The sequence below is a fragment of the Tachyglossus aculeatus genome, chromosome 4, assembly GCF_015852505.1.
Source record: "Tachyglossus aculeatus isolate mTacAcu1 chromosome 4, mTacAcu1.pri, whole genome shotgun sequence".
Lineage (NCBI taxonomy): Eukaryota > Metazoa > Chordata > Mammalia > Monotremata > Tachyglossidae > Tachyglossus > Tachyglossus aculeatus.
In genome coordinates this window covers 89604230-89676318 of record NC_052069.1, presented here as the reverse complement: position 1 = coordinate 89676318, position 72089 = coordinate 89604230, and the positions used below count along the sequence as shown (strand labels likewise).

General features: G+C 44.4%; 1 protein-coding gene across 1 annotated transcript; it reads right to left on the bottom strand.

Annotated features, from left to right (window-relative positions):
- Positions 1–24442: 24442 nt before the first annotated feature.
- On the bottom strand, positions 24443–48935 carry GEM (GTP binding protein overexpressed in skeletal muscle). The gene is made up of 5 exons (XM_038745402.1): positions 48818–48935; positions 44112–44459; positions 31967–32043; positions 30729–30933; positions 24443–25691 (listed from the first exon to the last, which is right to left on the bottom strand). The coding sequence occupies exons 2-5, from the start codon at positions 44443–44445 to the stop codon at positions 25414–25416; spliced, it is 894 nt and encodes a 297-aa protein (XP_038601330.1). The 5' UTR covers positions 44446–44459; positions 48818–48935; the 3' UTR covers positions 24443–25413.
- Between the last annotated feature and the right edge of the window lie 23154 nt (positions 48936–72089).

Sequence of the window (72089 nt, the reverse complement as noted above, 5' to 3'; positions counted from 1 at the left end):
ACAAGTATTGAATCCCCATTTTTCAGATGTGGTAACTGAGGCACAGAGAAGTTAAGTGACTTGTCCAAGGTCACACAGCAGGTATGTGGCAGAGATGGGATTAGAACCCGGGTCCCATGGCTCCCAGGCCTGTGCTCTTTCCACAAGGCCACAGAATTCCTCTAATCCAGGGTCCAACTGGGCTAAATACCACTATTCTATGCTTGCTAAACTGTAAACTTATTGTGGCAAGGGAATGTGTCTGTTTATTGTTATACTGTACTCTCCCAAGCGCTTAGTACAATGTTCTATTGTACTATGTATTGCATTGTATTGTTCTATTGTATATTATTGTTATGTAATTGTTTATGTATATATGTGTTTATGTGTATGTATTTATGTGTTTATGTATTTATGCATGTTTATGTATGGTTATGTAATGTTATTGTATATGTATTGTATTGTTCTATTGTTCAATGGCAAGTCACTTCACTTCTCTGTGCCTCAGTTACCTCATCTGTAAAATGGGGGTTATGACTGTGAGTCCCCCGTGGGACAACCTGATCACCTTGTAACCTCCCCAGCGCTTAGAACAGTGCTTGGCACATAGTAAGCGCTTCATAAATGCTATTATTATTATTGGAGAAGCAGCGTGGCTCAGCGGGAAGAGCCCGGGCTTGGGGATCAGAGGTCATGGGTTCTAATCCTGGCTCCGCCAATTATCGACTGTGTGACTTTGGGCAAGTCACTTCACTTCTCTGTGCCTCAGTTCCCTCATCTGTAAAATGGGGATGAAGACTGTGAGCCCCCCCGTGGGACAACCTGATCACCTTGTAACCTCCCCAGCGCTTAGAATAGTGCTTGGCACATAGTAAGCGCTTAATAAATGACATTATTATTATTATTCTGCACACGGTAAGTGCTCAATAAACGTGATCGACTGACTGACTGACTGCAGGACACCATGGTTGTGGAAAGACGTTAATGTTCCGGGGGAAAAGTGTTCCAAGGGAAAAGCTAGAAAGGGGTCGCCCACCTGTAGACCAGTCACGGGCAACAGACTTAGGTTTTGGTTTGAGGTTAGATGGTGAGTAGCAATAAGAGGACAGTGAAACCCTGGTCTCCCAAATCAATCAATCAATCAATCAATCGTATTTATTGGGTCATGGACTGTGTCCAACCTGATTGACTTGTGTCTACTCCAGTGCTTAGTACAGTGCCTGGCACGTAGTAAGCGCTCAACAAATACCATTAAAAAAAGTAGGCTCTTGGGGGTAGAAGCGATAAAAGTATCTTGTAATTTGAATAGCAAGGTAGCAATTTCTTTGATTCTTTGGATTTCCAGCTTTTTTCAGGACTCCCACCCACCAGGCAAGAAACTTCAAGTGGTTCTTCGGTCAGAAACCTTCCCTACTTATGAAGTAAATGTTTCCAACCACCACCCCCACCTGCCTTCCATGGTCATGAGGATTTACTTCCCCAGAGAACACATTGGATTTTAAATAGATCGTTTTGAATGTAAAGGCTCAAACCTGTCCTCCAATGGATTTTTAACCATTCAGCAGTTTCCTAAGCTGCAGGGCTCGTAGGAAATACACTCTTAAACTGCAGTGCAGAGCAGGCTGCTCTCCCCAGTGGACATGGAGCAATAGGAGACCACTGATGGACTTTGGTCTCTTCCCTCTTTCTACCCTCTTCTCTCTCTCCACCACCTCCTTAACTGATTTTTAGACTGTGAGCCCACTGTTGGGTAGGGACTGTCTCTATATGTTGCCAATTTGTACTTCCCAAGCGCTTAGTACAGTGATCTGCACATAGTAAGCGCTCAATAAATACGATTGATGATGATGATGATGATTTATTGAGCGCTTACTGCGTACAGAGCACTGTACTAAGCGCTTGGGAAGTACAAGTTGGCAATCATCCTGTGTTTTCTCCATGTATCTGATTCATGGAAGGGAGACAGACTCCCTTAGTGGATTGGGCAACTGAATGTGATGGGCAAATCCTCCACTGTAAGACATTCAATTACGGAAAAAAGTTCTCATTTTAGTATCAATATTCCTTTTCCCCAAACTTTTTGGTTCCATTTTGTGTTTACGGGAATGGGAGCAGAAGGCAGTGGAGTTCTTGGGCCCTCTTTACTCACTTTGATAATTTGAATTTTGTACTCGCCAAAACGCTAGCTGTAATCTTGCAACAACATTATGGAGTCCAGCTCAGGAGACCAATAAGATATTGCAGAGATAATGGATATTCCCTCTGGCACCCACAAGGCTTGTTGGAAATGAAACTGAAAATAATAGCTGAGCAATAAATCATTCATTCATTCAATCGTATTTATTGAGCGCTTACTGAGTGCAGAGCACTGTACTAAGCATTTGGGAAGTACAAGTTGGAAACATATAGAGACGGTCCCTACCCAACAGCGGGCTCACTGTCTAGAAATAATGTTTTAAGTGCCTACCATATGCCAAGTGCTGGAGTAGATGTGAAGCAGTCACAGTTTAAGAGGGAGGGAATCCAGCATTTTATTCCCAATTTACTGATGAGGAAACAGAGGCGTCGAAATTGTCCAAGATCACACACAGCAGGTAAATGGAGGAGTTGGGATTAGAATAATAATAATAATAATAATTGTGGTATTCGTTAAGCACTTACTATGTACTAGGCACTACACTAACTTGTACTTCCCAAGCACTTAGTACAGTGCTCTGCACACAGTAAGCTCTTAATAAATATGATTGAATGAATACACTAAGCGCTGGGGTGGATACAAGCAAATTAGGTTGGACACAGTCCCTGTCAATCAATCAATCAATCAATTGTATTTATTGAGCGCTTACTGTGTGCAGAGCACTGTACTAAGCTCTTGGGAAGTACAAGTTGGCAATATATACAGTCCCTACCCAACAGTGGGCTCACACCTACGTGGGGCTCACAGACTCAATCCCCATTTTACACATGAGGTAACTGAGGTACGGAGAAGTGAAGTGAGTTACCCAAAGTCACACGACAGGCAAGTGGTGGAACTGGGATTAGAACCCACGACCTTCTGATTCCCAGGCCCATGCTCTATCATTCATTCATTCCATCGTATTTATTGAGCGCTTACTGTGTGCAGAGCACTGTACTAAGCGCTTGGGAAGTACAAGTTGGCAACATATAGAGACGGTCCCTACCCAACAACGGGCTCACAGTCTAGAAGGGGGAGACAGACAACAAAACAAAACATATTAACGAAATAAAATAAATAGAATAGTAAATATGAGCAAGTAAAATAAATAGAGTAATAAATCTGTACAGACATATATACAGGTGCTGTGGGGAGGGAAAGGAGGTAGGGCGGGGGGATGGGGAGGGGGAGAGGAAAGAGGGGGCTCAGTCAGGGAAGGCCTCCTGGAGGAGGTGAGATCTCAGTAGGGTTTTGAAGGGGGGAAGAGAGCTAGCTTGGCGGAAGGGCAGAGGGAAGGCATTCCAGGCCAGGGGGAGGATGTGGGCCGGGAGTCTATGGCGAGACAGGTGAGAATGAGGCCCCGTGAGGAGATTAGCGGCAGAGGAGTGGAGGGAGCGGGCTGGGCTGGAGAAGGACAGAAGGGAGGTGAGGTAGGAGGGGGCGAGGTGATGGACAGCCTTGAAGCCCAGAGTGAGGAGTTTTTGCCTGATGCGTAGGTTGACTGGAAGCCACTGGAGATTTTTGAGGAGGGGAGTAATATGCCCAGAGCGTTTCTGCGCAAAGATGATCCGGGCAGCAGCGTGAAGTATAGACTGAAGTGGGGAGAGACAGGAGGATGGGAGATCAGAGAGGAGGCTGATGCAGTATCCACTATGCCATGCTGCTTCTGGATCCCCAGACCCCCGGGCCCATCTCTTTCTATTAGGCCTCTCTGCCTTTCAACCAAACCATTAAAACCTTTCCTCTCCCACTAGATAAGAAGAACCCTGTCTTATTCCTTGACTTTCCCCAGATTCCTGATGTTCTATCACTTCATGGATGAGTAATGTAAGATCTGTCACTGGAGGCTACATAAGATTCACCACCGTGACGATGGCACTCATACCTTGCGATTCATAGATTGCATCATTTGGGGGGAATCTGCGGTGACATTATATAAAGCTTCTATCACTGGAGCTGTAACTTCATGAACAGTAAAATCTGCTGCTGTCTTGTTTCAGCTCTCAGGAAGCAGCGTGGCTCAATGGAAAGAGCCCGGGCTTTGGAGTCAGAGGTCAGGGGTTCAAATCTGGCTCCGCCAACTGTCAGCTGTGTGACTTTGGTCAAGTCACTTAACTTCTCTGGGCCTCAGTTACCTCATCTGTAAAATGGGGATTAAGACTGTGAGCCCCCCATGGGACAACCTGATCACCTTGTAACCTCCCCAGCGCTTAGAACAGTGTTTTGCACATAGTAAGCGCTTCATAAATGCCATCATTATTATTATTATTATTTGCTGCCTTTTCTTTGCTTTTCTTTTGTTTTTTCTTGCTGTGCTGACATCACTGGTTAGTTCATAAGAGAAGCAGCGTGGCTTAGTGGAAAGAGCACGAGCTTGGGAGTCAGAAGCCATGGGTTCTAATCCCGGCTCCACCACTTATCAGCTGTGTGACTTTGGGTAAGTCACTTCACTTCTCTGTGCCTCAGTTACTTCATATGTAAAATGGGGAATAAGACACTGAGCCCCATGTGGGACTAGCTGATTACCTTGTATCAACCCCAGGGCTTAGAACAGTGCTGGGCACATAGTAAGCGCTTAACAAATACCATCATTATTGTAACCTGGATGATGCTTCCTGTGAAGGGGACGACCTCTGAGCTCTTCTGTCCAGTCTGCAAACTTCATTCATTCTATTTATTTTATTTGGCTAATATGTTTTGTTTTGTTCTCTGTCTCCCCCTTTTAGACTGTGAGCCCACTGTTGGGTAGGGACTGTCTCTATATGTTGCCAACTTGTACTTCCCAAGCGCTTAGTACAGTGCTCTGCACACAGTAAGCGCTCAATAAATATGATTGATTGATTGATTCAATCGTATTTGTTGAGTGCTGAGTGTAGAGCACACAAACCAAACAAACCTCTCATTGCTAGCAAATGACTTTAAGTCTGTGTAGCTTTAAGTTAATTGTAGCTTGCAATTTGAAGAAGTAGCATGGCCTAATGGATAGACGATCTTGTCTATCTCACCACCAACCCCTCGCCCACATCCTGCCTCTGGCCTGAAGCGCCCTTCCTCCTCAAGCCCGACAGACAATTCATTCATTCAATCATATTTATTGAGCGCTTACTGTGTGCAGAGCACTGGACTAAGCGCTTGGGAAGGACAAGTTGGCAACATATAGAGACGGTCCCTACCCAACAGCGGGCTCACAGTATAGAAGGGCGAGACAGACAACAAAATAAAACATATTAACAAAAGAAAATAAGTAGGATAAATATATACTGTACTAAGCGCTTGGGAAGTACAAGTTGGCAACACATAGAGACGGTCCCTATCCAACTGTGGGCTCACAGTCTAGAAGGGGGAGACAGAGAACAAAACAAAACATATTAACAAAAGAAAATAAGTAGAATAAATATGTACAAGTAAAATAAATCAATTAAGTGCTGGGGAGGTTGTAATAATAATTATAATGATGGCACTTATTAAGGGTTACTATTCATTCATTCAATCGTATTTATTGAGCACTTACTGTGTGCAGAGCACTGTACTAAGCACTTGGGAAGTCCAAGTTGGCAACATATAGAGACGGTCCCTACCCAACAGTGGGCTCACAGTCTAGAAGGGGGAGACAGAGAACAAAACAAAACATATTAGCCAAATAAAATAAATAGAATAAATATGTACAAATAAAATAAATAAATGAAGACAATGACTCTCCCCCGCTTCAAAGCCTTATTGAGGACATATCTCCCCCAGAGGCCTTCCCTGACTGATCCCCCTCTTTCTTCTTCTCCCACTCCCTTCTGCCTCACGCTGACTTGCTCCCACTTTTCATCCCTCCTCCCAGCGCCACAACATTTACATCCATATCTGTCATTTATTGATTTATATTAATGTATGTCCCCCCGTCCTAGACTGTAGACTCACTGTGGGCAGGGAATGTGTCTGTTTATTGTTCCATTGTACTGCAGGCAGTAAAAGCTCAATAAATATGATGGAATAAATGATAGAACACAAGCCTGGATATGAGTTCTAATCCTGCTCCACCACTTTCATTCATTCATGAGCCCATTGTTGGGCAGGGACTGTCTCTATATGTTTCCAACTTGTACTACCCAAGCGCTTAGTACAGTGCTCTGCACACAGTAAGTGTTCAATAAATGCGATTGAGTGAATTGCATGAATGAATGAATGAAATTCAATCGTATTCATTGAGCGCTTACTCTGCACAGAGCACTGTACTAAGCGCTTGGGAAGTACAAATCAGCAACATATAGAGACAGTCCCTACCCAACAACAGGCTCACACTTGTAATAATAATAATAATAATAATGGTATTTGTTTAGGACTTACTATGTGTCAAGCACTGTTCTAAGTAATGGAGTAGATACAAGATAATCGGATGGGGCAGAGTCCCTGTCCCACAGGAAGCTCACGGTCTTAATCCCCATTTTACAGATGAGGTAACTGAAACACAGAGAAGTTAAGTGACTTACCCAAGGTCACACAGCAGGCTTGTGGTGGACCCAAGGATTAGAATCCAGGACCTCTGACCCCCAGGCTCCTGCTCTTTCGACTAGGCCTAGCTGCTTCTTGTCTACTGTATGACCTTGGGCAAATCACTTAATTTCTCTGGGCCTCAATTCCCTCATCTGTAAAATGGGGTTTAAGACTGTGGGACATGGACTGTGTCCATTCTGATTGGCTCATATAATAATAATAATGGTATTTGTTAAGCTCTTACTATGTGCAAAGCACGGTGATCAGGTTGTCCCACCGGGGGCTCACAGCTTTAATCCCCATTTTCCAGGTGAGGTAACTGAGGCACAGAGAATCAATCAATCAATCAATCAATCATATTTATTGAGCGCTTACTGTGTGCAGAGCACTGTACTAAGCGCTTGGGAAGTCCAAGTTGGCAACATAGAGAGAGTCCCTACCCAACAGTGGGCTCACAGTCTAAAAGGGGGAGACGGAGAACAAAACCAAACATACTAACAAAATAAAATAAATAGAATAGATATGTACAAGTAAAATAAATAAATAAATAAATATGTACAAACATATATACATGTGCGTGACTTGCCCAAAGTCACACAGCTGACAGCTGGCGGAGCCAGGATTTGAACCCATGACCTCTGACTCCAAAGCCCATGCTCTTTCCACTGAGCCACGCTGCTTCTTGTATCTACCCCAACGTTTAGTACAGTGCCTGGCACATAGGAAATGCCTGACAAATCTGATTTTTAAGAAAAGTTATGAGCCAGTGTTTAGAGTTCACTGTGCAGTTAGTCATTAAGAGCCCTGTTGTCTCTTGACTAATGAAGAGAATCCTCCTCTGCTTCACCCACACTTAGAAAAATGGTCAACCTCATTTAGAGGACTGTCCGGTAAATACCAAATTATAAGGCGTGATAGGTTTCTCTCTGAGCACTGATAGGTGTGAGTCACCCCTAAGCTGGTTTTCTCTGAACTTCCTAAGAGTGACTGAGTTGAAAGGGATCTAATTAGAAAAACAATTCGTTCAATTGTATTTATTGAGCACTTACTGTATACTAAGTGCTTGGGAGAGTGCACTACATAGAGACATACCTTTCTATGCTACGTTTTCCCCATAGAGTACCTCTCCAACAAGTCCCTGAAGACACAGGGTTTAGAGGCTGCCTTGGGTAATTCAGAGCTCAGGCGATAAATAAATGTCAGAGTCCTGGTAATAATAATCCTGGTATTTGTTAAGCACTTATTATATGCCTGTTTATATGTATATATGTTTGTATGTATCTGTTACTCAATTTATTTTACTTGTACATATCTATTCTATTTATTTTATTTTGTTAGTATGTTTGGTTTTGTTCTCTGTCTCCCCCTTTTAGACTGTGAGCCCACTGTTGGGTAGGGACTGTCTCTATATGTTGCCAACTTGTACTTCCCAAGCGCTTAGTACAGTGCTCTGCACACAGTAAGCGCTCAGTAAATACGATTGATGATGATGATGATGATGATGATGCCAGGCACTGTACTAAGTACAAGATAATTGGGTTGAGAAGCAGCGTGGCTCAGTGGAAAGAGCCCAGGCTTTGGAGTCAGTGGTCATGGGTTCAAATCCCAGCTCCGCCATTTGTCAGCTGTGTGACTTTGGGCAAGTCACTTAACCTCTCTGGGCCTCAGTTACCACATCTGTAAAATGGGGATTGACTGTGAGCCCCCAGTGGGACAACCTGATCACCTTGTAACCTCCCCAGCGCTTAGAACAGTGCTTTGTACATAGTAAATGCTTAATAAATGCCATCATCATTATTATTATTATTATTGGACACAGTCCCCTTCCCCCACAGGGCTCACAGTCTTAATCCCCATTTTACAGATGAGGGAACTGAGGCACAGAGAAGTGATGTGACTTGCCCAAGGCCCCATGGCAGACAAGTGATAGAGCCAGGACTAGAACACATGACCTTCTGACTCCCAAGCCCGTGCTCTATCCACTAAGCCACTCTTCACTCATCTCCAACTGTTCCTGACTTTCCTGACTTTCCTGACTTCACCCCTTAGCTGTTCCCAGCCCCCGGAACTCCTTTCCCCCACTGAATCCTCCAGCCCACATGTCTTTCATCTTTAAAGTCCTCCTCCTAAAATCCCACCTTCCCCAACTTCCTCTAAACACCCCAGTCATGGCCAACTAGCACTTGTGCACTCTAATTCATTCAATCGTATTTATTGAGCACTTACCGTGTGCAGAGCACTGTACTAAGCGCTTGGGAAGTACAGGTCGGCAACATATAGAGACGGTCCCTACCCAACAGTGGGCTCACAGTCTAGAAGACTAATTCTATCCTCCACGCTTGTATACATGTGCTTTTATTTATATATAATATAATCTACATAGTCTACACATTCAATTATTTGTTCTGCTGTTTCATTCTAACATCCTTGTATTGCTTCCTCATTTTTGCTTCTTCTTTCTCGGTTTTTCACTCTGTAAAGAATTTCTTAGTCTCCTCTATTAGACTGTAAGCTCCTTAAGGGCAGGGAATGTGTGTTATAATAGTGTTGTACTCTCCCAAGTACTCTCCAAGTACTTAGTGCCAAGCACTCAGTAGGTAGTCAGTAAACGCCATTGATTTGATCTCCTTCTTCAGTGATTTTATAACACAATAATTAATTGGTAAATAATTAATTAATGCCCTCCCTCCACACTTCTGCCAAGCTAGCTCTCTTCCTCCCTTCAAAGCCCTACTGCGAGCTCACCTCCTCCAGGAGGCCTTCCCGCATTGAGCCCCCTTTTTCCTCATCTCCTCCCCATCCCTCCCGCCCTACCTCCTTCCCCTCCCCACAGCACCTGTATATACTTGTACAGATTTATTACTCTGTTTATTTTACTTGCACATATTTATTATTCTATTTATTTTGTTAATGATGTGCATATAGCGTTAATTCTATTTGTTCTGACGATTTTGACACCGGTCTACATGTTTTGTTTTGTTGTCTGTCTCCCCCTTCTAGACTGTGAGCCCGTTGTTGGGTAGGGATCGTCTCTATATGTTGCCGACTTGTACTTCCCAAGCGCTTAGTACAGTTCTCTGCACACAGTAAGAGCTCAAAAAATACGATTGAATGAATGAATGAATTACATAGCATGATGCCTTCAATATAACTGAGCAAGTATATGTGGGTAAAAGAATCCTTCTGTAGATCAATCAATCAATCAATCAATCGTATGTATTGAGCGCTTACTGTGTGCAGAGCACTGTACTAAGCGCTTGGGAAGTACAAGTTGGCAACATATAGAGACAGTCCCTACCCAACAGTGGGCTCACAGTCTGTCTGAGTCAGTAGAATCTGTTTCTTACTGTAAACCTTTCACAAGGGGGAGACCCTATCTCTTTTTCACTTATCTACCCCTCACTGAAGAGTCCATACATAGTCTTGGGTGGTAATTTTTTTTTTAAATGGCATTTGTTGAGCACTTACTACCTGCCTGGCACTGTTCTAAGTGCTGGGGTAGATAAAAGATAACCGGGCTGGACACAATCCATGTCAATCAATCGTTTCTAGACTGTGAGCCCACTGTTGGGTAGGGACCGTCTCCGTGTGTTGCTGACTTGTACTTCCCAAGCGCTTAGTCCAGTGCTCTGCACACAGTAAGTGCTCAATAAATATAATTGATTGAATGAATGATCAATTGTATTTATTGAGAGCTTACTATGTGCAGAGCACCGTACTAAGTGCTCGGGAGAGTACAATGCAACAGAATTAGCAGAAACGCTCCCTGCCCGTAACCAGCTTAATATCCATTTTACAGATGAGGTAACTGAGGAACAGAGAAGTTGTGACTCAGATGAGTCACACAGCTGACAAGTGGCAGAGTCAGGATTAGAACCCAGGTCCTCCTGACTGCCAGATGTGTGCTCTAACCATTAGACACGCTGCTTCTCCGGCTTTACTGAAAGGAGACTTGGAGATCTACAGCATTTAGAGTTTCACGGGTTTCCGCGCTCCCTCCTGCTTTCCATTTCCATGTGTTTCTTCCACACTCAGGCTTCCTGTGAATTGAACTGAGAGGGAAAGGAGGTGCAGGAAAGTCGGGAAATGGGAAAGGATACTGTTTTTCATCCCCCAACAGGTTGTAGTTCTACCAAGGGGTCAGACCATAGGCTCCGCTCCCTCGCTATCACTGCTCAATTGGATTCGACTTCACTCTCTCCAATTTGGGGCAAGCAGAGATTAGGAGTCAGCCGTATTTACTGAGCGCTTACTGAGTGTAAAGCACTCCACTAAGCTCTTGGGAGAGTACAATATAACAGACACATTCCCTGCCCACAACGAGCTTACAGTCCAGAGGGAGGCTGAATGTGGACATCAGGTGATTTTAAGCAATAGCCATCAGCTTCAAGATTCCCCTAGCCCATCTGGCTGGCAAACTTTGGATTTTCCACATGATTCCACAAAGGTGAACAACAACAATAAGCAGACACATTCCCTGTGAGCCCCATGTGGGACAGGGACCATGTCCACCCTGATTATCTTGCATCTACCCAGTGCTTAGTACAGGGCCATTCATGTAGAAAGTGTGGGGTAGAGACAAGATAATCAGGGTGGACACAGTCCCTGTCCCACACGGGGCTCATGGAATAGATAGAAGAAATTCTAGGGGATCCACTGAGGCACAATATCAAAAAACTGGACCAGCCTTGACTCAGCAGAGGCAGTTTGAGAATCAGAGACCATTTTGAGAGGCTCAGAGACAACTAGGACCAAATTTAGCGGCTGCAGTCATAAGCCAACTCTAAGCTGTACCCGGAATGGAGAGGCCTGCAAGTGACATCACGTTGATCTTTTTCAACCACATCCTCATGCATGGAGAGAAGCACTCTCATTCATTCATTCAATCGTATTTATTGAGCGCTTACTGTGTGCAGAGCCCTGTACTAAGCACTTGGGAAGTACAAGTTGGCAACATATAGAGACGTTCCCTACCCAACAACGGGCTGACACCCAGCAGACTGTGGGGAAGCGGACTGGCCCAGGTTGAATTCAGAAACCAGGCAACAACTGATTTTTCACATTCCTTTCGGTTCTCCCCACATCACCGGCTTTAACTGGCAAAATTTAATTTATTTATTTGTATCAATGTCTGTCTCCCTCTATAGACTGTGAGTTCATTGTGAGCAGGGACCATGTCAACCAACTTTGTTGTATTGTACGGTCCCACGTGCTTAGTACAGTGCTCTGCCTCCTTTCAAGGCCCTGCTGAGAGCTCACCTCCTCCAGGAGGCCTTCCCAGACTGAGCCACTTCCTTCCTCTCCCCCTCTCCGTCCCCCCATCTTACCTCCTTCCCTTCCCCACAGCACCTGTATATATGTATATATGTTTGTACATATTTATTACTCTATTTATTTATTTATTTATTTTACTTGCACATAACTATTCTATTTATTTTATTTTGTTAATACGTTTGGTTTTTTTTTTTCTCTGTCTCCCCCTTTTAGACTGTGACCCCAATGTTGGGTAGGGACTGTCTCTATATGTTGCCAATTTGTACTTCCCAAGCGCTTAGTACAGTGCTCTGCACATAGTAAGCACTCAATAAATATGATTGATTGATTGATTGATTGATTGATTGCTCTGCACACAATAAGGGGTCAATAAATATGATTGATTTTTGTGGCAAGATTGGCAAGGTTAGTGGCAAGATTGACAAGCTCGAGCTACAGGTTAGCTCCAGAGGAGTCCAGTGAAGTGACTTGCCCAAGGTCATACAGCAGACAAGTGGCAGAACTGAGGCCAGGGTAGTACACTTTGTATGGAAAAATGAAACCGCTGTTGGGTAGGGACCGTCTCTATATGTTGCCAACTTGTACTTCCCAAGTGCTTAGTACAGTGCTCTGCACACAGTAAGTGCTCAATAAATACGATTGAATGAATGAGTGAATTTATTACTCTATCTATTTTACTTGTACATATTTATTCTATTTATTTTATTTTGTTAATATGTTTTGTTTTGTTGTCTGTCTCCCCCTTCTAGACTGTGAGCCCACTGTTGGGTAGGAACCGTCTCTATATGTTGCCAACTTGTTCTTCCCAAGCGCTTAGTCCAGTGCTCTGCACACAGTAAGCGCTCAGTAAATACGATTGAATGAATGATTGATTGCACTTCCCAAGTGCTTAGTACAGTGCTCTGCACACAGTAAGCGCTCAATAAATACCATGGAATGAATGAATACAAGCAAATCAGGTTGGACACAGTCTCTGTCCCACATGGGGCTCACAGTCTCAATCCCCATTTTACAGATGAGAGCACTGAGGCACAGAGAAGTGAAGTGACTTGCCCAAGGTCCCACAGCAGACAAGTAAGGGAGTCAGGATTAGAACCCATGTTCTTCAGACTCTCAGGCCCATCTCTATCCATTACACCATGCTGCTTAGCTTTTAGTAATAATAATAATAATAATGATGGCAGGTGGCTCAGTGGAAAGAGCACGGGCTTTGGAGTCAGAGGTCGTGAGTTCGAATCCTGGCTCCACCACAAGTCTGCTGTGTGACCTTGGGCAAGTCACTTACCTTCTCTGAGCCTCCATTCCCTCATCTGTAAAAATGGGGATTAAGACTGTGAGCCCCACGTGGGACAACTTGATCACATTGTATCCCCCCCAAGCGCTTAGAACAGTGCTTTGCACATAGTAAGCGCTTAACAAATGCCATCATTATTATTATTATTATTAAGCACCTTTAGTAGAACACCAGTAGCAAAGATGATGGTTTTTGCAGCTGCTGCCCTGTTTTTCTTCCCAGTTAGTCTTCCTTGTTGACCCTCCAGTCCCCCTCCACTCCCATAGCTGTTCCACAGACACCATGAGTGGAATGGCTTAGTGGTTAGAACGTGGCCCTGGGCGCCGGAAGGACCTGGGTTCTAATCTCGTCCCCATCACTTGCCTGCTGTGTGACTTTGGGCGAGTTACTTCACTTCTCTGTGCCTCAGTTCTACTCTTTCAAATGCCACCGAGTCATTTCCAACCCATAGTGACTCCATGTAATAATAATAGTCATAATGATGGCATTTATTAAGTGCTCACTATGTGCAAAGCACTGTTCTAAGCGCTGGGGAGGTTACAAGGTGATCAGATTGTCCCACAGGGGACTTACAGTCTTAATCCCCATTTTACAGATGAGGTAGCTGAGGCCCAGAGAAGTTAAGTGACTTAATGATGGCATTTACCAAAGTCACACAGCTGACAATTGGCTTCTAGACTGTGAGCCCGCTGTTGGGTAGGGACTGTCTCTATATGTTGCCAACTTGGACTTCCCAAGCGCTTAGTACAGTGCTCTGCACACAGTAAGCACTCAATAAATACAATTGAATGAAATTGGTGGAGCCAGAATTTGAACCCATGACCTCTGACGCCAAAGCCCGTGCTCTTTCCACTGAGCCACACTGCTTCTTTTGAAGAGGTACGGACCCTTGAACCTTGAACCTTGAAGAGGTACAGACCCTCTTCAGAACGCCCCACCTTCTGTCATAAAGTCATTCTGGTATGTGTATTCATTCAATAGTATTTATTTGTTCATTCAATCATATTTATTGAGCGCTTACTGTGTGCAGAGCACTGTACTAAGCGCTTGGAAAGTACAAGTCGGCAACATATAGGTACGGTCCCTACCCAACAGCAGGCTCACAATCTAGAAGGCGGGCTCACAGTCTAGAAGGCACTTACTGCATGCACAGCACTGTACTAAGCGCTTGGGAGAGTACAGTACAGTACAGTGTATCCATATGATTTTCTTGTTAAAGTTAAGGAACTGGTTTACCAATGTCTTCTTCCGCGCAGTAATGATGGCATTTGTTAAGCGCTTACTATGTGCAAAGCACTGTTCTAAGCACTGGGGAGGTTACAAGGTGATCAGGTTGTCCCATGGGGTACTCACAGTCTTAATCCCCATTTTACAGATGAGGTAACAGGCACAGAGAATAATAATAATAATAATAATAACAATAATAATAATAATAATAATGGCATTTATTAAGCCCTTACTATGTGCAAAGCACAGTTCTAAGCACTGGGGAGGTTACAAGGTGATCAGGTTATCCCACGGGTGGGCTCACAGTCTTGAGTAGGAACCATCTCTAGATGTTGCCAACTTGTACTTCCCAAGAGCTTAGTACAGTGCTCTGCACACAGTAAGTGCTCAATAAATACGATTGAATGAATGAATGAAGTTAAGTGGCTTGCCCAAGGTCACACAGCAGACAAATGGCGGAACCGGGATTAGAAAACATGTCTTCTGACTCCCAAGCCCGTTCTCTTTCCACTAAGCCATGCTGCTTCTCTATAAATAAATAAATAAATTGCAGATGCGTACATAAATGCCTTGGGGCTTGGGATGGCATGAATATACCCAATGCCCAAAGGGCACAGATCCAAGTACATAGAAAGAGGAAAGACTTCCCTCTGCCTGGGAAGGTTTGGGTATAGAGCAGCGAGTGCTCCCTCGAGATTCCTGTCACATCAGTGCCACATACAGTGATTCTAATGACCATTTTCAATCAATCAATCAATCAATTGTATTTATTGAGCGCTTACTGTGAGCAGAGCACTGTACTAAGCACTTGGGAAGTACAAGTTGGCAACATATAGAGACAGTCCCTACCCAACAGTGGGCTCACAGTCTAGAAGGGGGAGACAGAGAACAAAGCCAAACATACTAACAAAATAAAATAAGCAGAATAGATATGTACAAGTAAAATAAATAAATAAATAAATAAATAGAGTAATAAATATGTACAAACATATATACATATATACAGGTGCTGTGGGTATTTTCCTGCCTACCTGTCATGTTGTAAGGAGCTCGTTGTGAGTAGGGTATATGTCAGCTCACTGTTATGCCGTAATAATAATAATGATGGCATTTATTAAGCGCTTACTATGTGCAAAGCACCGTTCTAAGCGCTGGGGAGGTTACAAGGTGATCAGGTTGTTCCACGGGGGAGCTCACAGTCTTCATCCCCATTTTACAGATGAGGTAACTGAGGCCCAGAGAAGTTAAGTGACTTGCCCAGAGTCACACAGCTGACAAGTGGCGAAGCCAGGATTTGAACCCATGACCTCTGACTCCAAAGCCCGGGCTCCTTCCACTGAGCCACGCTGCTTCACTCTCCCAAGCACTTAATACAGTGCTCTGCACACAGTAAGTGCTCAGTAAATACGATTGAATGAATGAATGAATGAATGTGCAAAGCACTGTTATATATTTGTGCAGATTTATTACTCTATTTTACTCTATTTTACCCGTACATATCTACTATTCTATTTATTTTGTTAATGATGTGCATTTAGCTTTAAGCCTGTTTGTTCTGATGACTTGACACCTGTCCACGTTTTGTTTTATCGTCTGTCTCCCCCTTCTAGACTGTGAGCCCGCTGTTGGGTAGGTACCGTCTCTACGTGTTGCCAACTTGGACTTCCCAAGCGCTTAGTACAGTGCTCTGCACACAGTAAGCACTCAATAAATACGATTGAATGAATGAATGAATGAATGAGTAAGCGTTCTCAGAGGATCAGTGCAGAACTCCCATCTTCAGCAGTGTTGGTATTTTCCCAATCATGAATGTGTTTGTCATACCCAGAAAATGGTGGAAACAGTGGACTCTCCTCAAGTTGGGAATTCAGAGTCTGTCTGATTTGCAACAGGGCCATGGGAAAAGTGAATTAGCCTCTCCAAATCTCCACTTTCTCATCTGCAAAATGGGGAGAGCAACACCTGTGACATTAACGACTCTAGGGCTTTTCTCTTCTATTTTGAAGGGCACGGAAGTTTAGCCCTGTGCTGTCGTGTGGAAGACGAGAAAAAGAGTTGAACGTCCAAGAAATCAATACCATGCTCTAGGTCTGACATTTTGGCCACATCTACCTGAATATCCACCCTTAAAAATCTAGGAGTCTGTGATCTGCACATGACGGTAAAATTCATTGTTCCTGCCCAGCAGGAAATTATCTCCAGTCCACACTTTGCTTTCTCCTAGCCTCCTCAGATTCCTGTTTCCAGATACTGAAATGGACCCTGGCAGGCTACCAGAAACATCATCTCATCAAATGGATGAATCATAAAAGCAATTTCCTTTGGATTTCTTGAGAGCCCTTGCCCCCTATTTCTTGCCAGGTTTATCTTAACCATCATAAATTTTTAAATTTTCCTTCTTTCAAGCTTACCAGAAAGACTTTTTTCCTTCCCTCTCCCCAAAACGCGTGGCTGAATTTATCCTCTTCTGTCCTGTACATGCCCTTGGCTCTGTGGCTATTACTCCTCTATTTCCTTTTTCAACATGCCCCACAATCTGCAAGTTAACACTCCTAAGGAATGCAATATTTTTGTAAACAATGAAAACAGCTCAAGGCTACGATTCTTCCAGCAGGTATTATTGGGAAACACCTGGGTGGCAATTATTTTCCCTCTTTAAACAGTGCTATCTTAAAAATTAGTCACAAATACCTCAGGCAAACAGATGGCCATTGAGAAGTTCCTCAAAGCTGTAAGGAGTCACCAAGAACAAAGACCCGTCCACTATTTTGTGTAGGTGGCGGGGAGTTTTGGAGGCTTTTCCTTTTCAGGTTAAATTTCACCCAAGTGACTCACGTTTTGGTGCTGTCTTAAAATAAAACAGGAAGTGTATTTATCGTCATCTATTACCTTATTTGTAAGTTCTTCCTCACCCACCCCCACCATCTTCAACAGCACTCAATTAATTTTAAATAATAAGTTCCATTAGGTTTTGAAAAGTGCAAACCAAACAGCATGCCTTTGAGGTACGTGTGGCTTTACAGTGCCTTAAAAGATATGGAGCATGAATAATACTTCCAGTTTGAGAATAAATATATTGAAAGAGATGAAGTGGCATTCTGTGTCATTTACAAAGGATGACTAGGCTACTTTTCAGCCCCCAAAAATTGGTATTCAGAGAGGGAATGCTCAAATGCCACCTATTTCTTCAGCTAAGTAAGCTGTCTTCTAACATTAATCATGAAAAAGCAGACCTATCCTCACAGAAGTAAGTGGGGAAAAACCAGAATGACGAACAGCTTAGCCATCTGGGGAGATTTTCATTCCTATCGCAAGATCTTGGTTGGTTTTCTCCTTTTCCTCTGTTCCAGGAATAAGAAATATAAAAAGGCAATTTCTTCCCCATCCTGCAGCTGCAGCAGTGACCTCATCAGAATATCATCATCATCATCACCACCACCACCAATGGTATTGATTGAGCACTTACTATGTGCAGAGCATTATACTAAGGGCTTGGGAGAGTATAATACAACAGATTTGGCAGATACGTTCCCTGCTAATAATGAACTTACAGTCTAGAGATCAATCAATCAATCAATCGTATTTATTGAGTGCTTACTGTGTGCAGAGCACTGTACTAAGCGCTTGGGAAATACAAGTTGATGAGCTTACAGTGTAGAGGCAAGCTGGCAGTGTAGAGATGAGTTTACAGTGTAAAGTAGTTTTCAGTCAACAGGGTTTAGGACATCTGTTGGCTACAGATCAGCGTGCTTCTTGCTTTGTGAGCCCCTTGAGGGCCAGGGATTGTGTCTAATTTTCACTTGTCTATTTTTTTTCCCCAAGCACTTAGTACAAAATGCTCATTGTGGGAAGGGAATGTGTCTGTTTATTGTTGTACTGTACTCTCCCCAGTGCTTAGCCCAGTGCTGTGCATATAGTAAGCTCTCAATAAATACGATTGATTGACTGAATGACAATGTTTTGCACAAAATAAATGCTTAATGAACACCATTACTTCGGTATGGGTCAGTGCAAACACAAGTATGCTAATATATAAGTAGTTGCATAGGGCAAGTGACAGAGACAATGAATCGCTTACAGAAAAAAAGCCTTCAACATTTCTCCAGAAATAAGACGTGCAGATTTTAAGCTGCCTCAATGGGACAGATGACCGAGTCAGAATGACTTAGTGGATAGAGCAAGGACCTGGGTTCTAATCCCAGCTCCGCCACTTGCCTGCTGTGTGAGAGAGACAGTAGGGATTAGCTATACCGAGAGAGAATTCAGGTCAGAAACAACGTAATGTCGAAAAGATAGTGAGGATGGAAAAAAGGAGGCAGAGAGTTAGAGAAAAGAAGAAGAGTAGTCCAGCAGATGAGTATAGATATTTCACTAGACTGGAGGAACTAGATGATACTCTAGACCATCAGCTCACTGAGGGCAGGGAACACATCTACCAGCTCTATTATATTGTAATAATAATAATAATAATAATGGCATTTATTAAGCACTTACTATGTGCAAAGCACTGTTCTAAGTGCTGGGGAGGTTACAAGGTGATCAGGTTGTCCCACGGGGGGCTCACAGTCTTAATCCCCATTTTACAGATGAGGGAACTGAGGCACAGAGAAGTTAAGTGAGTTGCCCAAAGTCACACAGCTGACAATTGGCAGAGCCGGAATTTGAACCCCGACCTCTGACTCCAAATCCCGGGCTCTTTCCACTAAGCCACGCTGCTTCCCCTTGTAGTCTCCCAAGAGTTTAGTACAGGGCTCTTCACACAATAAGCACTCAATAAATATGATTGATTGATTGATTGACTTCATCTAACTCAGTTGCTACAGACATGATCACCCTGGGGCTCTTGGGCTGGAGGAAGCTGATTTCTTGTTTTACCTTCCAAAAAAAGAAGGAAATTGAGAAGTCCTGATGGGTGTCCCCAGTTCCGCTGCAAATTGCCTATTGTCCTCTCTCTCAACCACTTGTTTCCTCTCAACTCTTTCTCCTTTACTATCGGTCCCTTACTGTCCCCAAGACTCTGGCTGGGTCCCTCACTGTACTCTTTAGAAAATGTTCACTTGTAAAAGCAAACGGTTTCCAGAGTGACAGTGCTCAGCCCCAAGTCCCAAATGCCTTCCATAAATTAGGAGACGCACAAGCCCAGTTGAAAAATAAATACTGTCTATGGATCGTTCATCATCTGGGAGACTTTCTACGACTAGTTCTCTCAGAATAAATGACAGATTATCAGTATATATGTTATTCGGCACATTTTTTTCTGCCACTGAGGCCGGGCTTCCTGTGTTCTCAGAGATCTGGGTCTCCTCAGCCCTTCCTGGCCCAAGTGCAGTGGGGGGTGACGGAGGGTGGGATTTAAAACTTTAAAGTGTTGGGAGTGTCTCAGTCCCTGGGCTCAGGACGGGGACAGGGGAAGGAAGGGAAGACCACTCTCCCCCCAACCCCGGCCACTGCGGTGCTATCCTGAACAAGCTTGCCTAGCTGCACTAGTTTAAATGTCTGATGGAAGTCAGAGGACCTGGCATTTTTGTTGGTGGTGTTTTTTTATGGTATTTGCTAAGCACTGATTATATGCCGGGCATTCAACTGAGCTATTAAGAGAAAATGGGAAAGGGACATCAGAGATTAGATAGATTGGATGGAGATGAGGAAGCTGCAGATAGAATACATTTGGGACCCTGAGTTAAGCACTTTCATATTAATAATAATAATTGTTAAGTACTTATTATGTTCCAGACACTGTACTAAGCACTGGGGTAGATACAAGACAATCGGGCTGGATACAGTCCCCGTCCCACATGGGGCTCACAGTCTTAATCTCCATTTTACAGATGAGGTAACTGAGGCACATAGAAGTGAAGTGACTTGCCCAAGGCCACACAGCAGACTAGTGGCAGAATCAGAGTTAGAATACAGTTCCTTCTGACTCAAAGGTCCGGGCTCTATCCACTAGGCCACACTGCTACTCAGCGGGTTCTAATCCCAGCTCTGCCATTTGACTCATCTGTCATCTTGGGCAAATCACCTCACTTCTATGTGCCTCAGTTATTTCATTCAATCGTATTTATTGAGCGCTTACTGTGTGCAGAGCACTGTACTAAGCGCTTGAGAAGTACAATTTGGCAACATCTAGAGACGGTCCCTACCCAACAGTGGGCTCACAGTCTAGAAGGGGGAGACAGAGAACAAAACGAAACATATTAACAGAATAAAATAAATAGAATAAATATGTACAAGTAAAATAAATAAATAAATATAGTAAATACATACAAACATATATACATGCATACAGGTGCTGTGGGGAAGGGAAGGAGGTAAGGCCGGGGGGGATGGGGAGGGGGATTCAATTCCTGGTCTCCCTCAATTCAATTCAATTCAATCGTATTTATTGAATGCTTACTTTATGCAGACCATTGTACTAAGCGCTTGGGAAGTACCACCTACTTAATCGATGTGGGATCAAGAATATGTCCAACCTGATTAACTTGTATCTATCCCAGCATTTAGCACAGTGCTTGACCCATTGTAAGTGCTTAACAAATACCATAAAAAAATGATGAATTAATAATTATTCCTGCATTTGCTCCCCCTGCTTGGGTCATGACCACCTTGCAGGGATAGATGTGATTTAAGTGCTCAATCATGTTCATAGTCATGATAATCATTATCATCATACTCCTCATCTATTTCTTTCTCTCCACGGCTTCCTGTCACAGTGAATTCATACTATGTGGGCAGGAATGGTTTAAAATAGCTAAAAGATTCAAAAATTAAACCAAACCTAGCTAATAGAGTAATATTTCACTTTTAGCAAAAACTTCTTCTGACAATCCAGTGATTTTTCTCATCATTATTCCCCTTCACATTAAGTTTTTTCAGAAAGCCAGGACATGAAAAGAAGCAGCGTGGCCTAATGGATAGAGTCCAGGCCTGGGAATCAGCAGGACCTGGGTTCTAGTCCCAGCTCTGCCACATGTCTGCTGTGTGACCTTGGGCAAGTCATTTAACTGCTCTATGCCTCAGCTACCTCACTCATAATAATAATAATAATAATAATAATAATAATAATAATGGTATTTGTTAAGCGCTTACTATGTGCAAAGCACTGTTCTAAGCGCTGGGGGGGATACAAGGTGATGAGGTTGTCCCATGTGGGACGCACAGTCTTAATCCCCATTTTACAGATGAGGTAACTGAGGCCCAGAGAAGTGAAGTGACTTGCCCAAGATCACACAGCAGACATGTGGCGGAGTCTGGATTCGAACCCATGAGTTCTGACTCCAAAGCCCGGGCTCTTTCCACTGAGCAACGCTGCACTCATAAAATGGGGATTTACTTTAAGCCGCATGGGGGACAGGGACTATGACCAACACAATTTGCTTGAATCCACCCCTGTGCTACAGTGCCTGGAAAATAGTAAGTGCTTCACAATTATTATTATTATTAATATTATATTAATGTGATGATGCTCAGCCCCATGTTCCATACGCATTCCATCCACGGCTTCTTCATCTCCACCTAATCTTTGGTGTCCCTTTCTCATCTTCTGTTAGTAGCCCAGTTAAATGCCCATTTCATTTCCACAAATTAAGTGGACAGGCCTAATTTATCAGACAAAAAGGAAAACAAAAAACTCATCTTGCTGCAATGATCCTCCTCAAACAGGAAGCGAGTACAACTCAACTTTTCTCTCACCTAATAATTTCTTCACGGTGGCATTTGTACACTGGAAAGCAAAATGGAATCCCAATGGGAATATCACATTAGGATGATAACAATAGTAATAGAAGCAGCGTGGCTTAATGGAAAGAGCACGGACTTGGGAATCAGAGGTTGTGGGTTCTAATCCCGGCTCCGCCACTGGGCAGCTGTGTGACTTTGGACAAGTCACTTAACTTCTCTATGCCTCAGTTACCTCATCTGTAAAATGGCGATTAAGACTCTGAGCCTCACCTGGGACAACCTGATAACCTTGTATCTCCCCCAGCGCTTACAGCAGTGCCTGGCATGTGAAAATGCTTAACAAATACCATTATTATTAATTAGAATTATTTCATTATCCAGAGCAAAAGATGGGGGAAAAAAACTGCCATGGCAACACAACTGCATTAATAGGATTCTACCCAACCGGGCTTGTGGACGGCTAATTAGCAAAATAATGATGAGACACCCAAGGGCTCCAGAAACAAAGAACACATGCAGTGAGGTCACCCTGCCTCATTGTGTTAGCTAGCTCAGCTGAAGATTTGTCCAAGCGAATGTGTATCTATGGCGAGCAAGTGTTTGGATGGATATTTTCCCCCCGGCCAGATGGTCACAACAGTTGCATCAGGTCAGAGCCAGCCAACCACCAGTCCCGCCAAGGAAGGCAGAAACCCAGCCTGGAGTTTGAGGTGATAATTGGTGACTTGTCACCTCACATTAATGTCTGTCTCCCCCGTCTAGACTGCAAGCTTATTATGGGCAGGAGATGTGTCTTCTAATTCCACTGCAGTGTAGTCTCCCAAGTACTTAGAACACTGTTCCATAATAATAATAATAATAATGGCATTTATTAAGTGCTTACTATGCAAAGCACTGTTCTAAGCACTGGGGAGGCTACGAGGTGATCAGGTTGTCCCACGGAGGGCTCACAGTCTTAATCCCCACTTTACAGATGAGGTAACTGAGGCCCAGAGAAGTTAAGTGACTTGCCCAAAGTCACACAGCTGACAGTTGGCAGAGCTGAGATTTGAGCCCATGACCTCTTGACTCCAAAGCCCATGCTCTTTCCACTGAGCCACTCTAGTAAGCACTCAATAAATATGTTTGATTAATTGATTGATTGATTGAATCATGGCTGGGGGGCTTTCTTGTACCAGCTAGGGGGAAGAGAGGTGGATTTTTTTGCTGTTTCATGGCATTTGTTAAGCGCTTACCAGGGGCCAAACACTGTTCTACGCACTGAGGTAATAATAATAATAATGATGGTATTTGTTAAGTGCTTACTATGTGCCAAGCACTGTTCTAAGCACTGGGGTAGATACAAGGTGATCCCGTTGTCCCACGTGGGGCTCACAGCCTTAATCCCCATTTTACAGATGCGGTAACTGAGGCACGGAGAAGTGAAGTGACTTGCCCAAAGTTACACAGCTGGTAAGTGGTGGAGCCTAGATTAGAACCCATGTCCCCCGACTCCCAAGCCCATGCTCTTTCCACTAAGCCACGCGGCTTCTCTAAAATAGATACAATCTCTAAGGTAGATACAAGTAAAAAATTACATTGGACCCAGTCCCTGTCCCTCATGTGGCTCACAGTCTAAGTAGGAGAGAGAACGGGAGAACTGAGGCACAGAGAAGTTAAGGCTTGTCCAAGGTCTTACAAAGCAGGGATTAGAACCCAGATCTTCTGACTCCCAAATCCATGCTCTTTTTGCCAGGCTATGCCTGCTGGGAGAACTTTATTCTGCCTGCTGCTTGACCTTAGATGAGTGAGGGGGAATTTTGCTTACGAGCAGGAGATATCAGGGAGTGAGCTGTGTGCAATCAATCAATCAATCAATCGTATTTATTGTGCATACTACTAGCCCTCCATTTTATAATCTCTTCCTTCCCTTCCTCAGGGAAGCCAACCCTATCGGTCTTCCCAGAGAGATGGAGAACCCATCTGTGAAAACAGGAATATGACAGATTGAAGGAGAGGATCGATCCAGCCAATACTATTACTTAGCATTTAATTGATGGCCTTTAATACATCCTAAGTGCTCTACAACTGTATTACCTAAAAATATCTTTGTGTTACCATGATCCTGCCTCCCAGAGACGTAGATAATGAAAATGCTTTGAAAATCTGATAGAAGAAGAAGAGGAGGAGGAGGAGGAATGGTGGACACTTTTTGAATACTCTAGCTTGCAAAACTCTACAAGCAGCCAAAACGGGTGAGAATGTTTCTTTCCAATATTTTATTACTTTTGTTACAAGACACTTGGGTAAAAATTTGCATATTCTGAAAAAGATAGAAAACAGTAATAAAATCAAAAAACTTCCCTAAGAAACCAGTTCATAAATAGATTTTATCCCATATTAAAATGCTTATTCTTTTGCAGAATAATAATAAATATGGCATAGCTGAGAGAGACACAAGAGCCACCACTGAGGACCAGAACAACAGTGTGTGTATGTGTGTGTGCATGTGTGCGTGTGTGTATGCGTATTTACCAAAATTCAAACCTTACATTTAAAAATTTGGCATTCTTGCGCTTTAAGAGTTCAACGATCAGGCTTATAAATGATCTGATTTTTATTCAATGCTCCATGGCGGGAAGATGAGAATTGAAAATGGTGCTTGATTATGAGAAGGTTTAACAAGAAGCTTTCCCTCTATGATAGAAAATAAACAAAGGCTACATAATAGAAGATATACTCTTTAAACACCTAAACGGTCAATGCCTCGATGACCTAATCTACAAAACTGCAGATTCTCAGCTGCCGGGGCTTGACAAAAATCAGACCAGCCAGTAGGCTACGGTTAAGTTTCCAGCCAGGCCTGGCGTTTCTTTTTCACAGTTTTACATACATTAATGACAATGGTACAAAGAAAATGTTAAAGAAGAATGAGAAAGGTACTTCCTGTTCCTCAAATACTGAACGATCAGTCTGAATTTTCCGTTCTTATCCTAAAGCAGAGAAGAAAAACATCAACACCGAAACTTCCCCTAGGGTGAGGGTGCCCCGATGGAGAAGACAAACCTTTTTTTTTCCCTAAGAATAAATACTGACCAAGAGGTAACAGAGACCTTTCATCTGCCGTGCATTATGCTGTGCATGTAGCCGACACATTCGTTCCCAGCCTTAACAGGGAAGCCACATCTGAAAATGTGTGTGTTTGTTTTTTTCCTCAATCTAATATAGATTGATTATTGGTCCCAGTGGACTTTAGTTGTGTCTAGGGGGGCGGGAGGGGAGGGGTGTGAAGGCAGGTGATGGGGGGCAGAATCCAAAATCCCTAAAGCACAGAGAGGTCATGACAGGATTTGGACTTGAGCTTGAAGGCCATGTTTTTGTTGTTCTTGGCCACGATCTTTCCCCAGAACCGCCTCGCTTTCTTAGGGATGCTCTCCCTCCTCTTCTGGTAGGCCAGCCTCCTCTCGTTCTTCTCTTTGCTGTCTCTCCGGAGGCGCACCTGTCTCACGATGCCCTCGAACAGCTCCTTCACGTTGTGCTGGACCGCAGCTGACGTCTCGATGAATTTGCAGTCGAACACTACCGCGCAGGCTCTGCCCTCTGGAAAGGGATGGAAGGGGAGGGAAAACCGTCTGATTAATCTGGCCAGCCTGAAGGGGGACGGCCGAGCTGCCCGGGCTGTTGATGTCCTTTTTATGATTTTGAAACGGTGCCCGAGAGAAAGATTCTAGAAGCACGGCTTTAGCCATCCATAACCAGCAGTTACTTGGCCAGTGTCCGTACTACAGTGAATCAGCAGCGCGTGGGGAAGAGTTAGGTGATTCAGTGCTTTTAGTTTGCTGAAACAGCAATCTATCAAAGTCCTCCAGTATTCTGAAAGTGTTTACTGCATCTCCCGCGAGTGCAAGTTTACCCCAGGGCATCTGTGCCCTGAAAGAATCGGGCTCAATGTAATCCTTGCTTTACTTCATTGATTTTCGACTAGCCTCGTTTTGTCTATTAGGGTCCGACCTCCTCTTCCGACTAGTCCCATGTTCCCAAATTAGAGACGATCTCAAAATCCCCGTGCATCAGTAAGGACATTTAAGATTTAAGAAGAAAATCTTGCAGTGCAGCATTTTCAAAGAGCAATTGATTTAGGTCATGGTTCGTTTCTAACGTGTCGACGTCCTTCGGTGCATTAGACTACAGCTCCCTTCATAATAATAATAATAATAATAGCATTTATTAAGTGCTTACTATGTGCAAAGCACTGTTCTAAGCACTGGGGAGTTTACAAGGAGATCAGGTTGTCCCACAGGGGGCTTACAGTCTTCATCCCCATTTTACAGATGAGGTAACTGAGGCCCAGAGAAGTGAAATGTCTTGCCCAAAGTCACAGAGCTGACAATTGGCAGAGCTGGGATTCGAACCCATGACCCCTGACTCCAAAGCCCGTGCTCTTTGCACTGAGCCACGCTGACTCTTCCCTTCATGATGTACGAGTTGGGATAGAGGGGAAGAAATGGGAGGAAATAGAAAACTATTTGTTTCAATCAATCAGTCGATGATATTTATTGAAAACTTGCCTCCTCCTTCTTCCTTCCCTGACTGCCATCTGTCACCATTCACTCTCTGATGTTCTTTCCCCGCTGCTTTTTAACATGCCCATGTCTCCCCTATCCTAAACACCCTCCCTTTACCCCACAGCTCCCTCCTCTAGACTGTAAGCTCGCTGTAGGAAGGGAATGTGTGTATTACGTTGTTATATTGAATGCTCCCTAGTGCTTAGTAATAATAATAATAATGACATTTATTAAGCGCTTACTATGTGCAAAGCACTGTTCTAGGCGCTGGGGAGGTTATAAGGTGATCAGGTTGTCCCATGGTGGGGGCTCACAATCTTAATCCCCATTTTACAGATGACGTAACTGAGGCCCAGAGAAGTTAAGTGACTTGCCCAAAGTCACCCAGCTGACAACTGGTGGAGCCGGGATTTGAACCCATAACCTCTGACACCAAAGCCCGGGCTCTTTCCACTGAGCCATGCTCCTTCCCTGCACACAGTAAGTGTTCAATATATATGAATGACTGACTGACTGGCTCCAGTTATCACCCCATTCCTTCTTCCCATTCCTTTCCAACCATCTAGAGAGAGTTGTCTACACCCACTGCCTCCACTGCCTCTCCTCCAATTCTCTCCTTGATCCCCTCTAATCTGGCTTCCTCCTCCTTCACCCCATTGAAACTGTCCTTGCTAAGTTCACGGATGACCTCGTTTCTTGCCAGATGCAATGGCCTCCCCTTCTACTCCATTCTAAACCTCCTAGACCTTTTAGCTAACTTCGACACTGTGAACCACTCCCTTCTCCTGGAAACACCATCTAGACTGGGCTTCACAAATCCTGGCTCTCCTCCTATCTCTCTCTTCTCTCCCTCTCACCCCCATAACTGTGGGTGTCCCTCCGACTCAGATCTGGGTCCCCTTCTATTCTCCATCTCCATCCAATCCCTTGGAGAGCCAATTAGCTCTAATGGCTTCGACCACCCTCTCTACACAAATGATTCCCAAATCTACCTCCGACTCTGACCTTTCTCCTTCTCTACGCTCCATATGTCTTCAATCAATCAATCAATCGTATTTATTGAGCGCTTACTATGTGCAGAGCACTGTACTAAGCGCTTGGGAAGTACAAGTTGGAACATATAGAGACAGTCCCTACCCAACAGTGGACTCACAGTCTAAAAGGTGGGCTCACAGTCTTCCTGCTTTTAGGACATCTCTACTTGGATATTCCTCCAACACCTCGAACTTAACGTGACCAAAATAGAACTCTTCATCTTCCTACCCAAAACTTGTCCCCCCCCGCATGACTTTCCCATCACTGTAGACAACACCACCATCCTCCCTGAAATATCCACTATGCTGGTATTATCCTTGATTCATCTCTTTCCTTCAGGCACTTACTACAGTGCTCTTCACACAGTAAATACTTGATAAGTACCCCTAATTTATTATTGTGTGTACTAAGTGCCTGGGAAGCAGTGTGGCTCAGTGGAAAGAGCACGGGCTTTGGAGTCAGAGGTCATGGGTTCAAATCCCAGCTCCGCCAATTGTCATTCATTCATTCATTCAACCGTATTTATTGAGCGCTTACTGTGTGCAGAGCACTGTACTAAGCACTTGGGAAGTACAAGTCAGCTGTCAGCTGTGTGACTTTGGGCAAGTCACTTCACTTCTCTGTGCCTCAGTTCCCTCATCTGTAAAATGGGGATTAAGACTGTGAGCCCCACATAGGACGACCTGATCACCTTGTATACCCCCAGTGCTTAGAACAGTGCCTTGCACATGGTAAGCGCTTAACAAATACCATCATTATTATTATTATTATTGGGAGAGTCCAAAATAATTGACTTGGCAAGATATGGTCCCTGCCTTCAAGGAGCTTACAATCAATCTCCTCTAACCTGAAAAGTCAAGAGAGGGTTAAAGGCTTTCCCCAGGCTCCTCCAGGAGGCCTTCCCAGACTGAGCCCCTTCCTTCCTCTCCCCCTCGTCCCCCTTTCCATCCCCTCCATTTTACCTCCTTCCCTTCCCCACAGCACCTGTATATATGTATACATGTTTGTACATATTTATTACTCTATTTATTTATTTATTTATTCTACTTGTACATATCTATTCTATTTATTTTATTTTGTTAGTATGTTTGGTTTTGTTCTCTGTCTCCCCCTTTTAGACTGTGAGCCCACTGTTGGGTAGGGACTGTCTCTATATGTTGCCAATTTGTACTTCCCAAGCGCTTAGTACAGTGCTCTGCACATAGTAAGCTCTCAATAAATACGATTGATGATGATGATGATGATGATGATGGAGAATCTAGCACCAAAACCCTCTCCCCGATTCCCACTTCTCCTTCTCACAGCTCTCCCAAGTCGACTCCCTCCTTGGCCCTTTTGGAGCTCCTCAGAAAAAGCCGCCAGACAGATGCTGATCTGTCAGAAGTTTCCCACACGATCCCAGGAATTTGTTTCAGTCTAATCCACATTATATTAAATGCTATTAAGCTAATATCTGATAAACTGTAAACTCTTTGGGGGCAGGGATCGGGCCTTCTTATGCCTTTCCACTTTCGGGCTCTGAATACTTCCCAAGCGCTTAGTGTAGTGCTCTGCACACAATAAGCGCTCAATAAATACGATTGGATGAATGAATGAATACAGTGCTCTGCACACCATAGGTACTCAATAAATGCCATTGATTTTGACAAATAACTTCCACCCTCGCCAAACTAATGAAAGCGCAATGGTAATCTGGGCAACTATGAACACATCTTCCATATCTTAATCTGGGATTTCAAAGATAATAATAATAATGATAATGGTATTTGTTAAGCACTTACTATGTGTCAAGCACTGTTCTAAGTGCTGGGATAGAAACAAGGTAATCGGGTCAGACATGGGGCTCACAGTCTTTATCCTCATTTTACAGATGAGGTAACTGAGGCACAGAGAAGGAAGTGACTCGCCCAAGGTCACATGCCAGATGGAGCCGGGATTAGAACCCACGTCCTCTGGCTTGCAGGCCCGTGCTCTAGCCACTATGCCACATAGTCAATCATTTGTAGAACACTGTACTAAGTATGTGGGAGAGTACAATGCAACATAACTGATAAATGTGTTCCATAACGCATTTATTAACTCTCAGGTTGTTATTATAACTCAGGTGTACCTTTTTTTCTTACGGAAAATCTAATTTTGTCCCAGTGGCTGTACTTCACAAAGTCAGTCCTTTCATCTGGGAATCCAAGAATAAAATATTCACCAGCAAGCACAAAAATTGTCAAAATAATGCCCCGTTTTTGTGTGGTACTGATCCAGCAAAGGAGGGAAACTCTTATTTGAAATGAAAGCCCTAGCTCTCTCCACCAAATTGAAAAGAAAGATCTGTTTACAGAAAAGAATGGGGAAAGCAGGCACAGGAACATCAGAGCAGCACAGCTGAACACGGGGGACCATAATTCACTACATCTCAGTGTCATCTTTCTTCTAAACTGTAAGCCCGCTATTGGGTAGGGACCGTCCCTATATGTTGCCAACTTGTACTTCCCAAGCGCTTAGTACAGTGCTTTGCACACAGTAAGTGCTCAATAAATATGATTGAATGAATGAATGAATCTTTATAGAAGACCAAAAGGACTGATTGGAAAATCCCTCCCACGGACAAGAGCAAATTTGGAATTCCAAGAGACTAATGAAACTTCGATCGACTACACTGCACTCTTCCTAGTGCTTAGTAGAGTGCTCTGCACACAGTAGTAGTGGAGAAGCAGTACGTCCCAGTAGTAGAAAGAGCATAGGCCTGAGGGTCAAAAGACCTAGGTTCTAATCCCACTTCCTTGCTGTGTGACCTTGGGTAAGTCACCTAACTTCTCTGTGCCTCAGTTTCCTCTACTGTAAAATGGGGATTCCATACCTGTTTTCCCTTCCACTTGGACTGTGAGCCCCATGCGGGACAGGGACTGTGTCTGACCTAATTAACGCGTACATTCCCCAGTGCTTGGAACAGCGCTTGACACATACTACGAGCTTAACAAATGCCATTTTTTAAAAAGTAAGTTCTCCATAAATACTACTGATTGACTTTAAGAAGACCTACCTGACACAGAGACTTCTCGACACCTCACCAGGTCGCTTTTGTTGCCAACTAAAATGATGGGAATATCCTCCGTCTGGCGAGCCCGGCGAAGCTGGATCCGGAGTTCGGATGCCTTTTCGAAGCTCGCCCGGTCTGTGATAGAGTAGACAATCAAGTAGGCGTCCCCTACTTGCATGCAGTGGTCTTGGAGCCATTCATTTTCACCCTAGAGAGAATGAAAAAAAAAGAAAAATGAACGTGAGCAGATCCTGATTTGGTTCCTGGGGAATTGGGTTTGGGATGGGAATGAATTGTTTCTGAACTTCCGGCGTGCTGAGAGTAGATTGTTGTCAATATGAGGAGAAGCAGCATCTAGTGGAAAGAGCACAGACCTGGGTTCTAATTCCAGCTCCACCGCTTGTCTGCTGTGTGACTTTGGGCAGGTCATTTTACCTCTAGGGCCTCAGTTACCTCCTCTGTGAAACAGGGATTCGATACCTGTCAATCAATCAATCAATCATATTTATTGAGTGCTTACTGTGTGCAGAGCACTGTACTAAGCGCTTGGGAAGTACAAGTTGGCAACATATAAAGACAGTCCCTACCCAACAGTGGGCTCACAGTCTGTCCTATCTCCTACTTGGACTCTGAGTCTTATACAGGACATGGATTGTATCTAACCTGATTATCTTGAATCTACCCCAACATTTAGTACAGTGTCTGGCACAGAATAAGCCCTTTACAAATACTAATTAAAAAAACAAAAACCTTTCTCACCCCTGCTCTTATGATCATTTAACTGATATAAATTGGCGCAGGATTCCATCAAACACACCAAATTCTTCATAAAAATTTTCTGCCCTAATTTTCAGAGTTGCTGGGTGTAGCAATAATTTCACCTAAGTTGAATATTTATCCAATGAGACCTCCATTAACATTTTCCAAATTGTCAGGGCATTATAAGAGAAAATATTAAGGGAGGAACGAAAGAAGAAATGGGACTTGGAAATAGCCCAACTCATTCATTAGAGCTCTGGAATTGAAAAGCAAATACTGAAGGTGGAGGTCCTAAGTGAAAAGATGTTTCAAGTAGATTGAAATAATCCTCCTTTGGGCGGTGCATTTTAATCACTACAGAAGGTACGGGTTTTACTACATAAAGCATGGAAACCACGTGACTACATCTAATTTGCTAAGTGCAGTTCTTACGTGCATACTTTTTTTTAGGATTTATTGATGGTGAGGGGGGTTTTACCTACCTTATTTTCCCACATATCAAGCAATATAATCGTTGCACTTTCACCATCGACAATCAGGGTCCGTTCATATGTATCTTCTGAAAAAGGAAGAAAAATGTGCTTGACGATGGGTGATTTTACAAAAGAGATGAACACGTAGGCCGAAACAACTCCACACAGAACAATGTATTGTAAGACCTACAAATTTTAATAAATGGAGAACGCCATATCAAAGAGAATAATAGCAAGCTCTGAGCAATCCCATCGGTCAAAACAATGATCCGTCCAGTACAGTGGCCCAGTTCAGGCAGCAGTTAAAGGATGCTAGAAGGAACAGGGTGATGATGATTTTCCCAGATATCCATCCATGTTGCTAGGGAACCACCACTTAACATCGCTAACATATTTCTCTACATCCCTCACTTGTCCTTTAGTAACCCATTAGAGACTTTTCGTCCATGATCCAATCACCCCGTAGAGTTTATTGCTAGCTTGAGCCAATCATAATTAACTCCCCATTTTCCATTTTCTACAGGAAGAAATGAGGAGTTCCTTTTTTTGTTTTGAATTTACTACAACCTGGTGCGGTGGTCCTCTTTAGCTATTATATATGTGTGTGTGTGTGTATTAATACATATATGTTATGGGATATATATTATGTCATAATATATGATTAATAATAATGACATTTGTAAAGGATAAGCTATGTGGCTAGCACTGTGCTAAGCACTGGGATAGATGCAGAATAATCGGATCAGACCCAATCCCTGTCCTAAATGGGCCTCAGAGTCTAAGCAGGAGGGAGAATCCCAATTGTTCAGTCCAAACTCTCTAGACTCTAAGCTCACTTGGACAGGGAAAGTGTCTATTAATTCTGTTACATTACACTCTTCCCAAGGGTTTAGCGCCATGCTCTGCGCACAGTAAGCACTCAATAACTACCACTGATTGATTTCAAGGTTTTACAGACTTGAATCCTGCACTGTCTGGGTTTATATCTTTCCAGACTGGACAGCTTTCTGACCTCAAAGAGAAGCATCTTCATTGACCAGATCATTGCATCCACTCCACCCTTCTGAGAGCTATTCAGCCCACAAAGAAAAGGCAGCTCTCTTTATAAATAGAGAAGCACTATGGTCTAGTGGAAAGACCAGGGGCCTGGAGGTCAGAGGACCTGGGTTTTAAACCCGGCTCTGCCAGTTTTTTGCTGTGTAACCATGGGCCTAGTTTCTCTGTGTCTCCGTTTCCTCACCTGTAAAATGAGGATTAAATACCCGTTCTCCCTCCTACTTAGAATGTGACCCCCATGTTGGACATGGGCTGTGTCCAAACTGATCCCTTGCACAAACCTCAGCACTTAGGACAGTGTTTTCCTTGTAGTAAGCACTTAAATGCAAAATAATAATCATACTAATAAATATTGTTAAGGATTTTCAATACTTTCTAAAGAATCTGAGATTCTCTGAATAGTATATTCTATCGTGGGAAAACACTCTGGATTAGAGCTTGCTTTGGAAGTCTTTGGCCCAGTATTTTAATTAGGAACATCAGCACGGCTCAGTGGAAAGAGCATGGGCTTTGGAGTCAGGGGTCATGGGTTCGAATTCCGGCTCCGCCACATGTCTGCTGTGCGACCTTGGGCAAATCACTTAATTTTTCGGAGCCTCAATTACCTCATCTGTAAAATGGGGATTAAGACTGTGAGCCCCATGTGGGACAACCTGAGCACCTTGTATCCCCCCCCCCAGCACTTAGAACAGTGCTTTGCACATAGTAAGTGCTCAACAAATGCCATCATCATCATCATCAATTTAAAACATTAAAGGCTTTAGAAATGCGTGAATTTTCTATTCAACTACATACTTTCTCCCTTGTTTTTTGTTTAATGTGAATGTGAGAAAAATCTTGAGACTCTTACTGTTGGTCCCGAATCTTCTTAATTCTTTCTTGAAAAAAAAAAATTTGCCCCCTAATAAACCATGTCTTTTTGACACTCAAGAGAACAAGCGGTGTTTGAGAATCCAGCTCACTTAGCAATGGAAACTAATGTCCTCTGCCTCACTGGAACCGTTACTGTTTGTGGGTGAAAATCAGGGAAACTTGCACCCCATCAAAAAAGGTGAGGACTAGAGAAATATTTTCCCCACATCTCAACCCATTCAAATGGCCCCTGCTTTCACCCTGAGTTTTTGGACCCAAATTTTAACATTCAAAAATGAAAAAAATGGGTGAGTCTTGGTCAGCAAAAGGAGATGACAGCCAGGTCTAGACTCTCTCTTCTCCTCAGTAAATCTTGATTACTCAAAACCAACCCCTGATGCCAGAGAGACAGAGCAGAACCCTAGTGACAGGAATTTCCTTCAAAGCAGCTCGGGGAAGTTTCACCCTTCGCAACAGTGGGGATTTACAGGCCGATTCCTAAAATCTTTCTTCTTGAATGACTCTTTCACCTGCTACCTCTATTTTTGTTTGTCTTTTCACCTCTATTATCTGCCAGCCCTGATGTGATGGGTTTTTTTAATGGTATTTATTAAGCGCTTACTAGTGAAAAGTGCTGAGATAGATTCACGTTATGCAGTTTGGCCACAGTCCATGTCCCACACGGGCTCCCAGTTTTAATCTCCATTTGACAGATGAGATAACTGAGGCACAGAGAAGTGAAGCGACTTGCCCAATATTCCACAACAGACAAGGGGCAGAGCCGGGATTAGAACCCAGGTCTTTCTGACTTTCAGACTCGTCTTCTATCCTCTAGACCATGCTGTTTCCAGAGTCACACATGCATTTCAGGAGCAGGATCCCCAGTTTCTATTCTTTGTGCTCTGTGCACAGTATGTGCTCAATAAATACTACTGAAAGAATGAGTGAATCACTGGGGAAGGAAGAGGTAGCCAGCAGAGACGCAACAGAGGAATGGGATATGGAGAGGAGCTCAAAAAATCCCTCCAGGGCACTGCCTCTACCTCTAGCTCTAACTCCCAGGAGTACGACTTCCCCATCTTCTGTTCCTCAGACCCTTCCATTTATAGCAGCAGTCCTCTCCACTCCTCATCCATGGCTTTCCAGTTCATTCTCTTTGTTACTCCTAAGCCAATCTTTTAACATAGCTCACTCTCCATCCTCCCGCTCTGTCTCTTGGATCATGCTGTTCTTCCACCTGAAACTGAACCAGGCAGAAACTCCTCACCCTGGGCTTCAAGGCTGTCCATCACCTCGCCCTCTCCTACCTCCCCTCCCTTCTCTCCTTCTCCAGCCCAGCCCGCACCCTCCGCTCCTCCGCCGCTAATCTCCTCACCGTACCTCGTTCTCGCCTGTCCCGCCATCGACCCCCAGCCCACGTCATCCCCCGGGCCTGGAATGCCCTCCCTCTGCCCATCCACCAAGCTCGCTCTCTTCCTCCCTTCAAGGCCCTGCTGAGAGCTCACCTCCTCCAGGAGGCCTTCCCAGACGGAGCCCTTTCCTTCCTCTCCCCCTCTTCCCCCTCTCCATCCCCCCATCCTACCTCCTTCCCTTCCCCACAGCACCTGTATATATGTATATATGGTTGTACATATTTATTACTCTATTTATTTATTTATTTATTTATTTATTTTACTTGTACATATCTATCCTATTTATTTTATTTTGTTGGTATGTTTGGTTTTGTTCTCTGTCTCCCCCTTTTAGACTGTGAGCCCACTGTTGGGTAGGGACTGTCTCTATGTGTTGCCAATTTGTACTTCCCAAGCGCTTAGTACAGTGCTCTGCACATAGTAAGCACTCAATAAATACAATTGATGATGATGATGATGATGAAACTCCTTCTCCCTCTCTCTAACCCACCAGAGGACAACTTCCAGCACTTGGTACAGTGCCTGGCACGTAGAAAGTGCTTAGTAAATACTACAATTATTTTTATTCTTATTATTAACTCCCCACCTTCAAAACCTTTCTAAAAGTCTTCCTTCCCCAAGTTACATCAACCTGTCAGCCACCTCTGACACTCACATATTTATTCGTACCCTTCCTCAATATTCCCACAGGTATATGATTGATCGTACAGTCTATTTATTCTGATTACAACATTTGTAAATATTTTTATGTCTGTCTCCTCCCTCTCCTCCCTGCCCAACAGTGGGCTCACAGTCTAGAAGGGGGAGACAGAGAACAAAACCAAACCTATTAACAAAATAAAATAAATAGAATAAATATGTGCAAATAAAATAAATCAATTATTAATTTGATACATTCCTTGCCCACAAATACCCTATTTATGTATTTATTTTACTTGTACATATTTATTGTATTTATTTTATTTTGTTAATAGGTTTTGTTTTGTTCTCTGTCTCCCTCTTCTAGACTGTGAGCCCACTGTTGGGTAGGGACCGTCTCTATATGTTGCCAACTTGTACTTCCCAAGTGCTTAGTACAGTGCTCTGTACACCGTAAGCACTCAGTAAATACGATTGAATGAATGAATGAATAATAATTAATAATAACAACTGTGGCATTTGTTAAGCACTTACTATGTGCCAGCCCGTTGTTAGGTAGGGACCGTCACTATATGTTGCCGACTTGTACTTCCCAAGTGCTTAGTACAGTGCTTTGCACACAGTAAGTGCCCAATAAATACAATTGAATGAATGATTGAATGAATAAGCCCCGGGGTAGATAATAATAGTTGTAATAAAGATGGCATTTGTTAAGCGCTTCCTTTGTGCGCCATGCATTTTACTAAGCCGTCGACCCCTGGCCCACGTCCTCCCCCTGGCCTAGAATGCCCTCCCTCCGCACATCCACCAAGCTAGCTCTCTTCCTCCCTTCAAAGCCCTACGGAGAGCTCACCTCCTCCAAGAGGCCTTCCCTGACTGAGCCCCCTTTTTCCTCTCCTCCTCCCCATCCCCCCGCCTTACCTCCTTCCCCTCCCCACAGCACCCATATATACGTTTGTACAGATTTATTACTCTATTTTACTTGTACATATTTACTATTCTATTTATTTTGTTAATGATGTACATTTAGCTTTAATTCTATTTGTTCTGACGTCTTGACACCTGACCACGTGTTTTGTTTTGTTGTCTGTCTCCCCCTTCTAGACTGTGAACCCGTTGTTGGGTAGGGACCGTCTCTATATGTCGCCAACTTGTACTTCCCAAGCGCTTAGTACAGAGCTCTGCACACAGTAAGCGCTCAATAAATATGATTGAATGAATTAACTAAGCGCTGGGGTGGATACAAGCAAATCAAGTTGGACACAGGCCCTGTCTCATGTGCATCCCATGTGTCTCATGTTACAGATGAGATAACTAAGGCACGGAGAAGTGAAGTGACTTGCCGAAGGTCACGCAGCAGACATGTGGCAGAGTTGGATTAAAACCCAGGTCTTTCTGAATTCTAATGATTCTATTGTGCTTTATCAAGCACTTAATACAGTACATTGACCCAGACAGACATCCCAATAAATACCTTTTCTATGGCTACTGCTAATACTACTACTGTGAGAAGCAACGAGGCCTAATGAAATGAACACAAGCCTAGGAGTCAGAGGACTTAATAATAATAATAATGATGGCATTTATTAAGCGCTTACTATGTGCAAAGCACTGTTCTAAGAGCCGGGGAGGTTACAAGGTGATCAGGTTGTCCCACGTGGGGCTCACAGTTTTCATCCCCATTTTGCAGAGGAGGGAACTGAGGCCCAGAGAAGTGAAGTGACTTGCCCAAAGTCACATGGCTGACAAGTGGCGGAGCCGGGATTTGAACCCATGACCTCTGACTCCAAAGTCTGGGCTCTTTCTACTGAGCCACTCTGTAAACCCCAGCTCTGTTACTTGCCTGCTCTGTGACTTTGGGCAAGTTGCTTAATCAATCAATCGTATTTATTGAGCACTTACTATGTGCTTAACTTCTTTGTGCCTCGGTTCCCTCATCTGCAAAATGGGAATTCAATATCTGCTCTGCCTCCCACTTAGACTGAGAGCCCCCTGTGGGATCTGTTTATCTTATAGCTAACTCAGCACTTAGTACAGTGCTTAGCACATAGCAAGAGCTTAATAGATACAACAATTGTGGCTGCTACTACTACTATTATTAGAAGCAGTGTGGCCGAGTGGATAGAGCGTGGGCCTGGGACTCAGAAGGTCCTGGGTTCTAGTCCCAGCTCTGCCACTCATCTGCTGGGTATCCTTGAGCAAGTCACTTCACTTCTCCATGCCTCAGTTACCTCATCTGTAAAATGGGGATTAGGGCTGTGAGCCCCATGTGGGACATGGACTGTGTCCAACCTGATTAGCTTGTATAATAAAAATAATAATAATAATAATGTTGGTATTTGTTAAGCGCTTACTATGTGCCAAGCACTGATCTAAGCACTGGGGTAGATACAAGGTAATCAGATTGTCCCATGTGGGGCTCACAGTCTTCATCCGCATTTTACAGATGAGGTAACTGAGGCACAGAGAAGTTAAGTGACTTGACCAAGATCACACAGTGGACAAGTGGCAGGGCCAGGATTAGAACCCATGATCTCTGACTCTCAAACCCGTGCTCTTTCCACTCAGCCACACTGCTGCTCTGTATCTTTGGGCAGGTCACTTCACTTCTCTGTGCCTCAGTTCCCTCACCTGTAAAATGGGGATGAAGACTGCGAGCCCCCCGTGGGACAACCTGATTACTTTGTATCCTCCCCAGCGCTTAGAACAGTGCTTTGCAATAGTAAGTGCTTAACAAATGTCATCATCATTATTATTATTATTATCTACCCCAGCATGGCACATAATAAGTGCTTAACAAATACCATTATTATTATTATTATTATTATTATTATTATTATTATCATTACTACTACTGCTTCCACCCCATGCTGGCTGGCCACAGAACCTGAGAGGTGGGAGACACCTCCAGTCCCCTCCCAGGAGGGCAGGTCCTTGGGATGGCAGCAAGCCAAGGATACCACAGCGCAACTCCCAACCTTAAACTCTGCCCCCAGACCAACTGACTCACTCCACCACAGGACAACTCTTCATTCATTCATTCAATCATATTTATTGAGTGCTTACTGTGTGCGGAGCACTGGACTAAGAGCTTCACCTACACCCCTATTCCCAGGAGTACACAATAAGCTTCTAGACTGTGAGCCCACTGTTGGGTAGGGACCATCTCTATATGTTGCCAACTTGTACTTCCCAAGCGCTTAGTACAGTGCTCTGCACACAGTAAGCGCTCAATAAATACGATTGAATGAATGAATGAATAAGTGCTCATTAAATACAGTTGAATGAATTGAGAGTCCAGAAGCCCCTCCCTACTTGTTGCTCTCCCTTTCTCCTCCCTACCCAGATCTCTGGTGGCATGTTGCTGACTTGTACTTGCCAAGCACTTAGTGCAGTGCTCTGCACACAGTAAGTGCTCAATAAATACGATTGAACAAATTAATTGGAAGTTGGGGAAAAGTGTGGGGTGGTAAATTAGAATCCCCCTTTTCCTCTCCGTCCAAACCGCTAATATGCTCATCCATATGAGCTTGATTACTGCATCAGCCTTCTCACTGACCTCTCTGCCTCCTGTCTCTCCTCTCTCCAGTCCATGCTTCACTCTACATTTCTAGAAAACAGTTCAGTTCACCTCTTCCCTCTCCTCAAGAACCTCCAATGGTCACCCATCCATCTCCACAACAAACGGAAACTCCTAACCACCTGCTTTAGAGCACTTAATCAGCTCTCCCCCTCCTCTCAATCAATCAATCATTGAGTTATTGATATTAATAACTATTAATATTAGTTATTGAGTGCTTACTGTCCGCGGAGATTACTGAGTGGAGAGTACTGCACTAAACACTTGGGAGAGTACGATGTAACAGAGTTGGTACCCATGCTCCCTGCCCTCAAGAAACTTACAAATCCCATCTTCCCAGCTCTCAGCCACCGTGCCGGGATTTCCTCGTAGCTTTTTTTGGAGCCTCGCTATTTTGTAAGCTCCTTGAAGGCACGGATCAAGTCTACCAACTCTATCCCTCTAATAATAATCATGTGTACTCTCTAATTTAAATACTCTATTGTATTGTCTTCTCCCAAGCATTTAGAACAGTGCTCTGCACAGAGTAAGTGTTCAATCAATACCTCTGCTTGATTGACTGACTGAGCTAATGCACCTGCTGTCACCCAAAATAGAACAGACCACATCAGGCCTGACCTCTCCTCACTCCACAGGACGTATTACAGTATTCATAAGAAATACATTCGAGAGTCCTGAAAAGCAGTTTTTTTCAAAAATCGTGCTGTTCCTTTTTGAAAATAGAAAACATCCTAATACACCACCTATCTTCTTTTGTTCATTCATTCATTCAATCGGATTTATTGAGCGCTTACTGTGTGCAGAGCACTGCACTAAGCACTTGGGAAGTACAAATTGGCAACATATAGAAGCGGTCCCTACCCAACAGTGGGCTCATTTGTTCTTCTGAAATGTCTGTTAACTCTGTTGAGATATATGAAATGGAAAAATTGCCAGTGCCTCCTCAAATACTAACCTCTCAGGACTAAAAAGCAGAAAGAACGTATTTCATGCTGCAGTTTCGCTCTTGATATTTGGAACTTTTTTTAATGAGCAGAAAAGTGCTGGCATTTCATAGATGGCTTCTGTTAAGAGAGGTCATCTTAAGAATGAAATCTGGAAGACTTGTTCTTCCTCTCTTGGAAAACCTTAGGCTGACCAGTGATTCTGACCAGCTTGGCCCCACAGAAGTATCTGGGCAGAAATGCATGCTTCAAATGGAACTGCCACTAAATAGAGCTTATAATACCAAGAAGACTGAGCTTTGGGTATATCAGATTACAGGACAAAGCACTCAGTGACAATCAATGGTATTTACTGAGTGCTTCCTATATGCAGAGCACCGTACTAATTTCATTCATTCATTCATTCAATCGTATTTATTGAGCGCTTACTGTATGCAGAACACTGTACTAAGCACTTGGGAAGTACAAGTTGGCAACATATAGAGACGGTCCCTACCCAACAGTGGGCTCACAGTCTAGAAGGGGGAGACAGAGAACAAAACAAAACATATTAACAAAAGAAAATAAATAGAGTAAATATGTACAAATAAAATAAATAGAGTAATACATACAAACATATATACATATATACAGGTGCTGTGGGGAGGGGAAGGAGAGGGAGAAGGGGGAGGAGGGGGAGAGATGCTTGGGAGAGTACAACAGAATGAGCACATTCCCTGCCCATAAGAGCTTACCGTCTAGAGGGGGAGACAGAAATGAATATGAATAATCTGTACTATATAATTTAAAGATATGTACATAAGGGCTGTGGGGTCGGGTTGGGGGTGAATATCAAATATCCAGAGGTCACTGGCAAGTGCACAAATTCATTCAATTGTATTTATTGAGTGCTTACTGTGTGCAGAGCACTGTACTAAGCGCTTGGGAAGTACAAGTCGGCAACATACACAGGTCAAGTCAGGTCAAAGCCAATAAATGATACAGAAAGGAGAGCAACCTGGGGAAAAGAGGGCTTAATAGCAGAAGGCCTCTTGGAGAAGGTATGACTTTAATACTGCTTTGAAGGTGGAAAGAGTGTTGGTCTGGTGTGTATGGAGAGGGAAGGATTTTCAATGTAGGGGGAGGAGGTGGGAAAGGGATCATCAGGAAGAAAGACAAGATCAGGGCACAGTGAATAAGCTGGCGCCAAAGGAGCAAAGTGTGCGGGCTGGGCTGTGAAAGACCATGGGCTTTGGAGTCAGACGTCATGGGTTCAAATCCCGACTCTGCCAATTGCCAGCTGTGTGACTTTGGGCAAGTCACTTAACTTCTCTGTACCTCAGTTATCTCATCTGTAAAATGGGGATTAAGACTGTGAGCCCCCCTGAGACAACCTGATCACCTTGTAACCTCCCCAGCGCTTAGAACAGTGCTTTGCACATAGTAAGCACTTAATAAATACTAGCATTATTAATATTTATTAGTAGGAGATTAGTGGGGTCAGGTAAGGTGGGGCAAGCTGACTGAGTGCTTTAAAGAAGAGGGTACGGAGTTTCTCCCTGATGCAGAGGTGGATGGCAAGATATTGGAGGTTCTTGAGGAGTGGTGAGACACGGGCTGAATGTCTCTGTTGAAAGATGAGCTGTGCGGCAGAGTGAAGTATGGATTGGAGCGAGGAGAGAAAGGAAGTTGTGAGGTCAGCAAGGAAGCAGATGCAATAGTCAATAATAATGATGGCATTTGTTAAGCGCTTACTATGTGCCAAGCACTGTTCTAAGCGATGGGTCAAAGCAGCAAAGGATAAGTGCTTGGATCAGCATGGTAGCACTTCGGATGGGGAGGAAAGCACATATTTTTAACAATGTTGTAGAAGGTATAACCAAAAGGATTGGGTGACAGATTGAATATGCGGGTGGAATGAGAGAGATAAGTTGGGGACAATGCCAAGGTTATAGGCTTGTGAGATAGGAAGGATAGTGGTGTTGTCTACAGTAATGGGAAAGAGACGGGGACGGCAGGGTTTGTGTGGGAAGATAAGGAGTTCATGTTCGGACGTGGTTAATTTGAGGTATCAGCAGAACATACAAGTAGCTATGTCTTGAAGGCAGGAGGAAATGCGAGATTTCAGGTCAGGACCGTAGATGTAGATTTGGTAATAATCATTCCACTAAATTGTTTCCCCAAACATAGAAGTCCACCAACCTTCGCAAACACGAGGGAGTGGACAGTTTAGAATTTCCCATCATCCTCCAGCACACTAAAGAGAATCCATCACTCTTGGTTTGAGATGCCATCAGTTAGGGCATTTATTAAATAACTACCATGTGTCAACAACTGTGTTAAGTTCTGGGGTAGTAGATAAAAGGCGGTCAGAACAGACACAGTCTCCATCCCACATGGGGCTCCCAATCTAAAAGGAAGACTCATACAGAGTCGCGCTTGCTGTGTGCGGAGTGCTGTACTGGGCGCATGGGAAGTGCAGGTTGACAACATATAGAGACGGTCCCTACCCAACAGTGGGCTCACAGTCTGGAAGGGGGAGACAGAGAACAAAACCAAACGGATTAACAAAATAAAATAAATAGAATAGATATGTACCAGTAAAATAAATAAATAGAGCAATAAATATGTACAAACATATATACATATATGCAAGTGCTGTGGGGAGGGGAGGGAGGTAGGACGGGGAGGATGGAGAGGGGGGCGAGGGGGAGAGGAAGGAGGGGGCTCAGTCTGGGAAGGCCTCTTGGAGGAGGTGAGCTCTCAGTAGGGCCTTGAATATTTGAGTACATATTTACTATTCTATTTATTTTGCCAGTGATGTGCATCTATCTTTCCTTCTGTTTATTCTAATGACTTGACACCTGACCACATGTTGTGTTTTGTTCTCTGTCTCCCCCTTCTAGACTGTGAGCCCACTGTTGGGTAGGGACCGTCTCTGTATGTTGCCAACTTGTACTTCCCAAGCGCTTAGTACAGTGCTCTGCACACAGTAAATAAATACGATTGAATGAATGAATGAATGGGAATTCGGGGGTTGGGTTGGAGTCTCATGAGGAACAGGGATTGTGCGCAACATCTTGTATCTTCCCATGTTTTACACAGTCCTAGGCAACTGGTAAGTGTTTAATAAATGACATCATTACAGCACCTGTATATATGCTTGTACATATTTATTACTCTATTTATTTATTTATTTTACTTGTACATATCTATTCTATTTATTTTATTTTGTTAGTATGTTTGGTTTTGTTCTCCGTCTCCCCCTTTTAGACTGTGAGCCCACTGTTGGGTAGGGACTGCCTCTATATGTTGCCAATTTGTACTTCCCAAGCGCTTAGTCCAGTGCTCTGCACACAGTAAGTGCTCAATAAATACGATTGATGATGATGATGATGATCCTAGAGGCTAAGAATCTAGCGCTCAGTCCCACTCTACTGCCTGCCTTTCCACCACTAGGCCACACCACCCCGCTGTGCGATGGGATTCAGTTCCCCCTCCCGGTCCAGATTTGGAGGACTTCCATCCTTGGCAGCGAATGTTTTCCGCGCACGGCCCTTGGGATGTGTGCCAGCAGTCTGGGGCACACTCGGTTTCAAGAGCAAGTGCCAGAACCGCATTACCTCCCTTCCGAACCCCGGTGGCAAAGGGCCCGGCCTACGCCCCGGGCCTCCGTAACCGAGGGCGCCTACCTCCAAGCACTTCGCAGTCGCTGTCCATGCTGTCGTGAACCCCCGCGAAGATGTTGGCCAAGGTGGACTTGCCCACCCCCTGCTCCCCGATCAGCACCACGCGGTAGTAGGTGTTCCCGGACTCGGAGGAAATGACTGAATCTGAGGAGTCGGATGACCAGCTCCTCCGGTAGTAGTCTTCGGCGCTCATGGAGTAGCGGTTGCCGTTGTGGTAGGGATGGGGCTCCTTCTGGACCACGGGGTGCCTACCGTCGGCGGGAACGCTCCAGCGCTGCTGCTGGGGGAGCAGGGCCGTGCTGCTGCTGTGACGCATGGTCACGTTGTTCAGAGTCATCCTGTCTTCCTGGGCTGGAGGAAGCAATGACCGTTATTATTATCATTATTATTAGTGTTGATAATAACAACAGACTGTGAGCCCACCGTTGGGTAGGGACTGTCTCTATATGTTGCCAACTTGTACTTCCCAAGCTCTTAGTACAGCGCTCTGCACACAGTAAGCGCTCAATAAATACGATTGATTGTTGAAGCGCGTTGTGGGCAGGGAATGTGTCTGTTTAGTGTTAGATTGTACTCTCCCAAGTGCTTAGTACAGTGCTCTGCACACAGTAAGCTCTCAATTAGTACGATTGAATGAATTGTTACTGCATTCAGTACTGTATTCAGAGTCATCCTGTCTTCCTGGGCTGGAGGAAGCATTGACCGTTATTATCATCATTATCATTATTGTTGATAATAACAACAGACTGTGAGCCCACTGTTGGGTAGGGACTGTCTCTATATGTTGCCAACTTGTACTTCCCAAGCTCTTAGTACAGCGCTCTGCACACAGTAAGCGCTCAATAAATACGATTGATTGTTGAAGCGCGTTGTGGGCAGGGAATGTGTCTGTTTAGTGTTAGATTGTACTCTCCCAAGTGCTTAGTACAGTGCTCCGCACACAGTAAGCTCTCAATAAATACAATTGAATGAATTGTTACTGTATTCAGTACTGTATTCAGAGTCATCCTGTCTTCCTGGGCTGGAGGAAGCATTGACCGTTATTATCATCATTATCATTATTATTATTGTCGAAGCGCGTTGTGGGCAGGGAATGTGTCTGTTTGGTGTTAGATTGTACTGTCCCAAACGCTTAGTACAGTGCTCTGCATACATTAAGCGCTCAATAAGTACGATTGAATGAATTGTTACTGTATTTGTTAAGCACTATGGGTCAAGCACTGTTCATAATAAATGTAATAATAATGGCATTTATTAAGCGCTTACTATGTGCAAAGCACCGTTTTAAGAGCTTGGGAGGTTATAAGGTGATCAGGTTGTCCCACGGGGGGGCTCACAGTCGATCCCCATTTTACAGATGAGGTAACACAGAGAAGTGAAGTGACTTGCCCAAAGTCACACAGCTGACAATTGGCAGAGCTGGGATTTGAACCCCTGACTACGGGCTCCAAAGCCCGTACTCTTTTCACTGAGCCACTAAGGGTAGCAGCAGTAGTGGATAGAGCACGTGCCTCGGAGTCTGAAAGTCATGAGTTCTCAACCCATCTCCGCCACATATCTGCTGTGTGACCCTGGGCAAGTCACTTCACCTCTGGGGCCTCGGTTACCTCATCTGTAAAATGGGGATTGAGACTGTGAGCCCCACGTGGGACAGGGACTCTGTCCAATGCAATTTGCTTGTATCCACCCCGGCTCTTGGTACAGTGCCTGGCACACAGTAAGTGCTTAACAAATACCATAATTATCATTAATAATTATTAAGTACTGAGGTAGATACAAGTTAATCTGGTAGGACACAGTCCCTGTCCCATGTGGAACTCACAGACTAAGTAGAATTTACAGTCCTCTAGCCTGTAATCTATCAATCAATCGTATTTATTGAGCACTTACTGTGTGCAGAGCACTGTACTAAGCGCTTGGGAAGGACAAGTTGGCAACATATAGAGACGGTCCCTACCCAACAGTGGGCTCACAGTCTGTAAGCTCACTGTGGGCAGGGAATGTGTCTGTTTATTATATTGCACTCTCCCAAGCACTTAGTACAGTGCTCTGTATAATAATAATGATGGCATTTATGATGTCATAATTTATGATGTCCCATGATGTCATAATTTATGATGTCACATTTATGATATAATGATGTCATAGTATGCAGTAAGCGCTCAATAAATACGAATGAATGAATGAAAGTAGGAGTAATAATAATAATAATGGCATTTATTAAGCTCTTACTATGTGCAAAGCACTGTTCTAAGCGCTGGAAGATTTAGTCCTCATTTTACAATACAGGAAACTGAGGCACAAGAAAGTTAAGTGACTTGCCCAAGACCACACAGCCTGCAACTGGCCGAACTGGAATTAGAATCCAGGTCCTCTAAATCTCAGGCCCGTGTTCTTTCCACAAGGCCACGCTGCTTTTCCAAAGAGGAATCAGTGCTCTGTGCCTGGGCCAGTTATGAGGCGGGTGATTTTGTTTTCCTGGAGGCAAGTCTTCTCTGACTCACCTCATCTCCCCACTCAGTCACCCTCCCCCTGCATCATCTACGCACACAGATCTAGACTGGGAGCCCGCTGTCGGGTAGGGACCGTCTCTAAATGTTGCCAACTTGGACTTCCCAAGCGCTTAGTACAGTGCTCCGCACACAGTAAGTGCTCAATAAATACAATTGAATGAATCTGAATCCAAGAAGCACCGTGGCCTAGTGAGAAGAGCAGGAGCTTGGGAGTCAAAGGACCTGCATTCTAATTCCGGCTCTGCTCTGAGTCTGCTGTGTGACCTTGGACCAGTCACTTCACTCCTCTGAGCCTCAGTTGCCTCGGCTATAAAAAGGGGACTAAATCCTACTCCCTCCTACCTCAGACTGCGAGCCCCACCAGCCCACTGTTGGGTAGGGACCGTCTCTATATGTTGCCAACTTGGACTTCCCAAGCACTTAGTACAGTGCTCTGCACACAGTAAGCGCTCAATAAATACGATTGATTGATTGATTGATATAGCTTTAATTCTATTTGTTCTGACGACCTTTACACCTGTCCACATGTTTTGTTTTGTTGTCTGTCTCCCCCTTCTAGACTGTGAGCCCGTTGTTGGGTAGGGACCGTCTCTATATGTCGCCAACTTGTACTTCCCAAGCGCTTAGTACAGTGCTCTGCACACAGTAAGCGCTCAATAAATACGATTGATTGATTGACAGAGACAAAGTCTTAATTAATTAACTCATATATACCCCAGAGCTTAGCACAGTGCCTGGCACATAGTAAGCACTTAAGAAGTACCATAATTACGATGATTATGATGAAAAATTTTGATGTTCACCCCCACCCAACCCCACAGCACTTATGTAACATATCCTTACATTCTGCCATTTCCCTTAGCCGTAATCTATCTCAATGTCCGTCTCCCCTTCCTGAGTGTAAGCTCCTCATGTGCAGGGATTGCGTCTACCAGCTCTACTGTAACTCTACCCTTAGGGTTTGCCCTCTCCCAAGCGCTTAGTACAGTGCTCTGCATGGAATAAGCACTCAATAAATACCACTGACCGTCTGATTTCCCCCAGAGCACCCTTGGGTTTGCACTGCTGCCTTCCCTAAATCACATCGCAGTACTTTCTAAACCACTCTTGATGTTGCCCTGAGCCGTCCTCTCCACCGTGGACCAGCTAGTCGCCGAACCGAACTCTTGGATACGTGCCTCTTGGATTTGGCCCAGGAGTAAGCGGAGCAACGAAAACTTTTTGAGTTTTCAACAACAAGTCAACAAGTTAAATGGAGCTGAGGAGACCTGGCCAGGTTAGACCCTTCCAGGCAAAGACAAGGCTTTTAATCCCATTGGATTTCCCTCAGTCCTCGCCCCCTTGGTTGGAACCAAATGGCAGTGACATCACTAAAGCTCTCCTCGACTACCGTCGCATACATTGGAACTACCATTTTTAGTAAAGTTGCTTTGATGCTCTCCGGCCACGGGGGCTATTGTTTTATTTTTTTTTCCTCTTTGATGACATATTTCTTAGCTAAGAAAATAGGGACAAATATCACTTTAAAGCACAGGCAAACATACACACACATACACCCCTCTAAGCATTAAAATGCCCCATTCCTTTTAAACTATTAAACAGGCAAAGAATGTGGCATTTTATCAAACCAAATTCCAACCCAGGGATTCTTTCCTTGAACTTAATGTTTGAGGGTTTTTTTGGAACCTTTGCTCACACATAACGGGTAAGCAGAAAAACCTACAGAATTTAGCCGTTCACTTGCCGTCTCTCCCTCTCTCAATTCTACTTTTGAGAGTCTTGTTAACTCAAGGATCCCCAGAATGAAGAAAGAGCGTCTTCATTTTACTTCACTATCTCTTCTCTCAAACAAATCCGTTTTCCAGGAAGCCTGCTTCCTCACCTTCACTTTCTAAACAAGAAATCTGAACCCTAAGTTCCCAACTCTCATAATCCTCCATCCAGACGACAGGTCAAACAGCGGTCATTACGGTACGTCGGTATCTTCCTTAATGAGAATGAATTGTGATCATCTACACTGTCAGTTCTCTTCCCTCACTGCAAATATACATCAGGCTGGCAACACACTTCGGCGTTTCTTTTCACTTACCGGAAGAAAAGCTCAGATTGCTTTGAAAGCCCCATTCACTGGATTTCATTCAACAAAATGTGGATCAGAGAAAAAGCCAGACATTCAGACTAATAGCCCCAACTTACTTTGTCCACTGCCTTCCAGGACAGTCAGGGTTGAGGATCTTGAAGATCTCTTAGCCGCCGTCGAGCTAGTTCAGATCAGAGAACTGTTCCGTTGGAGCGTAACTCCTCTTCCGTTCACTTGCCGTCTCTCCCTCTCTCTCTAAGTCTCTCCCGGCTCTCCTGGTTTATATTAAGCACATCTGATCAGAGACAGGGCTTTTCCGTGACGTCACTGCCCTGTCCACGAAGCAGCCAGCCTCCAGCTGGGGTGGAAATGGATATGCAGAATCCAAGGTTGCAGACACTCACGCTAAACAAAGAATCAGCTCCTCGCAGTCATCGGATTTTACTCCTGCCTGCCAACAAAGCAGATTCTGTGACTTTTTACAAGGTGAAAACAAGAAGATGGGAAATGACCTGAAGTGTTATTAATCACTTTCCTCAGCAATGTGCTCAAGGGTTGCCGAGAGGAAAGCCTCCCAGAGGATCGGGTTTACTCTGCGAACCGAGCAGCGCTCCTTTCACCCTGCACTGTCACAGCAGTCGGCAGAGATCAACCCCTGCCTGTTAGAACAGCCAGAATCTAAAATGGAATCACCAATCACCCATCAGGGAGGGACTCACTTAGCAGCATCTTGGGTGGGATAAACACCATCCTGTTCCATTTTACCCTCTCCACAACCCAAAGGAAAAGGTGATAAGGGCTTAAATCTGTTTTTCTTTCCCTTCCTGAGCATGTTTGGCAAGCGTTGGGAGATACAGAGAGAGAGGCAGACAGACAGACAGAGAGAAAGTTTAGATTTTGCAAAGAAAATGTAATTATTTATTGGGCGTTAAAGTAGACGTTGCAGAATGCTCTGCCTTGCTTGGCTCTGCCCCCACTGAGCATCAAAGCCGTGTCAGTTGGTTTTGGAGCAAATTGGCAAAGAATTTCATCAGGATTCCAATTAGTAAAACGTTCGCCGCTGCATCTGGGCTTCAGACACCACACCCGGCCTACGAGCCGTGACGGGAGTCCCGAGAAGGGCCGAAGGCATCGACAGAGCAGCATCACTGTATTCAGAGGGAGTTACTTTGGATCGGGCTATGTGCCCCAGGCCAGCCCAAATCTCGCAATGTCCACTCTTTCATTTCTTCTTGGATGGCAACTGCCCTTCCTGGATGCCAAGTTTTGAGATCTGTCTGGCTTCCCTAACAAATGACCCTTACTTCTGGCAGGAGGACACAGCTGAGAGGCCGGGCAGCCTGGTCCCAAAGGCAACTAATCCCCACTACCCACCTTTATCCCCCACCTTCCGGGAGCAGGGTCATTCCCAGATAGCTCTTGGAAAACAGCCCTCACACTCTGGTCCCTGTCAATCAACCAATCAGTCAGTGCTATTCACTGAGAGTTTACCGTGCACAGAGCACTGCACTAAGCTCTTGGGAGAGTATAACAGATTTAGTAGACATTTTCCCTGCCCACAAGGAGCTTACAGTCTAGAAGGGGAAACTGACATTAAATTACAACACGTATTTAGTACTGTGAGGCTGAGGGTGGGGTGAATAAAGGGTGAAAATCCAAATGCAACGGAACAACGGAACAAAGAGGGCTTATTTGAGGAATGCCTCTTGGAGGAGATGTGGTTTCAATAGGGCTTTGAAGGTGAAAGAGGGCTATCGTCCGTCAGACACGAAGAGGGAGTGAGTTCCAGGCCAGAGGCAGGACATGGGTGAGGGAAAGAGAACCAGAACCATCTATTGGAGAGGGCCACACTCCCATGGTTCAATCAGGCAATAAATCAGCAATATTTATTGAGTAATTACCGACTGCAAAGCACCGTTCTAAGCACTTGAGAGAGTATAATAGAGGAGAGACATATATTTCCTGCGTGAAAGGAGCTTGCGGCCTACTGGATCTAAGGTGGGCTCTTAGTTTTGTAGGGTGGAGATAGCTCAGGGATGAAGCTGTGAGACTTTAATTCTTAAATGATTTTTTTTCAGTAAAAAGAAACAAACTGAGACCACTTAGAGACTCTAAATAATAATCACTGTGGAATTTGTTAAGTTCTCACTATGTGCTACGCACTAAACTAAGCACTTTGATAGATACAAGATGATCAGGTCAGATGCAGCCCCCATCTCCTTGGGACTCACAGTCTAAGACAGAGGGAGAACAGGTATTGAATGCCCATTATACAGAGGAGGAAACTGAGGCACAGAGAATTTAAGAGGAAGGAAGGAAGGGAAGGAGGGAGGAAAGGAGGAAAGGAGGAAGGGAGGAAGGGAGGAAGGGAGGAAGGGAGGAAGGAAGGAAGGAAGGAAGGAAGGAAGGAAGGAAGGAAGGAAAGAAGGAAGGAAGGAAGGAAAGAAGGAAGGAAGGAAGGGAGTTGGTAGTCACGTTCCCTACTCACAAGATCTTACAGTGTAGAGGGGGTGACAGACATTAAAATAAATTATGGATATGTGCATAAGTGCTGTGGGGCTGAAGGTGGGATGAACAAAGGGTACAGATCCAAGATGCAGAAGAGAGAGGGAGTAAGGGAAATCAGGGCTCAGTTGGTAAGGCCTCTCATAGGCGATGGGATTTTAATAGGGCTTTGAAGATGGGGAGAATGATGGTCTTTCAGATATGATGCGGGAAGAGACAGGCCAGAGGGAAGTTGTGGGCATGACTTACCATTGGCTTTAAGAAGCATTCAATCAGCTCCCTCTCCCTTCTGCTTCATCTTTGCACTTGGATCTGCTATCACTGGGCATTTGATAGCCACAGCACTTATGTACATACCTTTACATTATATATTGTAAATTATTTATTTATATCAATGTCTGCTTCCCCCTCTAGACTGGAAACTCAATGTGAGCATAGAACATGACTGCCAACTCTGTTGTACTGTATTCTCCTGAGCAATTAATACATTGCTCTACACATAGTAAGTGTTCAATAAATACCACTGATGATCAATGTAGCAAGACAGACGAAACTGAGGTACAGTGAGTAGATTGGCATTGGAGGAGCTAAGTGTGCTGGCTGAGTTGTAGTAAGAAATCAGCGAGGTCAGATAGGAGGGATAAAGTGCTTTAAAGTTTATGGAAAGGAGTTTCTGTTTGATGCAGAGGAGGACGGGCAATAATTAGAGATTTATGAGGCATGGGGAGATATGGACTAAACATTTTTTAGAAAAATGATCTGGGCCACAGAGTGAAATAGGGACTAGAGTGGGGAGAGGCAGGAGGCAGGGAGGTCATTCATTCATTCATTCATTCATTCATTCAATCGTATTTATTGAGTGCTTACTGTGTGCAGAGTACTGTACTAAGTGCTTGGGAAGTACAAGTTGGCAACATATGGAGACGGTCCCTACCCAACAATGGGCTCACAGTCTAGACGGGGGAGACAGACAACAAAACAAAACATGTGGACAGGTGTCAAGTCATCAGAATAAATAGAAGTAAAGCTAGATGCACATCATTAACAAAATAAATAGAATAGTAAATATATACAAGTAAAATAAATGAGTAATAAATCTGTACAAACATATATGCAGGTGCTGTGGGGAGGGGAAGGAGGTAAGGAGGTTAGAACTGCAATCAAGACAGGATAGGATAAATGTTTGGATTAACATGATAGCAGTTTGGATGAAGAGGAACGGTTGGATTTTAGTGATGTTGTGTAGGTTGAACTGACAGAATTTAGTGATGGATCGAATATGTGAGCTGAGTGAGATAGAGTTAAGGATAACGTCAAGGTTACAATTTTGTGAGACGGGAAGGATGGTGGTGTCATCTACAGTGATGGGAAAGTCAGGGGGAGGACAGGGTTTGGGTGGGAAGATAAGGAGTTCTGTTTTGGACATATTAGTTTGAGTTGACCACAGGTCATCCAAATAGAGATGTCTGAAAGGCAGGAGGAAATGTGAGAATGAAGAGATGAGGGCTGGAGATAAAGATTTGGGAATCATCCATATAGAAGTGGTAGTTGAAGCCGTGGAAGTGAATGAGTACTCCAAGGGAGTGGGTGAAGATGGAGAATAAAAAGAGATCCAGAACCGAACCTAGAGGTCCACCCACAGTTAGGAGGTGGGCGGCAGGGGAAGTACCCATGAACGAGACTGAGAATGAGATAGGAAGAAAACCAGGAGAGGACAGTATTTGGATAACCACACCGAGGAGCATTTCAACTTTAAAGATCCTCAGCTTTATTTGGGAACTCCACCCAAGAGAAGGGAGAAAGGGGAAATTGTTAGGGAGAGGAGAACTGTATAGATATTGGGGGCAGGAAAAGGATGAGTGGAGTTCTTCAATCAATCAGTGGTATTTATTGAGCACTTACTGTGTGCAGAGCACTGCTCAAAGCATTTAGGAGAAAAATAGTACTAATAATAATACTAGAATAATAATACTAATGGTGTTTGTTAAGTGCTTACTACGTGCGAAGCACTGTTCTACATGCTGGGGAGGAAACAAGGTAATCAAGGCTGTTCCACGTGGGGCTCACAGTCTTAGTCCCCATTTTACAGATGAGGAAACTGAGGCACAGAGAAGTGAAGTGACTTGCCCAAAGTCACACAGCTGACAAGTGGCAGAGCCGGGATTAGAAACCATGACCTCTGACTCCCAAGCCAAACTTTTTCCACTGATCCACGCTGCTTCTCTGACCCACGCTGCTTCTCCAGCCATGCTACTTCTCCATCCACGCTGAGTACAACAGAGTTGTAGACATTCCCTTATTCATAGCCATTTCTGAACCTCACTTAATGTTTCCTTCTCTGCCATAAATGCTGTCAGAAAAACTTTTCCTCAAAATCCCCCTATCATTTAGCACACTCTGTAGGCCGCATGCTCAAATCTTCAGCCCCCAACATACGCTGGTGCTCAGTAAATACTCAGAGAAAAGATGATGATGCTGATGATGAAGGAGCATGATATAGTGGCTACAGCATTGGCCTGGGAGTTGGAAGGTCTTGGGTTCTAATCCCACCTCTGCCACTTGTCTGCTGTGTGACCTTGGGCAAATCACTTAACTTCTCTGTTCCCCAGTTACCTCATCTGGAAAATGGGGATTGGGACTGTGCACCCAATGTGGGACAGGGACTGTGTCCAACCCAATTTGCTTGTAGTAATAATAATAATGGCATCTAGTAAGCGCTTACTATGTGCAAAGCACTGTTCCAAGTGCTGGGGAGGTTATAAAGTGATCCGGTTGTCCCACAGGGGGCTCACAGTCTTAATCCCCATTTTGCAGATGAGGGAATTGAGGACCAGAGAAGTTAAGTGACTTGCCCAAAGTCACACAGCTGACAATTGGCAGAGCTGAACCCACCCCAGCGCTTAGTACAGTGCCTGGCACATAGTAAGTGCTTAAATACCACAATTATTATCATTACCTCTTGCTGAGGTACAGAGGTCATCCCAACAAGGAAATCTGCCTCTTCAGATCCTCTTCAGCCCTGAAGAGGAATTCTGCTGTCCCGCAAAACCAAATGAAAAAATGTGGGAGAATTCGGGATCTGAGGAAAAACTGATGCACTCTTGCTAGGCTTCCCTTGGAAAAAAAAAAATCAACAAAGAGAATGTAATTACAGTATGGTCCAGTCCTGTATAAGCAAACAAGAGGCTGGAAAATGACCCTCATCCCACACATTAGTGAATTCCACTGGCCTTGGAAGTGTCTCAGGCTATTACTGTGTAAAGGACTGGAGTACATTCAAGAAATCAAGAGAGCACAGATTTAGAGAATTGTCACACTACAGGATTCTTCAAGAAGGGAAGATCATTGCTCTGTGTTTAATTTAGACTGTGAGTCCCATGTGGGACAGGGACTGTGTCCAATCTGATTAACTTGTATCTACCCCAGCACTTAGAACAGTTCTTGACACATACTAAATACTTAACTAATACCATAATTATAGTATTATTATAAAAACAAGTCCTTTCCAATTGCCAAAGAGAGCCAAGGTTGGAACAAAAGAGCTGGAAAAAAATGTCCTCAGATGCCTGGGTAATCCAGGCAGATGTTCCTTATAGCTATGCCTTCTATCCATCAACCCTCCAACTTCCCTTTAGTTGGTCAGTAAATTGTATTTACTGAGCATGTACTGTGTGCAGAGCACTGTGCTAAGCTCTTGGGAGAGAAGCAGTATGGCTTAGTGGCTAGAGCACGGGCCTAGAAGTCATAAGGTCACGGGTTCTAATCCTGGCTTTGCCACTCGTCTGCTGTGTGACCTTGGGCAAGTCACTTCACTTCCCTGGGCCTCAGTTACCTCATCTGTAAAATGGAGATTGAGACTGTGAGCCCCATGTGGGACGGGGAATGTCCAACCGGATTTGCTTGTGTCCATGCACACTTAGTACAATGCCTGGCCCATAGTAAATGCTTAACAAATGTCATCATTATTATTAATTATTATTAATATACAGGCACATTCCCTGCCCACAGTGAGCTTACCTTTAGAATTGTGCTACTGGGATCTGGCCCAGCAAGTTTTGTCCAGTGGAAAACCCTCTGCGGTATCACTGTCTGATTTGGTGAGACTGACTTTTAACCAGCGACATTTACTTCAGTGTTTTACAAACTACCAGTTTTTGTCTTTCAAACTTTAATCTTGGCAAAACATTTGGCATCCTCCCCATCTAGACTGTAAGCTCACTGTGGGCAGAGACTGTGTCCACTGTTATACTATCTGAAGTGCTTAGTGCAGTGCTCTGCACCTAGTAAGTGATCAACAAATATTCAATTGAATCCCCTACTACACCATACGCAAGAAGCAAGAACTCTTGTGATCCGACTTATTCTTGCTTTCCCCCATGGCTTCTTTTTCTCTGAATTCCAATGCACAGCACCTTGTAACTCTGAGTAGGGTCCCTCAAACTCCCCTCCCAAAAAGTGAAATATTAGGGTGGGGTGAATGAGGGAAACTGTCCTTGATCTTTGCTCTATAATAATAATGGTATTTGTTAAGCGCTATGTGCCGTGCACTGTTCTATGACATTGTCTCCTTTCCTGCTCAAGTTAGTCAGTCATTTGTATTTATTGAGCACTTACTGTGTGCAGAGCACTGTATTAAGCACTTGAGAGAGTACAATATAGCATTATAATAGACACATTCCCTGCCCACAACAAACTTAGAGTCTAGAGATGAGCTTACAGTCTAGAGGAGGAACTTACAGTTTAAAGCAGCAGGAGCACTCGGTTTGAGCGAATCTGCCTGTGGGGGACCAATTCAGTCCCTGAAATCTCGGTTCATAGGTCTGATCTGGGGTGGGGAGTACAGTTTGAGAATCAATCAATCAATCGTATTTATTGAGCGCTTACTGTGTGCAGAGCACTGTACTAAGCGCTTGGGAAGTACAAGTTGGCAGCATAAGTAGAGTTATGGTCAGTAGTATGTTTCGTTCTTTGAACACCCCAACCTCCCTCAGCCCCAAAGTGGCAACTCCTTGCTAGCTAATTCATCGTCACGCAGGCAGGGAATGTCCCCAGTGATGTGTAAAACCCTGCCCAAGAGAAACTGAAATCCCTGTGTGATTTTGGGAGTGAAGAGGGCTGAGCTTGGGTCCCCAGGGGAGTGAGGGGTGATTGCCTCACTTGCCATTCGCTGGGTATGTCACTGGTCTCCTTTCTCCATCCCAGCAGCCTGTGCAGGCATGTTCCCGAGCAGTTCTGACTCTCCTACCCCTGTTCTCCCCTGCCACGGTTTTCCACAACTCCAGCCAGCTTCTCTTTTCCTGCCACACCCACTCATCGTTCTCAACTACTCGCTCAGAAATGAACATTTGTAGCAGTTCCAAGCCCAAGAAATCTCTCTGAGCTACAGAAAACGGCCAGGTGCATGAGGAGAATGATCAGTTAATACAATGACTGTATTCCACCCTTCAAGGCCCTACTGAGAGCTCACCTCCTCCAGGAGGCCTTCCCAGACTGAGCCCCTTCCTTCCTCTCCCCCTCGTCCCCCTCTCCATCCCCCCATCTTACCTCCTTCCCTTCCCCACAGCACCTGTATATATGTATATATGTTTGTACATATTTATTACTCTATTTATTTATTTATTTTACTTGTACATATCTATTCTATTTATTTTATTTTGTCAGTACTTTTGGTTTTGTTCTCTGTCTCCCCCTTTTAGACCGTGAGCCCACTGTTGGGTAGGGACTGTCTCTATATGTTGCCAACTTGTACTTCCCAAACGCTTAGTACAGTGTTCTGCACACAGTAAGCGCTCAATAAATACGATTGATTGATTGATTGATTGATAGCTTCTATTTCCAATCGTCCCTTGCCATAACCTGGCCTGGCACTGTCCTAAGAGCTTGGGAGAGTACAGTACAACAAAGAAGCAGCGTGGCTCAGTGGAAAGAGCATGGACTTTGGAGTCAGAGGTCACGGGTTCAAATCCTGGCTCCACCAATTGTCAGCTGTGTGACTTTGGGCAAGTCACTTCACTTCTCTGTGCCTCAGCTCCCTCATCTGTAAAATGGGGATTAAGACTGTGAGTCCCCTGTGGGACAACCTGGTTACCTTGTATCCCCCCAGCGCTTAGAACAGTGCTTTGCATATAGTAAGCACTTAATAAATACCATTATTATTATTATTATTATTATTATTATAAACAGACGTGGAGCTGGGAAGGGAGACCAGCAAAGGGAGTAAGGCAGGGTGATGCAGAAGGGAGTGGGAGAAGAGGAAAAGGGGGCTTAGTCTGGAAGGCCTCTTGGAGGAGATATGACTTCAATAAGGCTCTGAAGCGGGGGAGAGGAATCGTCCGTCGGATTTGAGGAGGGAGGGATACAAGGTTGGACACAGTCCAGTCCCACGTGGGGCTCACAATCTTAATCCCCATTTTACAGATGATGTAACTGAGGCACCGAGAAGTTAAGTGACCTGCCCAAGGCCACACAGCAAAGTGGACCCAGGTCCTTCTGGCTTCCGGGCCCGTGCTTTACCCACTAAGTCATGCTGCTTCTCATTAGTTTAAACTGCTGCCCTTTAAAACTTTATCCAGCACTTAAATCTTTCCTACTTTTTTCTTTAAATATGGCCTGGTCCCTTGGTACTAAACGTTCCCCCCGCTCCACTCTGACACACACACACACCCTGCATGGTATGTAACAATCAATCAATCATAATTATTGGGTGGTTACTGTGTGCAGAGCACTGTACTAAGTGCTTACGCGGTGTTGATGGTATAGGTGTTAGTGGTGGTAGAGAAGCAGAGTGGCTCAGTGGAAAGAGCCCGGGCTTTGGAGTCAGAGGTCATGGGTTCAAATTCCGGCTCCGCCAGTTGTCAGCTGTGTGACCTTGGGCAAGTCACTTAACTTCTCTATGCCTCAGTTACCTCATCTGTATAATGGGGATTAAGAGTGTGAGCCCCCCGTGGGACAACCTGATCACCTTGTATCCTCCCCAGTGCTTAGAACAGTGCTTTACACATGGTAAGGGCTTAATAAATGCCATTATTATTATTATTATTATTATGGTGTGCACAGCTACCTTCTAAGCAGTTGATCCGGTTTCAATTCCCAGCCAATGCAGTGCAGTCTGGGTTCTAATCCTGGTTCCACCATATATTGGCTGTGGGGCCTTGGACAAGTCACTTCACTTCTCTGTGACTCAGTTACCTCCTCTGTAAAATGGGGATTAGGACTGTGAGCCCCATGTGGGACAGGGACTGCGTCCAACCCAATTTGTTTGTATCCACCCCAGCACTTAGAACTGTGTGTGGCACAGAGTAAGCACTTAACAAATATCACAATTATTATTCTTACAATAGAAATGTTTTTAAAGGGAAAACGAATTCAGTCCTCATCTGATAAGAAGTTATGAATCTCTGTGATAAAAGCATCTCTATAGGGTCGTGATTCTTTACATATTCATTGCTATTTTTATCACCAAAACCTATCGCAGGTGCACAATCAATCAGTGGCATTTATTGTGTGCTTACTATATGCAGAGCACTGTACTAAGCACTTGGGAACTTGTACTTCCCAAGCGCTTAGTACAGTGCTCTACACACAGTAAGTGCTCAATAAATACGATTGATTGATTGATTGATTGGGAAAGTACAATACAACAGAATTGGCAGGCACATTCCCTGCCCTTAACGACCTTACAGTCTAGAGGGAGCTTACAGTCTATTAATCTCCGGTTTCCTCACGAATATTCTCTTTCCAAACTCCTGCATATCCCTCCCCTCAGAAGCCCTTCTACGTTATTCAGGCAAAAGCTTAAATTCTGGTGACAGCAAAGAAAAATACCTCTGAGGGAGGACAAGAGGCCAGAGAAGGCACAGCATGCCTCTCTGGGTGGCCAAAGTCAATTTCTAAAAGAGATATAAACAGCAGATTTTTCAATTAACATATTCATCCTAATTCTTATCATTTCCGATCAAATTCTTGGGTGTGGGTGGAGTGAGGGGAAGGGGGCAGGAAGGGGGTTTACTTGCACTCTGGCCTAACCCAGGCTAACCCCAGAACAGTGCTTTGTACACAGTAAGCGTTTAATAAATGCCATTTAAAAAAAAAAAAAAACCTGCCCCGAGTCCCAGGAGCTAGACCTCTGCCGAGAAAATGATTCATTCATTCAATCATACTTATTGAGCGCTTACTGTGTGCAGAGCACTGTACTAAACGCTTGGGAAGGACAAGTTGGTGACATATAGAGACAGTCCCTACCCAACAACGGGCTCACAGCTAGAAGGGGGAGACAGACAACAGAACAAAACATGTGGACAGGTGTCAAGTCGTCAGAATAAATGGAATTAAAGCTAAATGCACATCATTAGCAAAATAAATAGAATAGCAAATATGTACAAGTAAATACAGTGATAAATCTGTGCAAACGTATATATAGGAGCTGAGGGGAGGGGAAGGAGGTAGGGCAGGGGGAATGGGGAGGAGGAGAGGAAAAAGGGGGCTCAATCCAACCGGAACATCAGCCCCACAAGTGTCATCCAGAATGTTGCCCTGGAGAAGGGAGCAAAATGAGACCCAACAATTCTGGTTGAGCGTTCGGGTTGTGAACAAATGTGGGCAGGCCCTGGGCCAAAAGCCGGCAGCTTTTTTTCCCCATACAAGGGGGTACAGCCCATTTTAACAAGGTTCCCGCTCAGTACAGTGGAGCTGATGCTCCACTACTGGCTCTGAGCCCGCTCCGAAAGTTCCCGGTAGCAAGACGGAGCCGCTCCGTGCTTCCAACCGAAGGATGGATCTTTCCATGGGCAGCCCGGCTTTCCCCGCACTCCCTTTCCACTCCCTGACCTTCTCTCCTCTCCTCCTTGCAAGAACGCACTGTTTCCTCAAAGCGACCTTATAAAGAAAATGTGGTGTGTGGCTCAGTGGAAAGAGCCCGGGCTTTGGAGTCAGAGGTCACGGGTTCAAATGCCAGCTCCGCCACTTGTCAGCTGCGTGACTTTGGGCAAGCACTTCTCTGGGCCTCAGTCACCTCATCTGGAAAATGGGGATTATTATTGTGAGCCCCAAATGGGACAACCTGATCACCTTGTAGCCTCCCCAGCGCTTAGAACAGTGCTTTGCACATAGTAAGCGCTTAACAAATACCAAAAGATATTTTTTTATTTATTTTACCCCAAAAAAATCTTCCTAACTTAAAGCGGTGCATCACGAATGGATAGAAAACAGATGTTCTCTTTCACCGAAATGTATTAAAAATTCTAACGGTCCCCCGGGCCCATCAACTAGGTGGATGCGTAAGAGAAACAGCTCAGGAGTTTGCTGGGGATTGGAACACATCCTGGCAAACTTCGAATTTTCCACGTTTCCTCCGGTGCCAAGGGCAATCTGAGGTCAGTCAATCACTCAGTAATATTTATTGAGTGCTTACTGGGAGCAGAGCACTGTACTCTTAAGCTTGGGAAGGTACAAAACAACAGATTTAGTAGATGCAATCCCTGCACAGCCTGGGAGTCAGAAGGACCTGGATTCTAATCCCCACTTAGCTGCTGTGTGACCTTGGGCAAGTGACTTCACTTCTCTGTGCCTCAGTTACCGCGTTGGTAAAATGGGGATTGAGACTGTGAGCCCCACGTGGGACAAGGACTGTGTCCGAATTGATTTGCTTGTTTCCACCCCAGTGCTTAGTACAGTACTTGGCACATAGTAAGTGCTTAATAAACACCATAATCATTATTATTATGACTCCACTTCTCTGCACCTCAGCCACCAGTGTGGCTCAGTGGAAAGAGTCCGGGCTTGGGAGTCAGAGGTCATGGGTTCTAATCCCGGCTCTGCCACGTCATCATCATCATCATCAATCGTATTTATTGAGCGCTTACTGTGTGCAGAGCACTGTACTAAGCGCTTGGGAAGTACAAGTTGGCAACATATAGAGACTGTCCCTACCAAACAGTGGGCTCACAGTCTAAAAGGGGGAGACATGCCTGCTGTGTGACCTTGGGCAAGTCACTTCACTTCTCTGAGCCTCAGTTCCCTCATCTGTAAAATGGGGATTAAGACTGTGAGCCCCACGTGGGACAACTTGATCACCTTGTATTCCTCCCCAGCGCTTAGATCAGTGCTTTGCAGATAATGAGCGCTTAAATTCATTCATTCCTTCAATTGTATTTATTGAGCGCTTACTGTGGGCAGAGCACTGTACTAAGCACTTGGGAAGTACAAATTGGCAACTTACAGAGACGGCCCAACAGCGGGCTCACAGTCTAGAAGGGGGAGACAGACAACAAAACAAAACATATTAACAACATAAAATAAATAAAATAAATATGTACAAATAAAATAAATAAATAGAGTAATAACAAATGCTATTATTATTATTATAAAATGGGAATTAAGACTGTGAGCCCCATGCGGAACATGGATTGTGTCCAAACTGATTAGTTTGTATATACTTTGGTGTTTAATACAGTCTCTGGCACACAGTGAGAGCTTAACAAATACCATTTTTAAAAAAAAAAAAGAAAAAGGAGCTTACAGTCTACAAGACTAAGGTGAGGAAAGCAAGCCTGTAGTTTCACCATCGGATTTGGACCGGCCTCCACTTCATGAGGCTTTATCCTGGGTATGAGGGTCGGCAGGGTGGTCTATTTGTGCAGCTAAGCCTGAAGCCACGTGGCTCAGTAGAAAGAGCCCGGGCTTGGGAGTCAGAGGTCATGGGTTCTAATCCTGACTCCGCCAATTTTTCAGCTGTGTGACTTTGGGCGAGTCACTTCACTTCTCTGTGCCTCAGTTACCTCATCTGTAAAATGGGAATTAAGACTGTGAGCCCCACGTGGGACAACCTGATGTCCTTGTATCCTCTCCAGTGCTTAGAACAGTGCTTTGCACATAGTAAGTGCTTAACAAATGCCATCTTCATCATCATCATCATCAATAGCCACACACTTAAAATCATCCTCTAGACTATAAGCTTATGGTGAGCAGGGAAAGTGTCTACCAACTCTGTCATTTTACACACTCCCAAGTGCTCAGTACAGTGTTCTGCACACAATAAGGGCTCAATGAATATGATTGATTGATTGATTGTTATACTGATCACCAATTGAGTGTAATGCACTGTTCTAAGCACTTGGTAGAGTAGAACAGAAGCAATCATTCAGTGGCATTTACTGAGCACTTCTGTGTGCTGAGCATTGTACTAAGCATTTGGGAGAGTACAGTGTACAGGTGGACACATTTCTTCCCTGCCCACGAGGAGCTTACGCTCTAATGGAAAATAGAATTTCTTCTAAATACTACCATACTAAATCATTTTCCCAAAAATGTGGTGGTAATGTATGAATACATTACTATGAGAATGAGAGAAGCAGCGTGGCTCTTTGGAAAGAGCCCTGGCTTTGGAGTCAGTGGTCATGGGTTCAAATCCCTGCTCTGCCAATTGTCAGCTGTGTGACTTTGGGCAAGTCACTTCACGTCTCTGTGCCTCAGTTACCTCAACTGTAAAATGGGGATTAAGACTGTGAGACCCAAGTTGGACAAGCTGATCACCTTGTTACCTCCCCGGCGCTTAGAACAGTGCTTGGCACATAGTAAGTGCTTAATGAATGCCATTATTATTATTATTATTATTATACCCTGATGCCCTGAAAGCATTACTTTATGGTCTCAGGGCCCTAGTTTCCTACCTGGAAGTAGCCAACAGGTCAGAAGACTCTAGGGATCTTTAGGATGCTTTAGGAGGAGGAAGCTGAGCTAAAAGACCAGTCTCTTCCTAACCTTTGGAAGCCAACACAGGTTCACCTGGTTAATAATAATAATAATAATGACAGCATTTATTAAGCGCTTACTATGTGCAAAGCACTGTTCTAAGCGCTGGAGAGGTTACAAGGTGATCAGGTTGTCCCACGGAGAGCTCACAGTCTTAATCCCCATTTTACAGATGAGGTAACTGGGGCACAGAGAAGGGAAGTGACTTGCCCAAAGTCACACAGCTGACAATTGGCAGAGCCGGGATTTGAACCCATGACCTCTGCCTCCAAAGCCCGGGCTCTTTCCCCTGAGCCACGCTGCTTCTCTAAGGTTAAGGGAGGAAATAACCAGCAGGAGTGCTATGACCACTCATTTTCCTCCACATCAAGTAGAATTTCTTGACGATTAGCCTTAAGACCACCCATCACCTATCCCCCTTTCACATATCATCCCTTCATTGGCTACTCAATCAATCAATCAATCAATCAATCGTATTTATTGAGCGCTCATTGTGTGCAGAGAACTGTACTAAGCGCTTGGGAAGTACAAGTTGGCAACATATAGAGACAGTCCCTACCCAACAGTGGGCTCACAGTCTAAAAGGGGGAGACAGACAACAAAACCAAACATACTAACAAAATAAAACAAATGGAATAGATATGTACAAGTAAAATAAATAAATAAATAGAGTAATAAATATGTACAAACAAATACACAGGTGAAGCGACTTACCCAAGGTCACACAGCTAAGTGGCAGAGGCAGGATTCAATCAATCAATCGTATTTATTGAGCGCTTACTGTGCGCAGAGCACTGGACTAAGCGCTTGGGAAGGACAAGTTGGCAACATATAGAGACGGTCCCTACCCAACAGTGGGCTCACAGTCTAGAAGATTCGAACCCACGACCTCTGACTCCCGAGCCAATGCTCTTTCCTCTAAGCCACGCTTAGAGGAAAGCCTTAGAGGAAAGCCACGCTTAAAGCTGCTTCTAATTAACACCTAGTTAACTCTAGTTAATTCTAGTTAACACGAGGGGGGTCGATTGATTACTCTGATGTAGAAGTGTTCACACCTTTCTGCCCTGAAAGATTTAACAATCCTTTGAACTCCTTTGGCACCTGGGAAGCACCTAATAAATACCATTATTATCTCTGTTCCCTTAAGAGACCTTTTAGCTTTAAGGATGATCACAGTCCATTCAGAATTCACACTTTCCCCTCCCTCCTTCTTTTCCCTCTCTCTTCTGCAACAACTCCAAGTCAAGGAAATCAAAAACGTCTAAGAAAAGCGAGGTCCCATCCTGCTTGGCACATAATATAATAATAATAATAATAATAATAATAATGAATACTCCCCTCTCCTGGGAACCTTCTCCTTAGGCCTGCCCTGAATTTTCGGGCCCCCAACTCCTTGCCCTTGACCTTTCCCAACCTGGAACTCTCTCCCACACAGAATCTGCCAGACCACAGCTTCTTCACCTGGAATCCCACCCTCACAGGGCCAGCTTCAACTACTGGGACCCCTGAAGCAGGGAAAACTTTGCCATCACAACCCCCATAGTTGTTCCTTTGCCACACACACACACACACACACAAACACGTACACTGCTGTGTCACCTTGAGCATGCCACATGATTTCTCTGTGCTTCACTTTCCCTGTCGATGAAATGACATTGAAATTCCTGTTAATAATAATAATAATGGCATTTATTAAGCACTTACTATGTGCAAAGCACTGTTCTAAGCGCTGTTCTTCCTCCCCTTTAAACTGTGAGCTCTATGCGGGGCAGAGACAGTTTCTGATTCAATTATATAATAAAAAAAAATTGGCATTATTTAAGCGTTTATTATGTGCCAAGCACTGTTCTAAGCACTGGGGGAGATACAAGGTCATCAGGTTGTCCCACATGGGGCTCACAGTCTTAATCCCCATTTTACAGATGAGGTAACTGAGGCCTAGAGAAGTTAAGTGGCTTGCCCAAAGTCACACAACTGACAAGTGGCGGAGCTGGGATTAGAACCCACAACGTCTGACTCCCAATCCCATGGTCTTTCTGCTAAGCCACAGTGCTTTTCTATATTGTGCCTATCATCACTGAGAACATTGCTTTGCACATAGTGAGCACTTCACAAATAACTTTTATTACCTATTATAACTTTTTTGTAGTGAATATTCAAAGACATACTTGGCACTAAGGTGCTAAGGTGGTTGTCTGGGGGCATATAGACTAGGGAAGACAGAAATTAATCAGGGAAGACTTCCTGGAGAAGATGTGATTTGGAATAAGGGGCGAGCTGGGAGTCTGATGGATTTGGAGGGGAAGGGAGTTACAGATGGAAGAGGTGGGAGGATGTGAGCAAGAGGCCAGCGGTGGGAGAGATGAGAATGAGGCATAATGAGTAGGTGAAATTAAGATAGCTTCTGCAGGTGATTTAGGATGTAGTCAGAGAAGAGAGTGGATAAGGAGGGAGAGAACTGATTTAGTGCCTCTAAGACTCTGAGCCTCTTGTGGGCAGCAACTGTATTCAAGCTGATTATCCAGTTATGAGCCCAGCGCTTAGTATTAAACCCGATGGTCAGGGTTTTCTATTTCATGCAAAGACAATGGGCAAGGCAAGTCATTTAACTTCTCTGTGCCTCAGTTACCTCATCTGGAAAATGAGGAATCATTCATTCATTCATATTTATTGAGCACTTGCTGTGTGCAGAGCGCTGGACTAAGCACTTGGTAAAGTACAGTATAGCAATAGAGACAATCCCTGCCCACAACTAGCTCACAATCTAGAGGATTAAGACTGTGAGCCCCATGTGGGACAGGGACTTTGTCCAACCTGATTACTTGTACCCACCCCAGGGTTTAGAACAGTGCTTGACACCTAATAAGCACTTAACAAATACCATCATCATTATTATTAAAGCTTTTGAGGAGTGGGGAGATTTTTGCAGACTGATATTCAGAGAAATGATCCAGAGGCTGATGCAGTAATCAAGTCAGGTTATGATCAGTGTCTGGACTTGACTCATCTATTAAATTGCAAGCTCGTTGAGGCCTAGGAGAGTGTTCTAGGTGTTCTTTTTAGTTTTATTGTGCATACACCTAGTACAGTGCTCTGGACACAAAAGGCACTCAATAAATGCTACTGATAATGGATTGCAGGCCTCCTGACACCTTACATGGCATTTCCTATGTTGTGTAATAATTGTAATAGTACTTTTGAGGGCCTATTGAGTGCAGTTATACTGTACTAAGTGCTTCAGAAAGTATAAGCATAAAGAAATGTCATGTTCCCTGCCCACAAGAAGCTTACTCTCTGAAGGGGGAGACAAATTAAAAATATTAATAGAGTTTTCAGACTAGATGAGTGCTTGGACAATAGAGAAGTAGTATGGCTCAGTGGAAAGTGCCCGGGCTTGGGAATCAGAGGTCATGGGTTCGAATCCTGGCCCTGCCAATTGTCAGCTGTGCGACTTTGAGTAAGTCAGTTCACTTCTCTGGGCCTCAGTTACCTCATCTTTAAAAGGGGGATTAATCAATCAATCAATCAATCGTATTTATTGAGCGCTTACTATGTGCAGAGCACTGTACTAAGCGCTTGGGAAGTACAAATTGGCATCACATAGAGACAGTCCCTACCCAACAGTGGGCTCACAGTCTAAAAGGGGGAGACAGAGAACAGAACCAAACATACCAACAAAATAAAATAAGTAGGATAGAAATGTACAAGTAAAATAAATAAATAAATAAATAAATAGAGTAATAAATATGTACAACCATATATACATATATACAGGTGCTGTGGGGAAGGGAAGGAGGTAAGACGGGGGGGATGGAGAGGGGGACGAGGGGGAGAGGAAAGAAGGGGCTCAGTCTGGGAAGGCCTCCTGGAGGAGGTGAGCTCTCAGCAGGGCCTTGAAGGGAGGAAGAGAGCTAACTTGGCGGATGGGCAGAGGGAGGGCATTCCAGGCCCGGGGGATGACGTGGGCCGGGGGTCGATGGCGGGACAGGCGAGAGCGAGGTACGGTGAGGAGATTAGTGGTGGAGGAGCGGAGGGTGCGGGCTGGGCTGGAGAAGGAGAGAAGGGAGGTGAGGTAGGAGGGGGCGAGGGGATGGACAGCCTTGAAGCCCAGGGTGAGGAGTTTCTGCCTGATGCGCAGATTGATCGGTAGCCATTGGAGGTGTTTGAGGAGGGGAGTAATATGTCCAGAGCGTTTCTGGACAAAGATAATCCGGGCAGCAGCATGAAGTATGGGGCAGCAGCATGAAGTATGGGGCAGCAGTATGAAGTATGATTAAGACTGTGAGCCCCCCATGAGGCAACCTGATCACTTTATATCCTCCCCAGTGCTTAGGACAGTGCTTGGCACATAGTAAGCGCTTAACAAATGCCATCATTATCATTATTATATATACAAAAGTGTTGAGGTGGGTGAAAGTGAATACATAAGTGCTAAAATGACCGGTGGGTTCGTTTAGCCGGTGTCAAAGAATTAAAAGCCCACGAGGAGATTATAGTCTAGAGGGGGAGACAGAGATTAAAATAAATTACCGCTATGGACATAGGTGCCTTGGGGTTGAGAGTGGAGTAAATATCAAGTACTTAAAGGGCGAAGATCCAATTACATAGGTGATACAGAAGGAAGGGGGAGTAGGGAAAATGAGGGCTCAGTCAGGGAAGGTCTCTTGGAGGATGTGTGATTTTAATAAGGCCTTGAAAGAGGGGAGAGTGGTGCTTCACTGTATATGAAGGGGGAGAAAGTCCCAGGCCAGAGGAAGGATAGGAGCAGAGAGTCAGTGGGGAGATAGATGAGACTAAGGTACTGTGAATAGGTTGGGTTTAAAGGAGCCACTTGTGCAGGCTAGGCTGAAATAGGAAATCGAAATGGTCAGTTGATCCTTGCAGCAGCATGTCATAGAAATTGCAGAGAGGAGGGCCTGGAGGCGAGAAGTCACATAAAGAGCTGTTCTAGCCCATCTTCTTCTATTCCTTAACTTTTTCACCTAGATCAAAGAGTCCTTTCGATCAATAAACAGGTTAGTGGACAGGGAAACACACACACAATCACCCCCAACTACTACGTAGCTTTTTTTTAAGGTATTTAAGCACTTACTATGTGCCAGGCGCCTTACTAAGCGCTGGAGTAGATACAAGCTTATCAGGTTGGACACTGTCCCTGTCCCACATGGGGCTCACTGTCTTAGTCCCCATTTTGCTGATGAGGTAACTGAAGCCCAGAGAAGGTAAATGACTCGATGTGGGCAGGGAATGTGTCTGTTGATTGTTATATAATAATAATAATAATAATGATGGTACTTGTTAGGCACTTACTGTATGCCTAAGCACTGGGGGGATACAAGGTGATCAGGTTGTCCCACTTTGGGGTCACAGTCTTCATCCCCATTTTCCAGATGAGGGAACTGAGGCTCTGAGAAGTGAAGTGACTTGCCCAAAGTCACACGGCTGACAGGTGACGGAGCCGGGATTAGAACCCACGACCTCCGACTCCCAAGCCCGGGCTCTTGCCACTGAGCCACGCTGCTTCTCTACTCTCCCAAGTGCTTAGTACAATGCTTTGCATGCAGTAATAATAATAATAATAATAATAATGATGGCATTTATTAAGCGCTTACTATGTGCAAAGCACTGTTCTAAGCACTGGGGAAATTACAAAGGTGATCAGGTTGTCCCACGGAGGGTTCACAGTCTTCACCCCATTTTACAGATGAGGGAACTGAGGCTCAGAGAAGTGAAGTGACTTGCCCAAAGTCACATAGCTGACGATTGGCGGAGCTGGGATTTGAACCCATGACCTCTGACTCCAAAGCCTGTGCTCTTTCCACTGAGCCACGCTGCTTCTCTGCGTGCAGTAAGCACTCAACAAATACGATTGACTGAATGAATGAATGGACTTGGCCAAGGTCACACAGCAGGTCAGTGGCAGAGCTGGAATTAGAACCCAGGTCCTTCCAATTCCCAGGCTCGTGCTCTAGCCACTAGGCCCGCTTTTTCTCTCTAGGCCACGCTGCTTCTTCTGGATGACTAAGATGCTACATCTCATTGCTGAGCCTCTGTAGTTTGTAACCTGGTTATTTAAACAATTAGAGACAAGCTGTATGCAAGTGAGAACCATGCCTTCCTCCACGTGCTGAGGATGCTGCAGAAAGATGCCTAATTAATGATCAACGGGATAATACCGGCAATCGTATCGTAAATTAGGGTGAAAAGTACTACATAAAACATGGGCTGAGGAATATCAACGCAGACCGATGGAGGTAATAGAAAATACATACGCATCCCATTGCATAATGGATGCAAAATATTTTGATCTCCTAGTTACAAGCCCCACTTTTGATTCACTTCTGTCCTAAAATGAGTGGTCGGGGTTCACAGTTTCCCTACTAGGAAGAAGACTTCCCGGCACTTGTGGTTCCTCTTGTCCATTAGGGAACAAACGTTCCTTGGGTTCTCAGCCAAAGCTGTGATCCTTATCCAGGAAAACTCTCCCTTCCATCATAGGGGGATTTGGTTTGAATGATAACCAGCCATGTCTGTCTCCCTCTCTAGACCGTAAGCTCCTTGTGGGAAGGGAACCAACTCTTTTGTAGTGCATTCTCCCAAGGGCTTGGCACAGTCCTGTGCACACAGTAAACACTTAATAATAACAATTATGGTATTTGTTAAGTGCTATGTGCCAGACACTGTACTGAGCGCTGGGGTGGAGTCGGGTTGGACACAGTCCCTGTCCCACATGGAGCTCACTTTCTTAGTCTCCATTTTCCAGATGAGGTAACTGAGGCACAGAGAAATGAAGTGACTTGCCCAGGGTCACACAGCAGCCAGGTGGCAGAGCTGGGATTAGAACCCATGACCTTCTGACTCCCAAGCCATTACGCCGTGCTGCTTCTCAAAATGCCATTCATTCATTCCATTGTATTTATTGAGCACTTACCGTGTGCAAAGCACTGTAAAAAGCGCTTGGGAGAATATAATACAACAACAGATACATTTCCTGCCCAAAATGAGCTCACAGTCTATCGAATGATCGATCTATTCCCTTTCTGTGTATGCTCTCGTAAACTGTCCTCAGTTGGGATGGGTGTGTGAGTGGCTGCGTGCATAGGTTTTCTGCCCGTGGCCTCAACAGAGAGGGGCAAGATGGAACAAGGATAGGTCGCTCAATCGATGGTATTTACTGAGCGCTTACTGTGTGCAGAACACTGTACTAAGTGCTTGGGAGAGTACAATATAACCATAAACAGACACATTTCCTGGCCATGACGAGGCTACAGTCTAGAGGGACTTTGTCAGCTTCAATTCAATTCACTTCAATCCAATCGTATTTATTGAGCACTTACTGTGTGCAGAGCACTGTACTAAGTGTTTGGGAAGTATAAGTTGGCAACATATAGAGACGGTCCCTACCCAACAGCGGGCTCACAATCAATCAATCAATCAATCGTATTTATTGAGCGCTTACTGTGGGCAGAGCACTGTACTAAGCACTTGGGAAGTACAAGTTGGTGACATATAGAGGCGGTCCCTACCCAACAACGGGCTCACAGTCTAGAAGGGGGAGACGGACAACAAAACAAAACATGTGGACAGGTGTAAAAGTCGTCAGAACAAATAGAATTAAAGCTATATCAATCAATCAATCGTATTTATTGAGCGCTTACTGTGTGCAGAGCACTGTACTAAGCGCTTGGGAAGTACAAGTCGGCAACATATAGAGACAGTCCCTACCCAACAGCGGGCTCACAGTCTAGGAGGGGGAGGCAGACAACAAAACAAAACATATTAACAAAATAAAATATAATAAATTTGCACAAAAAAATAGAGTAATAAATATGTACAAACATATATACATCTATACAGGTGCTGTGGGGAGGGGAAGGAGGTAAGGCGGGGGGGTGGGGAGGGGGAGAGGAAAGAGGGGGCTCAGTCTGGGAAGGCCTAAGCTTCAATCATGCCCCCACACCCACTTCTCTAGTCTGCATCTTTCCTGATTAAGGGACCTAATCTTTGCATCCTCTCCTCATTTGACAGCTTCTTCATCATCCAAACCCCCCGAACCATCCCAGTTGACTATCTCTGGAGCTTCTCAGCTCCATCATGTCTCTCCGGGGATGCGGTGGAAAGAAATACACCCGATATTCTGGGAGGAAGGACAGATGATCGGGAGAGGCCTCGTTGCTCCCTTCTGCACACTGCAGCTGCTCGAAACCCCCATCTCCCCAGGCCTCACTCCCAGAAATCAATCAATCAATCAATCAATCGTATTTATTGAGCGCTTACTGTGTGCAGAGCACTGTACTAAGCGCTTGGGAAGTACAAGTTGGCAGCATATAGAGACGGTCCCTACCCAACAGTGGGCATAAATCAATCAATCAATCAGTCATATTTATTGAGCGCTTACTGTGTGCAGAGCACTGTACTAAGTGCTTGGGAAGTACAAGTTGGCAACATATAGAGACGGTCCCTACCCAACAGTGGGCTTACAATCTAGAAGACCCAAAACCAGACCCAAAACCAGGCAACAGACTCCCAAAAAAGCCCTGTTAGCCCCAGAGGATGGCCTCACAGGCTTTTTTTAAATGGTATTTGTTAATCACTGGCACTGTACTAAGCGCTGGGGTAGATACAAGCTAATCAGGTCGGACACGGTCCATGTCCCACGTGGGGCTCACAGTCTTAATCCCCATTTTACAGGTGCGGTAACTGAGGCACAGAGATGTTAAGCAACTTGCCCATGGGCCACACAGTGGGCACGTGGCAGAGCCATGATTAGAACCCAGGTCCTTCCGAATCCTGGGCCCTTGCTCTAACCATTAAGCAACACTCTTCCCCAAAGAGGAGCCCAACCTGATCAAGAATTGAGAGTCAGCAGGGAGCAGATGGCTCAGTCATCTCTTCTGGGGGCACAGGTCCCTACTGAGGAACTCAGGCCTGAAGGAAGGCCCGGGATTATTCATTTTCAGGACTGAATTTACAAAGTGTGAAAGACTAGCCTGTGGAGTCCTCAAAGAGTCAACAGGAGGCAATCAGTAGTGAAGGCCTGGAGATCTTTTCATTCATTCAATCTTATAATAATAATAATGGTATTTGTTCAGCGCTTACTACATGCAAAGCACTGTTCTAAGCACTGGGAAGGTT

Bases quoted from the DNA above. Each gene is read 5' to 3' on its own strand.
- GEM (XM_038745402.1), bottom strand. From the start codon at position 44,445: ATGACTCTGAACAACGTGACCATGCGTCACAGCAGCAGCACGGCCCTG. The intron at 32,044-44,111 runs GTAGGCGCCCTC...TTCCTTTTTCAG, and splicing joins CGACTGCGAAGTGCTTGGAG to AAGATACATATGAACGGACC. The intron at 30,934-31,966 runs GTAGGTAAAACC...CATTCTCTCTAG, and splicing joins TTGATATGTGGGAAAATAAG to GGTGAAAATGAATGGCTCCA.